The sequence below is a fragment of the Pseudophryne corroboree genome, unplaced genomic scaffold (assembly GCF_028390025.1).
Source record: "Pseudophryne corroboree isolate aPseCor3 unplaced genomic scaffold, aPseCor3.hap2 scaffold_1174, whole genome shotgun sequence".
Classification (NCBI taxonomy): Eukaryota; Metazoa; Chordata; class Amphibia; order Anura; family Myobatrachidae; genus Pseudophryne; species Pseudophryne corroboree.
The window spans coordinates 104,292-175,886 of record NW_026967799.1 but is presented as its reverse complement, the minus strand read 5'-3'; the positions used below and the strand labels follow the sequence as shown (position 1 = coordinate 175,886).

At 41.2% G+C, this 71,595-nt stretch overlaps 16 non-coding genes across 16 annotated transcripts; 4 read left to right on the top strand and 12 right to left on the bottom strand.

Annotated features, from left to right (window-relative positions):
- Positions 1–1,041: 1,041 nt before the first annotated feature.
- Positions 1,042–1,204, bottom strand: LOC134990532 (U1 spliceosomal RNA). The gene has a single exon (XR_010195333.1). It is a non-coding gene; the product is annotated as a U1 spliceosomal RNA (small nuclear RNA).
- A 152-nt stretch (positions 1,205–1,356) lies between these two features.
- On the bottom strand, positions 1,357–1,520 carry LOC134990536 (U1 spliceosomal RNA). The gene has a single exon (XR_010195337.1). It is a non-coding gene; the product is annotated as a U1 spliceosomal RNA (small nuclear RNA).
- A 671-nt stretch (positions 1,521–2,191) lies between these two features.
- On the bottom strand, positions 2,192–2,354 carry LOC134990529 (U1 spliceosomal RNA). The gene has a single exon (XR_010195331.1). It is a non-coding gene; the product is annotated as a U1 spliceosomal RNA (small nuclear RNA).
- Positions 2,355–2,506: 152 nt separating this feature from the next.
- Positions 2,507–2,670, bottom strand: LOC134990534 (U1 spliceosomal RNA). Its single transcript, XR_010195335.1, has one exon. It is a non-coding gene; the product is annotated as a U1 spliceosomal RNA (small nuclear RNA).
- A 671-nt stretch (positions 2,671–3,341) lies between these two features.
- LOC134990530 (U1 spliceosomal RNA) lies at positions 3,342–3,504 on the bottom strand. The gene has a single exon (XR_010195332.1). It is a non-coding gene; the product is annotated as a U1 spliceosomal RNA (small nuclear RNA).
- Positions 3,505–3,656: 152 nt separating this feature from the next.
- On the bottom strand, positions 3,657–3,820 carry LOC134990535 (U1 spliceosomal RNA). The gene has a single exon (XR_010195336.1). It is a non-coding gene; the product is annotated as a U1 spliceosomal RNA (small nuclear RNA).
- A 670-nt stretch (positions 3,821–4,490) lies between these two features.
- LOC134990527 (U1 spliceosomal RNA) lies at positions 4,491–4,653 on the bottom strand. The gene has a single exon (XR_010195329.1). It is a non-coding gene; the product is annotated as a U1 spliceosomal RNA (small nuclear RNA).
- Positions 4,654–4,805: 152 nt separating this feature from the next.
- Positions 4,806–4,969, bottom strand: LOC134990533 (U1 spliceosomal RNA). The gene has a single exon (XR_010195334.1). It is a non-coding gene; the product is annotated as a U1 spliceosomal RNA (small nuclear RNA).
- Positions 4,970–5,639: 670 nt separating this feature from the next.
- On the bottom strand, positions 5,640–5,802 carry LOC134990526 (U1 spliceosomal RNA). The gene has a single exon (XR_010195328.1). It is a non-coding gene; the product is annotated as a U1 spliceosomal RNA (small nuclear RNA).
- Positions 5,803–5,954: 152 nt separating this feature from the next.
- LOC134990525 (U1 spliceosomal RNA) lies at positions 5,955–6,118 on the bottom strand. Its single transcript, XR_010195327.1, has one exon. It is a non-coding gene; the product is annotated as a U1 spliceosomal RNA (small nuclear RNA).
- A 675-nt stretch (positions 6,119–6,793) lies between these two features.
- Positions 6,794–6,956, bottom strand: LOC134990528 (U1 spliceosomal RNA). Its single transcript, XR_010195330.1, has one exon. It is a non-coding gene; the product is annotated as a U1 spliceosomal RNA (small nuclear RNA).
- A 152-nt stretch (positions 6,957–7,108) lies between these two features.
- LOC134990524 (U1 spliceosomal RNA) lies at positions 7,109–7,272 on the bottom strand. Its single transcript, XR_010195326.1, has one exon. It is a non-coding gene; the product is annotated as a U1 spliceosomal RNA (small nuclear RNA).
- Positions 7,273–40,810: 33,538 nt separating this feature from the next.
- On the top strand, positions 40,811–40,884 carry TRNAS-ACU (transfer RNA serine (anticodon ACU)). The gene has a single exon. It is a non-coding gene; the product is annotated as a tRNA-Ser (tRNA).
- A 4,503-nt stretch (positions 40,885–45,387) lies between these two features.
- On the top strand, positions 45,388–45,461 carry TRNAS-ACU (transfer RNA serine (anticodon ACU)). The gene has a single exon. It is a non-coding gene; the product is annotated as a tRNA-Ser (tRNA).
- A 9,173-nt stretch (positions 45,462–54,634) lies between these two features.
- On the top strand, positions 54,635–54,708 carry TRNAS-ACU (transfer RNA serine (anticodon ACU)). Its single transcript has one exon. It is a non-coding gene; the product is annotated as a tRNA-Ser (tRNA).
- A 5,666-nt stretch (positions 54,709–60,374) lies between these two features.
- TRNAS-ACU (transfer RNA serine (anticodon ACU)) lies at positions 60,375–60,448 on the top strand. The gene has a single exon. It is a non-coding gene; the product is annotated as a tRNA-Ser (tRNA).
- Positions 60,449–71,595: the final 11,147 nt, after the last annotated feature.

The following is a 71,595-nucleotide window of genomic DNA, read 5'->3' as shown; positions in this document are numbered from 1 at the left end:
AGCGGTTTCGTCAGAGGATACATCAGCAGCCTAGCAGGCTCTTTTTAAAATGCACCGGACCAATAGCATTACTAATTAGTTGATTGGATACATACATGTACTAATTGGATGCATACATGTAATGACTCACATATGGAACAACTTTCTAATTGCAATTGCACATATAAAGGCATTTCATAATATAAAAATAAGCAACATGGTGATTAAAAATAATAATAAAATAAGCAACAAGGTGGTTTAAAAAATAACAGAAAATATATAATCTATATACAGATTAACCTATAATCTTTCAATCAATACCTCATATCTATAATCACATATACATAATTCAGAGACTCAGCACTAAGGATCCCCATTTACTTATATAAAACCTTTTAGGGTAACATAAATCCATGCCACTACTAAAGCAGTTCTTGTGGCGCAGGGGAAACATCAAATGCACTCTATGCAGCTAGTCCCATGTTCGAATCCAACCCGCTCAGCTTAACATCCATATTATTTATTTACTTTTAATGGGATCATTCTATCAATTCATTTTTACCTTTAATTTTTGTTAATATTATTTCTATATTTCATTATTTTAACCCCTGGAATAACTACATTGCTGTTTAAACAACAAAAAGAATTGAAGAAAAAATAAATATTAAACAGACAATTTAAGGATTCGAAGATTTAAATATTTAAAGATGTTAAAATTTAAAACAGGGAGGGGGGGGGAGGGAGGGGGGCCTTTTGGGAGAAGGAGGGGGAAAAAATAAAATAAAAATAAAAAAATATATATATAGAACCAAGAGAAAGTGTAAAAAGCTGATTACTTGCAGCAGCTGGGCACTGTAATAGCTCCAGAGCTGCTCTGTAAGGCAACTAAAAGGGTGTGGGCCCTGCAGCACTACCTGTAGTTCGCATTGTGCGTTGGAAGGCACAAAGTAAGCAGACGGGAGAAGTCAAGATAGTGCGCAAGGGCATAGAAGGGAGTGGCTCAAGAAAAGAGAAGTGTAAACAGACAGCAAACTAGGCTGGAGAAAGACATGAGACAAAGAGATCTGAATTATACGAGAGCCGACCAGGGGAAACACAAATTATGCAGTCAAGTTTCCCACATTTGGGGATATCGCAGGAGCAGCACACCCAGAGTGCAATTGGTGAGCCTTGCCCTGGGAGAAGCACCTTCATGATCATAGTATCTCACCTAGCAGGTAAGTAGGAGTTGGGCTAGAGCTGGGGAGGGTCGCTGCTCGGGCACCCCCCTGTCAAGTGAAGGAGATCCAACTGAGGCAGCACAAGGGAACTCTCGAAAGAAGAACAAGGCTAGAGGAAGATCTGAGACAAAGAAATCTGACTTTTACCAGAGCTGACCAGAGGAAAGCACAAACACAGTCCCCCACTACCACAAATAATGCTGTCAAGTTTCCCACATTTGGGAAAATAACAGGGGTCAGCATACCCAGAATGCAATGAATGAACCTCACCCTGGGAGAACAATCTTCATGACCATGGTATCTCTTATGCAAAATAAGTATGATTTGGGATAGGGCTGGAGAGGGCCGCTGCTCAGGCACATCTCTGTCAAGTAAAGGAGATTCAACTGAGGCAGCACAAGGGAACTCTCATCTGGGGACAACAACTGCAGGAGGTACACATATTTTCAGATGAACATGGGAGGGCAGAAGGCTGCCTAATACTGAAGCACCCCCAAACAACAAACCAAATGCAACAACTAGTGCAAGCATTCCTGGGGGAAGGCCTGCAGCATATGGATTTGCATATGGTGATGTCATCCAAACAGTGGGTCAAAGTTGGCTTCAACCCTCGTCTGCATATGAAAAGATAAAATTGGCATGCAGGGCATGGCGGCCTTTTGCGGTGCTTGGATGACCCCTAGTTCGCATTAAACACCTCCACCCTCCTTCGGTGTGGGGCTCATGATGGCTATGCCCCAGCCCCTGAAGCATTCAAGCTGATTTCTTGCAGCAGCTGGGCACTGTAACAGCTCCAGAGCTGCTCTGTAAGGCAAGTAAAAGGGTGTGGGCCCTGCAGCACTACCTGTAGTTTGCATTGTGTGTTGGAAGGCACAAAGTAAGCAGACGGGAGAAGTCAGGATAGTGCGCAAGGGCATAGAAGGGAGCAACTCAAGAAAAGAGAAGTGGAAACAGACTGCAAATTAGGCTGGAGAGAGACCTGAGACAAAGAGATCTGAATTATACGAGAGCCGACCAGGTGAAACACAAATTATGCAGTCAAGTGTCCAACATTTGGGGAAACCGCAGGAGTAGCACACCCAGAGTGCAATGGGTGAGCCTTGCCCTGGGAGAAGCACCTTCATGATCATAGTATCTCACCTGGCAGGTAAGTAGGAGCTGGGCTAGAGCTGGGGAGGGTCGCTGCTCGGGCACCCCCCTGTCAAGTGAAGGAGATCCAACTGAGGCAGCACAAGGGAACTCTCAAAAGAAGAACAAGGCTAGAGGAAGATCTGAGACAAAGAAATCTGACTTTTACCAGAGCTGACCAGAGGAAAGCACAAACACAGTCCCTCACTACCACAAATAATGCAGTCCAGTTTCCCACATTTGGGGAAATCACAGGGGTCAGCATACCCAGAATGCAATGAATGAACCTCACCCTGGGAAAACAATCTTCATGACCATGGTATCTCCTATGCAAAATAAGTATGATTTGGGATAGAGCTGGGGAGGGCCGCTGCTCAGGCACATCTCTGTCAAGTAAAGGAGATTCAACTGAGGCAGCACAAGGGAACTCTCATCGGGGGACAACAACTGCAGGGAGAACACATATTTTCAGATGAACATGGGAGGGCAGAAGGCTGCCTAATACTGAAGCACCCCCAAACAACAAACCAAATGCAACAACTAGTGCTAGCATTCCTGGGGGAAGGCCTGCAGCAGATGGATTTGCATATGGTGATGTCATCCAAGCAGTGGGTCAAAGTTGGCTTCAACACTCATCTGCATATGAATAGAGAAGAGGGGCGTGCAGGGCATGGCGGCCTTTTGCGGCGCTTGGATGACCCCTAGTTCGCATTAAACACCTCCACCCTCCTTCGGTGTGGGGCTCATGTTGGCTATGCCCCAGCCCCTGAAGCATTCAAGCTGATTTCTTGCAGCAGCTGGGCACTGTAACAGCTCCAGAGCTGCTCTGTAAGGCAAGTAAAAGGGTGTGGGCCCTGCAGCACTACCTGTAGTTCGCATTGTGCGTTGGAAGGCACAAAGTTAGCAGACGGGAGAAGTCAGGATAGTGCGCAAGGGCATAGAAGGGAGCGGCTCAAGAAAAGAGAAGTGGAAACAGACAGCAAACTAGGCTGGAGAGAGACCTGAGACAAATACATCTGAATTATACGAGAGCCGACCAGGGGAAACACAAATTATGCAGTCAAGTTTCCCACATTTGGGGAAATCACAGGGGCAGCACACCCAGAGTGCGATGGGTGAGCCTTGCCCTGGGAGAAGCACCTACATGATCATAGGATCTCACCTGGCAGGTAAGTAGGAGTTGGGCTAGAGCTGGGGAGGGTCGCTGCTCGGGCACCCCCCTGTCAAGTGAAGGAGATCCAACTGAGGCAGCACAAGGGAACTCTCGAAAGAAGAACAAGGCTAGAGGAAGATCTGAGACAAAGAAATCTGACTTTTACCAGAGCTGACCAGAGGAAAGCACAAACACAGCCCCCCACTACCACAAATAATGCAGTCGAGTTTCCAACATTTGGGGAAATCACAGGGGTCAGCATAAACAGAATGCAATGAATGAACCTCACCATGGGAGAACAATCTTCATGACCATGGTATCTCCTATGCAAAATAAGTATGATTTGGGATAGAGCTGGGGAGGGCCGCTGCTCAGGCACATCTCTGTCAAGTAAAGGCGATTCAACTGAGGCAGCACAAGGGAACTCTCATCTTGGGACAACAACTGCAGGGAGAACACATATTTTCAGATGAACATGGGAGGGCAGAAGGCTGCCTAATACTGAAGCACCCCCAAACAACAAACCAAATGCAACAACTAGTGCAAGCATTCCTGGGGAAGGCCTGCAGCAGATGGATTTGCATATGGTGATGTCATCCAAGCAGTGGGTCAAAGTTGGCTTCAACCCTCGTCTGCATATGAAAAGAAAAAAGGGATGTGCAGGGAATGGCGGCCTTTTGCGGCGCTTGGATGACCCCTAATTCGCATTAAACATCTCCACCCTCCTTCGGTGTGGGGCTCATGATGGCTATGCCCCAGCCCCTGAAGCATTCAAGCTGATTTCTTGCAGCAGCTGGGCACTGTAACAGCTCCAGAGCTGCTCTGTAAAGCATGTAAAAGGGTGTGGGCTCTGCAGCACTACCTGTAGTTTGCATTGTGCGTTGGAAGGCACAAAGTATACAGACAGGAGAGGTCAGAATAGTGCGCAAGGGCATAGAAGGGAGCGGCTCAAGAAAAGAGAAGTGGAAACAGACAGCAAACTAGGCTGGAGAGAGACCTGAGACAAAGAGATCTGAATTATACGAGAGCCGACCAGGGGAAACACAAATTATGCAGTCAAGTTTCCCACATTTGGGGAAATCACAGGGGCAGCACACCCAGAGTGCAATGGGTGAGCCTTGCCCTGGGAGAAGCACCTACATGATCATAGTATCTCACCTGGCAGGTAAGTAGGAGTTGGGCTAGAGCTGGGGAGGGTCGCAGCTCGGGCACCCCCCTGTCAAGTGAAGGAGATCCAACTGAGGCAGCACAAGGGAACTCTCGAAAGAAGAACAAGGCTAGAGGAAGATCTGAGACAAAGAAATCTGACTTTTACCAGAGCTGACCAGAGGAAAGCACAAACACAGTCCCCCACTACCACAAATAATGCAGTCAAGTTTCCCACATTTGGGGAAATCACAGGGGTCAGCATACCCAGAATGCAATGAATGAACCTCAACCTGGGAGAACAATCTTCATGAGCATGGTATCTCCTATGCAAAATAAGTATGATTTGGGATAGAGCTGGGGAGGGCCGCTGCTCAGGCACATCTCTGTCAAGTAAAGGAGATTCAACTGAGGCAGCACAAGGGAACTCTCATCTGGGGACAACAACTGCAGGGAGAACACATATTTTCAGATGAACATGGGAGGGCAGAAGGCTGCCTAATACTGAAGCACCCCCAAACAATAAACCAAATGCAACAACTAGTGCAAGCATTCCTGGGGGAAGGCCTGCAGCAGATGGATTTGCATATGGTGATGTCATCCAAGCAGTGGGTCAAAGTTGGCTTCAACCCTCGTCTGCATATGAAAAGAAAAAAGGTATGTGCTGGGCATGGCGGCCTTTTGCGGCGCTTGGATGACCCCTAATTCACATTAAACACCTCCACCCTCCTTCGGTGTGGGGCTCATGTTGGCTATGCCCCAGCCCCTGAAGCATTCAAGCTGATTTCTTGCAGCAGCTGGGCACTGTAACAGCTCCAGAGCTGCTCTGTAAAGCATGTAAAAGGGTGAGGGCCCTGCAGCACTACCTGTAGTTTGCATTGACGTTGGAAGGCACAAAGTAAGCAGACAGGAGAGGTCATAATAGTGCGCAAGGGCATAGAAGGGAGCGGCTCAAGAAAAGAGAAGTGGAAACAGACAGCAAACTAGGCTGGAGAGAGACCTGAGACAAAGAGATCTGAATTATACGAGAGCCGACCAGGGGAAACACAAATTATGCAGTCAAGTTTCCCACATTTGGGGAAATCGCAAGAGCAGCACACCCAGAGTGCAATGGGTGAGCCTTGCCCTGGGAGAAGCACCTTCATGATCATAGTATCTCACCTGGCAGGTAAGTAGGAGTTGGGCTAGAGCTGGGTAGGGTCACTGCTCGGGCACTTCCCTGTCAAGTGAAGGAGATCCAAGTGAGTCAGCACAAGGGAACTCTCGAAAGAAGAACAAGGCTAGAGGAAGATCTGAGACAAATAAATCTGACTTTTACCAGAGCTGACCAGAGGAAAGCACAAACACAGTCCCCCACTACCACAAATAATGAAGTCGAGTTTCCCACATTTGGGGAAATCACAGGGGTCAGCATACCCAAAATGCAATGAATGAACCTCACCCTGGGATAACAGTCTTCATTACCATGATATCTCCTATGCAAAATAAGTATGATTTGGGATAGGGCTGGGGAGGGCCGCTGCTCAGGCACATCTCTGTCAAGTAAAGGAGATTCAACTGAGGCAGCACAAGGGAACTCTCATCTGGGGACAACAACTGCAGGGAGAACACATATTTTCAGATGAACATGGGAGGGCAGAAGGCAGCCTAATACTGAAGCACCCCCAAACAACAAACCAAATGCAACAACTAGTACAAGCATTCCTGGGGGAAGGTCAGCAGAAGACGGATTTGCATACAGTGATGTCATCCAAGCAGTGGGCCAAAGTTGTCTGGAACCCTCATCTGCATATGAAAAGAGAAAAGGGGTATGCAGGGAATGGCGGCCTTTTGCGGCGCTTGGATGACCCTTAGTTCGCATTAAACACCCCCACCCTCCTTCGGTGTGGGGCTCATGTTGGCAATGCCCCAGCCCCTGAAGCATTCAAGCTGATTTCTTGCAGCAGCTTGGCACTGTAACAGCTCCAGAGCTGCTCTGTAATGCAAGTAAAAGTTTGTGGGCCCTGCAGCACTACCTGTAGTTTGCATTGTGCATTGGAAGGCACAAAGTAAGCAGACAGGAGGAGAAGTCAGGATAGTGCACAAGGGTATAGAAGGGAGGGGCTCAAAAAAAGAAGAAGTGGAAACAGACTGCAAACTAGGCTGGAGAGAGACCTGAGACAAAGAGATCTGAATTATATAAAAGCCGACCAGTGGAAACACAAATTATGCAGTCAAGTTTCCCATATTTTGGGAAATCACAGGGGCAGCACACCCAGAGTGCAATGGGTGAGCCTTGCCCTGGGAGAAGCACCTTCATGATCATAGTATCTCACCTGGCAGGTAAGTAGGAGTTGGGCTAGAGCTGGGGAGGGTCGCTGCTTGGGCACCCCCCTGTCAAGTAAAGGAGATCCAACTGAGGCAGCACAAGGGAACTCTCGAAAGAAGAACAAGGCTAGAGGAAGATCTGAGATAAAGAAATCTGACTTTTACCAGAGCTGACCAGAGGAAAGCACAAACACAGTCCCCCACTACCACAAATAATGCAGTCAAGTTTCCCACATTTGGGGAAATCACAGGGGTCAGCATACCCAGAATGCAATGAATGAACCTCACCCTGGGAGAACGATCTTCATGACCATGGTATCTCCTATGCAAAATAAGTATGATTTGGGATAGGGCTGGGGAGGGCCGCTGCTCAGGCACATCTCTGTCAAGTAAAGAAGATTCAACTGAGGCAGCACAAGGGAACTCTCATCTGGGGACAACAACTGCAGGGAGAACACATATTTTCAGATGAACATGGGAGGGCAGAAGGCTGCCTAATACTGAAGCACCCCCAAACAACAAACCAAATGCAACAACTAGTGCAAGCATTCCTGGGGGAAGGCCTGCAGCAGATGGATTTGCATATGGTGATGTCATCCAAGCAGTGGGTCAAATTTGGCTTCAACCCTCGTCTGCATATGAAAAGAGAAAAGGGGCGTGCAGGGCATGGCGGCCTTTTGCGGCGCTTGGATGACCCCTAGTTCGCATTAAACACCTCCACCCTCCTTCGGTGTGGGGCTCATGTTGGCTATGCCCCAGCCCCTGAAGCATTCAAGCTGATTTCTTGCAGAAGCTGGGCACTGTAACAGCTCCAGAGCTGCTCTGTATGGCAAGTAAAAGGGTGTGGGCCCTGCAGCACTACCTGTAGTTCGCATTGTGCGTTGGAAGGCACAAAGTAAGCAGATGGGAGAAGTCAGGATAGTGCGCAAGGGCATAGAAGGGAGCGGCTCAAGAAAAGAGAAGTGGAAACAGACAGCAAACTAGGCTGGAGAGCTCTTCTGTCTATATTTTGCAAACCTGCTCTTGTCCTCTCCAGCTGCTCCATGTAGATTTGACGTCTGGAAAGGTGCATAACCCACTGACAAGCAGGCACACTCCTGCATGAGTTTTCTCTCTCACTAGCTGGATGATACACAATCATTTGCATGTGCTCCACCTCCGACACACCACCCACCCAACCACCCAGTGACCAGAGCCACCCACAAGCCAACTGGCTCCTTGATTTAATTTGCACAGTGTAGTCATCCAGGCAGCATGTCCTTCTCAATGGAAGGATCTCTGGTTCCATGGAATCTTCCACATTGGAATGCTGCGGAATAAAAAGGATTTAAATATTCAGCTTGCTAGCATTCAATGTACCTGCGGCTTGGCTTTAGCACATGGGTCTTCATCCTGTTGCCCTCCAGCTGCTGTGAAACTACACATCCCAGCATGCCCTGCCACAGTTTTGCTATTAAGGTATGCTAAAACTGAGGCAGAGCATGCTGGGATGTGTAGTTCCACAGCAGCTGGAGGGTCGCAGGTTGAAGACCCATGTTCTAGCATGCCTGTTCTATGATGCATGTACCGTGGTGTCACAATCAGCTTGGAATGGGGTGTCTAGCAGGCATTTGCTGACAGCCACTTGAGGGAGACACACATCAGGAGATGCAGCATATCGGAGGTCTTCGATGCCTTTCCAGCAAATGCACACCACCTGCTGCTGGTCTGGACACAAAACAATGCCCACAATCGAAGTCCCAAAATGCCCAACTACAGGATTCATGTAAGTAGTGAATTTAGGAATGAATTTAGAAGTAGGAAATGAAGTTAGTTCACAAGTACATTCAAATTCAGATCTAAAGTCTAGGTAGGCCTCACGTCCTGGCAGCCCCCAGCACTTATAAATGCCTTGATTAGAGGTAGAGAATTAAATGTAGATAAAAAGTAGACACAAAATAAGACTCCACAGAGCAGTTATCAGGTGTCTTTATCAATTGTTGCATTTAAAAAATCAAGCAATTAGGGAACACAATGTTGCAACAATGTAACCCTATTTGCAAAATAGTACTAAATAAGTTTGTCAATGTAAGACATTTGCAAAGGCGCATCCAAAACACGCTGGAAAATGCAACTGAATCTGTTTTTGGAGGCTAGAATAGGAAATGTGCATCGGTCCTACAAGTACTGAAAGCTCTTCTACCATCTCCCTTTTCTGAAAAGCCATTTAATATATGGTTCCCAGATAGGGGACATATCAGATATTGCCTTTCAAAAGCAGCAAATATCATACCACTTCTATTGCCATCAAAGATAAACATTGATTGTTTTCAGATATTGGATTGAAAAAGCAGTCTTTATTGACATAAAGAAGCAAAAAAACATACATAAACATTACACACATAAGTACTGTGTTGCAGCACAGATAAAACACAATACAAATGCTGTCGGTATAGTACAGTTCAAGAACTACAGCACAGGCCAGCCTACACTATAAATCATGAACTGCACTATACATTTAAACAATACAATAATACAACAGTTAATAAGGCTATGGGTGTGGAGTGTAAGAGGGTGAGGGAATCACAAGCCCGAAGCTTTATTGAAAGACAGACACATATAAAGGGAGGATTAATAAATACAAAGATATCCTTTACTATAGAATGTAGTCCAATCCGGTCTTTCAACTCTTCCACAACTTAAAAACGGATAGTGTTCCCAAGCCTTCCATCCTGGAATATCTTCAGTCTCTCGCCAATGAAGAAAACAATCCCTCCAGCAGACTCTTCAACCACGATACAAGATCACAGCCAAAAGGGCGAGAAGCAACTACACTTGCGTTTAACCAAAACAGCTAAAACTTAGTGGAGGAAAGTGCAGTGCACCAAAACATAAGCTGACACAATCATGGAGAATGCGCCAGCATATATGCTCTTCTATCTATATTTTGCAAACCTGCTCTTGTCCCCTCCAGCTGCTCCATGTAGATTTGACGTCTGGCAAGGTGCATAACCCACTGACAAGCAGGCACACTCCTGCATGAGTTTTCACTCTCACTAGCTGGATGATACACATTCATTTGCATGTGCTCCACCTCCGACACACCGCCCACCCAACCACCCAGTCACCAGAGCTACCCACAAGCCAACTGGCTCCGTAACTTAATTTGCACAGTGCAGTCATCCAGGCAGCATGTCCTTCTCAATGGAATAATCTCTGGTTCCATGGAATCTTCCGCATTGGAATGCTGCGGAACAAAAAGGATTTAAACATTCAGCTTGCTAGCATTCAATGTACCTGCGGCTTGGCTCTAGCACATGGGTCTTCATCCTGTGGCCCTCCAGCTGCTGTGAAACTACACATCCCAGCATGCCCTGCCACAGTTTTGCTATTAAGGTATGCTAAAACTGAGGCAGGGCATGCTGGGATGTGTAGTTCCACAGCAGCTGGAGGGTCGCAGGTTGAAGACCCATGTTCTAGCATGCCTGTTCTATGATGCATGTTCCGTGAAGTCACAATCAGCTTGGAATGGGGTATCTAGCAGGCATTTGCTGACAGCCACTTGAGGGAGACACACATCAGGAGATGCAGCATATCGGAGGTCTTCGATGCCTTTCCAGCAAATGCACACCACCTGCTGCTGGTCTGGACACAAAACAATGCCCACAATCGAAGTCCCAAAATGCCCAACTACAGGATTCATGTAAGTAGTGAATTTAGGAATGAATTTAGAAGTAGGAAATTAAGTTATACACAAGTACATTCAAATTCAGATCTAAAGTCTAGGTAGGCCTCACGTCCTGGCAGCCCCCAGCATTTAAAAATGCCTTGATTAGAGGTAGGGAATTAAATGTAGATAAGAAGTAGACGCAAAATAAGACTCCACAGAGCAGTTATCAGGTGTCTTTATCAATTGTTGCATTTAAAAAATCAAGCAATTAGGGAACACAATGTTGCAACAATGTAACCCTATTTGCAAAATAGTACTAAATAAGTTTGTCGATGTAAGACATTTGCAAAGGCGCATTTAAAACACACTGGAAAATGCAACTGAATCTGTTTTTGGAGGCTAGAATAGGAAATGTGCATCGGTCCAACGAGTACTGAAAGCTCTTCTACCATCTTCCTTTTCTGAAAAGCCATTTAATATATGGTTCCCAGATAGGGGACATATCAGATATTGCCTTTCAAAAGCAGCAAATATCATACCACTTCTATTGCCATCAAAGATAAACATTGATTGTTTTCAGATATTGGATTGAAAAAGCAGTCTTTATTGACATAAAGAAGCAAAAAAACATACATAAACATTACACACATAAGTACTGTGTTGCAGCACAGCCAAAACACAATACAAATGCTGTCGGTATAGTACAGTTCAAGAACTACAGCACAGGCAAGCCTACACCAGTGTTGCCAACTCTGAAATGGAAAACAAGCAACCGATGACTGAAAAATAAGCCCAAAACAAGCCCAAACCAATCCTAAAAAGCCCCAAAAAAAGCCCAACTCAAGGTTGTTGTTTTTTATATATATATATATATATATATATATATATATAAACAGACATTATTGTTTGTCTTATTAAAATACATATAATTATTTATATAATCTGCCTTTAAGGTCTTTACAATGATATTTATCAGCACAAAACTGGCTTTTAAAGAATACTGGAATTTTTTATAAATATTATAGTTAGAGTTGTGAATTTAAGATACTATGCTTTCATGTTTCCTCTAAAGAAAAATCTCAAGTGAAAATTGCCAACTGTATATACTGTATCTGTGGTCATTTGTATTCACTGTGAAATATTTATTCTATGGAAAGATAAAACAAATAATCTTACAACATCCAACTTTGTACTTCTATTAAATAAATTAAGAGGCCAAATCAAGGTAACAAAACAAAAGATTATTAAGACAATTCAAAATAATAAATGCATATATAAATATTAAATAGTAACTCAATTCAATAAATAACAAAGGAATTACTGAGAGGTAAAGTGCATTGCAGATGGCACACTGTGAGGTAAAGTGCATGGTACACTGTGTGAAGTAAAGTGCATTGCAGATGGCATACTATGTGAGGTAAAGTGCATGGCACACTGTGAAGTATAGTGTATTGCAGATAGCACACTGGGGGTCATTCCGAGTTGTTCGCTCGTTGCCGATTTTTGCAACGGAACGATTAAGGCAAAAATGCGCATGCGTATGGTACGCAGTGCGCATGCGCTAAGTAATTTAGAACAAAACTTAGTAGATTTACTCACGTCCGAACGAAGAATTTTCATCATTGAAGTGATCGGAGTGTGATTGACAGGAAGTGGGTGTTTCTGGGCGGAAATTTACCGTTTTCTGGGAGTGTGCAGGATAAAACGCAGGAGTGTCTGGAGAAACGGGGGAGTGGCTGTCCGAACGCAGGGCGTGTTTGTGACTTCAAACCAGGAACGAAACGGGCTGAGCTGATCGCAGTGTAGGAGTAAGTCTCGAGCTACTCAGAAACTGAAAATAATTATTTATTCGCAATTCTGCTAATCTTTCGTTCGCAATTCTGCTAAGCGAAGATACACTCCCAGAGGGCGGCGGTCTAGCGTGTGCAATGCTGCTAAAAGCAGCTAGCGAGCGAACTCGGAATGACCCCCACTGTGTGAGGTAAAGTGCATGGCACACTGTGTGAAGTAAAGTGCATTGCAGATGGCATACTGCGAGGTAAAGTACATAGCACACTGAATTACAAAGGTTTTATGTAAAATGGATATAAGCAAATTCATCTGAGCTGTCTCCATCGTCTATAGAAGCTTCCATGTTATATATTCCTGAGTTGAAGCGCTGAAGCATATTGGTAGTTGGTTTAAAAATCCTTGCAACAAATACCCAAGCGTCTTAAACCATATCTGACATAAAGAATACCACATAAAGTGGTCCTAAATTGCTTCACTGTTGTGTGTCTGGTCAGTGTCTTTGTTGTTGTCATTGTTAAAAACAAATTAGCCCTACTGAATACACACAACCGGCAGTCGGCAACAATAGACATAATGAATGACTCATCATTTCTTTAAGACTCTATTCATCCACAACGTCTCACCTACAGTATGTCTGTGTGAGGATCTGTGTTATATGGATGAATGACTAATTATCTCTGGAAGTCGGTATCAGTGATACCTAAAAACAAAAGAAGCCCAAAAACAAGCAGCAAAAAAAATTATAAGCCCAAAAACAAGCAACAAGCAACCACCCCAAAAAATAAGCAACCAGAAGAAAAAACAAGCCCAATTCCGCTTGTTATAAACTGAATTGGCAACTATGGCCTACACTATAAATCATGAACTGCACTATACATTTAAACTATACAATAATACAACAGTTAATAAGGCTATGTGTGTGGAGTGTAAGAGGGTGAGGGAATCACAAGACCGAAGCTTTATTGTAACACAGACACATATAAGGGGAGGGGCAATAAATAGAAAGGTATCCTTTACTATAGAATGTAGTCCAATCCGACCTCTGTGCTCTTCCACAACTGAAAAACGGATAGTGTTCCCAAGCCTTCCATCCTGGAATATCTTTGGTCTTTCGCCAATGAAGAAAACAATCCCTCCCTCCAGCAGACCCTTCAACCACGATACAAGATCACAGCCAAAAGGCAGAGAAGCAACTACACTTGAGCTTAACAAAAATGGCTAAAACTTAGTGGAGGAAAGTGCAGTGCACCAAAACATAAGCTGTCACAATCATGGAGAATGTGCCAGCATATATGCTCTTCTATCTATATTTTGCAAACCTGCTCTTGTCCCCTCCAGCTGCTCTATGTAGATTTGACGTCTGGCAAGGTGCATAACCCACTGACAAGCAGGCACACTCCTGCATGAGTTTTCTCTCTCACTAGCTGGATGATACGCAATCATTTGCATGTGCTCCACCTCCGACACACCACCCACCCAACCACCCAGTCACCAGAGCCACCCACAAACCAACTGGCTCCGTGATTTAATTTGCACAGTGTAGTCATCCAGGCAGCATGTCCTTCTCAATGGAAGGATCTCTGGTTCCATGGAATCTTCCACATTGGAATGCTGCGGAACAAAAAGGATTTAAATATTCAGCTTGCTAGCATTCAATGTACCTGCTGCTTGGCTTTAGCACATGGGTCTTCATCCTGTGGCCCTCCAGCTGCTGTGAAACTACACATCCCAGCATGCCCTGCCACAGTTTTGCTATTAAGGTATGCTAAAACTGAGGCAGGGCATGCTGGGATGTGTAGTTCCACAGCAGCTGGAGGGTCGCAGGTTGAAGACCCATGTTCTAGCATGCCTGTTCTATGATGCATGTACCGTGATGTCACAATCAGCTTGGAATGGGGTGTCTAGCAGGCATTTGCTGACAGACACTTGAGGGAGACACACATCAGGAGATGCAGCATATCGGAGGTCTTCGATGCCTTTCCAGCAAATGCACACCACCTGCTGCTGGTCTGGACACAAAACAATGCCCACAATCGAAGTCCCAAAATGCCCAACTACAGGATTCATGTAAGTAGTGAATTTAGGAATGAATTTAGAAGTAGGAAATTAAGTTAGTTCACAAGTACATTCAAATTCAGATCTAAAGTCTAGGTAGGCCTCACGTCCTGGCAGCCCCCAGCATTTAAAAATGCCTTGATTAGAGGTAGAGAATTAAATGTAGATAAGAAGTAGACACAAAATAAGACTCCACAGAGCAGTTATCAGGTGTCTTTATCAATTGTTGCATTTAAAAAATCAAGCAATTAGGGAACACAATGTTGCAACAATGTAACCCTATTTGCAAAATAGTACTAAATAAGTTTGTCGATGTAAGACATTTGCAAAGGCGCATCCAAAACACGCTGGAAAATGCAACTGAATCTGTTTTTGGAGGCTAGAATAGGAAATGAGCATCGGTCCTACAAGTACTGAAAGCTCTTCTCCCATCTCCCTTTTCTGAAAAGCCATTTAATATATGGTTCCCAGATAGGGGACATATCAGATATTGCCTTTCAAAAGCAGCAAATATCATACCACTTCTATTGCCATCAAAGATAAACATTAATTGTTTTCAGATATTGGATTGAAAAAGCAGTCTTTATTGACATAAAGAAGCAAAAAAACATACATAAACATTACACACATAAGTACCGTGTTGCAGCACAGCCAAAACACAATACAAATGCTGTCGGTATAGTACAGTTCAAGAACTACAGCACAGGCCAGCCTACACTATAAATCATGAACTGCACTATACATTTAAACAATACAATAATACAACAGTTAATAAGGCTATGGGTGTGGAGTGTAAGAGGGTGAGGGAATCACAAGCCCAAAGCTTTATTGAAAGACAGACACATATAAAGGGAGGATTAATAAATACAAAGATATCCTTTACTATAGAATGTAGTCCAATCCGGTCTTTCAACTCTTCCACAACTGAAAAACGGATAGTGTTCCCAAGCCTTCCATCCTGGAATATCTTCAGTCTCTCGCCAATGAAGAAAACAATCCCTCCAGCAGACTCTTCAACCACGATACAAGATCACAGCCAAAAGGGCGAGAAGCCACTACACTTGCGTTTAACCAAAATGGCTAAAACTTAGTGAAGGAAAGTGCAGTGCACCAAAACATAAGCTGACACAATCATGGAGAATGCGCCAGCATATATGCTCTTCTATCTATATTTTGCAAACCTGCTCTTGTCCCCTCCAGCTGCTCCATGTAGATTTGACGCCTGGCAAGGTGCATAACCCACTGACAAGCAGGCACACTCCTGCATGAGTTTTCACTCTCACTAGCTGGATGATACACATACATTTGCATGTGCTTCACCTCCGACACACCGCCCACCCAACCACCCAGTCACCAGAGCCACCCACAAGCCAACTGGCTCCGTGATTTAATTTGCACAGTGCAGTCATCCAGGCAGCATGTCCTTCTCAATGGAATAATCTCTGGTTCCATGGAATCTTCCGCATTGGAATGCTGCGGAACAAAAATGATTTAAACATTCAGCTTGCTAGCATTCAATGTAGCTGCGGCTTGGCTCTAGCACATGGGTCTTCATCCTGTGGCCCTCCAGCTGCTGTGAAACTACACATCCCAGCATGCCCTGCCACAGTTTTGCTATTAAGGTATGCTAAAACTGAGGCAGGGCGTGCTGGTATATGTAGTTCCACAGCAGCTGGAGGGTCGCAGGTTGAAGACCCATATTCTAGCATGCCTGTTCTATGATGCATGTTCCGTGATGTCACAATCAGCTTGGAATGGGGTGTCTAGCATGCATTTGCTGACAGCCACTTGAGGGAGACACACATCAGGAGATGCAGCATATCGGAGGTCTTCGATGCCTTTCCAGCAAATGCACACCACCAGCTGCTGGTCTGGACACAAAACAATGCCCACAATTGAAGGCTCAAAATGCCCAACTACAGGATTAATGTAAGTAGTGAATTTAGGAATGAATTTAGAAGTAGGAAATTAAGTTAGTTCACAAGTACATTCAAATTCAGATCTAAAGTCTAGGTAGGCCTCACGTCCTGGCAGCCCCCAGCATTTAAAAATGCCTTGATTAGAGGTAGGGAATTAAATGTAGATAAGAAGTAGACACAAAATAAGACGCCACAGAGCAATTATCAGGTGTCTTTATCAATTGTTGCATTTAAAAAAATCAAGCAATTAGGGAACACAATGTTGCGACAATGTAACCCTATTTGCAAAATAGTACTAAATAAGTTTGTCGATGTAAGACATTTGCAAAGGCGCAAACAAAACACGCTGGAAAATGCAACTGAATCTGTTTTTGGAGGTTAGAATAGATGCAGGATCAAGTAGCTCAATGGGTAGGGTATTTGATTAGAATTCAACAGGTTATAGGTTTGAATCCTGGGTATGATAGTTTGAGGTGTTATTTAATAAAGTATGTTTATATATTAGTCACACATGGCTTACTTGTACAAATGGCATGTCACCAGTTAGTGCTGACTGCTGATATGCCATTTGCACAAACACGCCATGTGTGACTGTATATGCATTTAAGGAGGGCACCCCGGCAATACCACAAACCATTGAGTGTCAAGTATACTAGATATATCTTCATATCTCATGTGCTTTCTCTGAGACCAATCTTGTTATGCCCCTTCCCCACAAGGCATGCGCCTTTTGTCCATATTGCAAAAATGGGGAGGGGGGGGGGGCATATAATTATCTGTCACAGGGCACCAAAAAGTCTAGTTATGGCTCTGGTATGCATTATGTAATCTGGCAGACCATATCTCCAACACTGGCTGGTTGGAATAGAAATCCGGTTATCTATGTGAGCAAATGACCATCAACGATTTACTCTCAAACACTAGAAAATGGACAAAAATGGTCCCCTAAACAAATTGGTTAAATTTTGGGTTTAACCAATTTGTGTAATGACCATTTTTGACCACTTTTCTAGTGTTTGGGAGCAAATGGTTAATTGACATTTGCTCCTATACATTACCAGATTTTCATTCCATCCATCCAGACTGGATAGATAGCCTGACAGATAATTGTGTAGTGTACGCCCAGGATAACTGTCAGTTGTGCTTTCTTTTATGACGGCACATAAATGGGTGGGCAGATCCAGAGCAAGCACTGCCCACTCATGCATAGTTGTCAACTGATGTGAAGTTCCAGGGGGCAATCTCAGTTATAAAGAAAAGTATCTGGAAATTGTCCCTAGTTTAAAAAAAAATTAAAAAAAAATTGATCAACTCCATTTATTTAGTATGATATCCCAGGTGATAGGATGCCAGCAGTCAGAACAACATACTTTATTAAATAACACATCTCAAACTACCATACCCAGGATTCAAACCTATAACCTGTTGAATTCTAATCAAACCCCCTACCTATTGAGCTATTTGATCCTGCGTAAAAATTGTGAACATTATATAAAGCTATTGGTACTTTGAAAAAAAAAGTATCAGCATTACAACGCAGCAGATCCATGCAGTTTGCAGCCACACACTACATGTATCTGCTCAGCCACAATGCTGATTATTTCTTCACAAAGTACAAGGTGAGCTCCAAACAGAATTCTCTAGCTTAGAATTATGCCAAACCTAGAAGTCGGGCCCCCCACCCTGGGATCCCCCAGAGGGAGGCCTGCACCGTCATGCGGCAGGCTTGTCTGTTTTGGAAGCAGGCTGATGGGCAGCCCAGGCTTGCTTCAGTCTGGGCTTGGCAGGTCTGGAAGCATGAGCTTGCTTTGGGTATGCCTGACCTTGGGTACGCTTTACCTTGAGGATGAAAGGGCCAAGGGAAAGTACTTTTAGCCTTCTGCGTGGTAGGAGTCATACTAGGTAGGCAAGCTGTTTTAGCAGTAGCCAGATCAGCTACAATCTTATTGAGGTCTTCTCCAAAGAGAGTGTCTCCCTTGAAAGGAAGCACCTCCAGGGTTTTCTTGGAATCCATATCCACCGACCAGGATCTCAACCAGCTGTATAAAGTATTACCTTGGAACTGGCTCTCCACTCCCCATTATCTGGTTATCATGGCTTCCTCCGCCAGTGTCCAGACTCGCTTGCTGAAGCTCGGCCACTTCTTCCTAGCAGCAGGCTCCTGGATCACTGGGCAGCAGAGGTGCTTGGGAGCCGGAAGGGGGCGGAGCAATCAGGCAGGCAGTTGCAGTGCTGCCCAGCTATCTGTGGTGTGAGAAGAAGCAGGGGCACCCCACCGCTGGCAGTGCTGCAGCTAGCGGTGGTGGCAGCGGCGAGGCTGCTGGGCTGGGTCTTGAAAAAGGTGGAAAGAAGGGTGTTACAGCATGGAATGTACAAACTGCGAGTCCCTGCTGGTAGCGCCTTTGTCTATTTAGTAGGAAGGGCACGTAACAGCCGGAGGGCAATGGAGGAAGCCCCTTTAGGGCTGGAGCCCGGCGGCAACTGACTCCGTTGTCTCTGGCAGTTCCGCCCCTGGACTAGAGGAATGGTCAAGAACATGGCAACATTTAATGCCAAAAAATGCAAAATCATACACGTCTCAAAAATACAAAGGCTAACTATAATATTAAGGGCATTATAATGGCAAGAGGAAAGCTATCTAAGTATTACTATTTCAGGTGAGCAATGTAACAAAGCAATAGGAAAGGCAAGTCAGATGCTTGTTTGCATAGGTAAAGAACCAGTAGCAGAAAAAAGTAATACAGGTTGAGTATCCCATATCCAAATATTCCGAAATACGGAATATTCCGAAATACGGACTTTTTTGAGTGAGACTGAGATAGTGAAACCTTTGTTTTTTGATGGCTCAGTGTACACAAACTTTGTTTAATACTCAAAAAGTTATTAAAAATATTGTATTAAATGAACTTCAGACTGTGTGTATAAGGTGTATATGACACATAAATGAATTCTGTGAATGTACACACACTTTGTTTAATGCACAAAGTTATAAAAAATATTGGCTAAAATGACCTTCAGGCTGTGTGTATATGGTATATATGAAACATAAATGCATTCTGTGCTTAGATTTAGGTCCCATCACCATAATATCTCGTTATGGTATGCAATTATTCCAAAATACAGAAAAATCCGATATCCAAAATTCCTCTGGTCCCAAGCATTTTGGATAAGGGATACTCAACCTGTAATGCCACTGTATAGGTCCTTGGTACAGCCACATTTAGAATCCTGTGTTCAGTTCCAGAAGCCATATCTCAAGCGCCTTGAGTCCTGTTGGAGAAAGAGCACTATATAAATAAATAGTATCAAAATTTGTTTCACGGCACCCCTAGGCCAAAGTTTTTTTTATTGAGAAATTCAGAAAAAAATATAAAATTAAGTAAATTGTGTTTATAGCATGTCATCCTCAGGTTCAGTTATGTTGTGAGGGAATGGTTTTGCCAATTTAATAAAGTATAAATAATTTTAATTGGTCCTGGACCACCAAACTATGCTACCAGTGCAAGAACCCCAGTTTGGAAACTACTGCCATAAAATAAACCTTTTTTGTTTTTTTTTAAACTACATGTAATACACCTTAGATCTCAGTTCCTAAAAGGTTTTAAACCCTTGCATACAGTAAACTACACATATTTAAAAATCCTACACCGGGCACAAGTGCTCACGGGCCAATTTCATGGCAGTCTCGGATAGGAGGGCATTGTGGATTCACCAAGGGAATGCTGATGCTGACTCCAAGAAGCCTCTTCAAGATCGCAGGAGCAGAGTCCTCTGCTTCTGCCAAATCCACTGCATGACGCTGGGGCTCTCTTGCAGGAGCCCACACCAGTGGGGGGCACCAGGGGCGGAACTACTGGCAGGGCAGGCAGTGCATTGCACTGGGGCCCCGCCGCACTCAAGGGCCCACAGCCGCCGGCATTACAATGAGTCACAATGACTCATTGTATCATGCCGCAGCCGCACACCAGCGCTCCCGTCGGGTCTGCGTCCTGCGACTCCCGCCGCCCGCCCGCCCGTCGTAACGAACAGATCAGGCCAGGGCACTACGGGCAGCAGCCGCAGCACCAGACACGCTGCCGCCTCTGTAACACACGAAGAGGGAGGAGGGTCGCTTGGAGATGAGAGGAGCAGCGGCACGGGGGGGAGGAGGAGGAGGAGGGAGGTGAAGGAAGGAGCCGCAGCAGCGCTTTGTTACTAGTGGAGGCGCTGCTGCTGCCCCTCTGCTTCACTATAGGCTGTCTTCCGAGAACAGCCTATAGTGAAGCAGAGGGGCAGCAGCAGCAGCGCCTCCACCAATAACACAGCGCTGCTGCGGCTCCCTCCTCCACCTCCCTCCTCCTCCTTCTCTACTGCCCGGGAATCGTCAAGCTGCACGAGGAGCCTGAGCCAGCGGAGAGGGTAAGTATAATTCTTCTTTCTTTCTTTCTTTCTTTCTTTCTTTCTTTCTTTCTTTCTTTCTTTCTTTCTTTCTTTCTTTCGTCTCTTTCTTTCTTTGTTGGGACTGCCTGCCGCTATGTGTAAAAAGGGGGAATCTGCCTGCCGCTATGTGTAAAAAGGGGGAATCTGCCTGCCGCTATGTGTAAAAAGGGGGAATCTGCCTGCCGCTATGTGTAAAAAGGGGGAATCTGCCTGCAGCTATGTGTAAAAGGGGGGAATCTGCCTGCAGCTATGTGTTAAAAGGGGGAATCTGCCTGCAGCTATGTGTAAAAAGGGGGACTGCCTGCCGCAATGTGTAAAAAGGGGGAATCTGCCTGCCGCTATGTGTAAAAAGGGGGAATCTGCCTGCAGCTATGTGTAAAAAGGGGGACTGCCTGCCGCAATGTGTAAAAAGGGGGAATCTGCCTGCCGCAATGTGTAAAAAGGGGGAAGCTGCTTGCCGCAATGTGTAAAAAGGGGGAATCTGCTTGCCGCAATGTGTAACAAGGGGGAATCTGCCTGCCGTAATGTGTAACAAGGGGGATGCTGTCTGCCGTAATGTGTAACAAGGGCACGCTGTCTGCCATAATGTGTAACAAGGGCAAGCTGTCTGCTGTAATGTGTAACAAGGGCAAGCTGTCTGCTGTAATGTGTAAAAAGTGTACGATGTCTGCCATTATGTGTAACAAGGGCAGGCTGACTGCTGTTATGTGAAAAAAGTGTACGCTGTCTGCCGCTATGTTTAACAAGGGCAGGCTGTCTGCCGTTATGTGTAAAAAGTGTACGCTGTCTGCCGCTATGTGTAACAAGGGCACGCTGTCTGCCATAATGTGTAACAAGGGCAAGCTGTCTGCTGTAATGTGTAACAAGGGCAAGCTGTCTGCTGTAATGTGTAAAAAGTGTACGATGTCTGCCGTAATGTGTAACAAGGGCAGGCTATCTGCCGTTATGTGAAAAAAATGTACGCTGTCTGCCGCTATGTGTAACAAGGGCACGTTGTCTGCCGTTGTGTAAAAAAGGGGGATGCTGTCTGCCGTAATGTGTAAAAAGGGGACGCTGTCTGCTGTAATGTGTAAAAAGAGGACGCTGTCTGCTGTAATGTGTAAAAAGAGGAATCTGTCCGCCGTAAGGTGTAAAAGGGTCTCTACCTGGTGTAGTGGTGCTACTGTGCGGCATAATTTGAATAATGGAGACTACTGTGCACCGTTTTATGAATTGGTATTATTTTGTGGCCACACCCCTTAACCACGAAGCCACGCCACTATGTTTTTTTGCGCGCGCCTACGGCGCGCACTGCCCCTGTTTTGCATGCAGGGGTGGGGCTCCAATGCCGTTTCTTGCACACACTGCTAAAATGTCTAGTTACGGCACTGTTGCTAGGTATCCACTTCCCTGAGCAGGCCCCCCTCACCAGATCCTCTCCAGGGGTGAGGGGGTGGACTTGGATGGGATGGGATGGGGGGGGGCCAAGCCATTTTGTCGCACATGGGCCCATTGCTCGCTAGTTCCGCCACTGGGGGGCACGTCTAAAACTCTTCAGTCAGTTCTGGATTCATTCGGACCTGGACTTGTGGGTTTTACAAATAGTGTCCCAAGGGTACAAACTGGGGTTTCAAGAAGTTCCCCCTCACCGATTGTTCAAATCAGCCTTAGTCAGCAGGGAGAAGGTTTTTATTCAAGCCTCTTCGTGGTCCCGAAGCCGGACGGCTCAGTCAGACCAATCTTAAATCTGAAATCCCTTAATTTCTACCTAAAGAAATTCAATTTCAAGATGGAATCTCTCAGGGTAGTGATCTCCAGTCCGGGGGATAAAGGAGATTTCATGGTTTTGGTAGACATAAAGGATGCCTACTTACATGTTCCCATTTAGCCACTGCATCAAGCTACCTGAGGTTTGCAATTCAGGATTGTCATTACCAATTTCAGACGTTGCCGTTTGGTCTGTCCACGGCTCCGAGGATTTTCACCAGGGTGATGGCGGAAATGATGGTTCTCCTTCGCAAGCAAGGAGTCACAATTATCCAGTACTTGGATGATCTCCTGATAAAGGCGAGATCCAGGTACCAGTTGGTGCAAAACATCTACTCTCCCTGACAGTTCTTTAACAACATGGTTGGCTCCTAAACTTGCCAAAATCGCAGTTGGTCCTAATGACGCGGTTGTTGTTTTTGGGAGTGATACTGGACACAGAAGAGGTTTTCTTCTAGTGGAATGGCTCTGGAGATCCAGAGACTGGTCAAACAAATTCTGAAACCAGCAAGAGTGTTAATCCATCAATGGATTCGGTTGCTGGGGAAGATGGTTGCGGCCTACGAGGCCATTCAGTTTGGCAGGCTCCATGCCAGAGTGTTCCAGTGGGACCTGTTGGACAAGTGGTCCGGATCCCACCTACACATGCACCGGAGGATAATCCTGTCTTCCAAGACCAGAATCTCACTCCATTGGTGATCCCAAACCACCTAGAGGGGCGATGGTTTGGGATCCAGGATGGGATCCTAGGGACCACGGATGCAACCCTCCGAGGCTGGGGAGCAGTCACACAGGGGGAAAACATCCAAGGAAGATGGTCAAGTCAGGAAAGTTGTCTCCACATAAATGTTCTGGAGTTAAGGGCCATTTCATAACTGCAGACACAGTACGCACTGGGATGGGTGCCCAGCATCCTCTACGGACTAAGAGAAAAGGATTTACCAGTAGGTATTAAAATCCTATTTTCTCTAAAGTCCTAGAGGATGCTGGGGACTCCGTAAGGACCATGGGGATAGACGGGCTCCGCAGGAGACATGGGCACTTTAAGAAAGACTTTAGTTCTGGGTGTGCACTGGCTCCTCCCTCTATGCCCCTCCTCCAGACCTCAGTTTGATACTGTGCCCAGTGGAGACTGGGTGCTTTTCAGGAGCTCTCCTGAGCTTTCTGACAGAAAGTATTTTGTTAGGTTTTTAATTTTCAGGGAGCACTGCTGGCAACAGACTCCCTCATCGAGGGACTGAGGGGAGAGAAGCAGCCCTACTCTCTGAGTTGCAAGGTCCTGCTTCTTAGGCTACTGGACACCATTAGCTCCAGAGGGATTGGTACGCAGGATCTCACCCTCGCCGTCCGTCCCAGAGCCGCGCCTCCGTCCCCCTCGCAGAGCCGGAAGATAGAAGCCGGGTGAGTATGAGAAGAAAAGAAGACTTAAGAGGCGGCAGAAGACTTCATGATCTTCACTGAGGTAACGCACAGCACTGCAGCTGTGTGCCTTTGCTCCCATACACCTCACATACTCCGGTCACTGTAAGGGTGCAGGGCGCAGGGGGGGCGCCCTGGGCAGCAATATAAACCTTTTTCGCAAAAATATAACATATATACAGCTGGGCACTGTATATATGTATGAGCCCCCACCAATTTTACAGTTTAAGCGGGACAGAAGCCCGCCTCCGAGGGGGCGGGGCTTCTCCCTCAGCACTCACCAGCGCCATTTTTTCTCCACAGCACCGCTGAGAGGAAGCTCCCCGGACTCTACCCTGCTTATACCACGTTAGACAAGAGGGTTGAAAAGAGGGGGGGGGGCACATAATTCGCAAATTACATACAGCAGCACTACTGGGCAAACATTAAGTTACTGTTTTATTCCTGGGTTATATAGCGCTGGGGTGTGTGCTGGCATACTCCCTCTCTGTCTCTCCAAAGGGCCTTGTGGGGAAACTGTCTTCAGAAAAAGCATTCCCTGTGTGTGTGGTGTGTCGGTACACGTGTGTCGACATGTCTGAGGAAGAAGGCTATATTAGAGAGGAGCGGGAGCAAATGAATGTGGTGTCTCCGCCGACAGCTGATTGGATGGATATGTGGAATGTTTTAAATGCTAGTGTAAACTCATTGCACAAAAGATTAGACAAGGCAGAAGCTTTGGGACAGTCAGGGTCTCAACCCATGCCTGATCCTATGTTGCAGGGACTGTCAGGGTCTCATAAGCGCCCACTATCCCAGTTTGTTGACACAGATACCGACACGGATTCTGACTCCAGTGTCGATTACGATGATGCAAAGTTACAGCCAAAATTGGCAAAATCCATTCGATTTATGATTATGGCAATAAAAGATGTTTTGCACATCACAGAGTAACCCCCTGTCGCTGACAAGAGGGTACATATGTACAAGGGAAAGAAGCCTGAGGTAACCTTTCCCCCCTCACGCGAGCTGAACGAGTTATGTGAAAAAGCTTGGAAATCTCCAGATAAAAGACTGCAGATTTCCAAAAGGATTCTTATGGCGTATCCTTTCCCATCAACGGATAGGTTACGATGGGAATCCTCCCCTAGGGTGGACAAAGCATTAACACGCTTATCCAAGAAGGTAGCCCTCCCGTCCCAGGATACGGCTACCCTCAAAGAGTGTGCTGACCGCAAACAGGAGATTACCCTGAAGTCCATTTATACACATTCAGGTACCTTACTCAGACCGGCAATTGCGTCGACCTGGGTGTGTAGTGCTGTAGCGGCATGGACAAATGCCTTATCTGAAGGGATGGATAGCCTAGACAAGGATACTATTTTATTGAACCTGGGGCATATAAGAGATGCTGTCCTATATATGTGTGTATGCAAACTACCGGTGGTGCTGCAGGGCCCACACCCTTTTACTTGTCTTGTAGAGCAGCTCTGAAGCTGTTACAGTGCCCAGCTGCTGCAAGAAATCAGCTTGAATGCTTCAGGGGCTTGGGCATGGCCAACATGAGCCCCACACCGAAGGAGGGTGGGGGTGTTTAATGCAAACTTGGGGTCATCCAAGCGCCGCAAAAGACCGCCATGCCCCGCTTGCCACTTTTCTCTTTTCATATACAGATGAGGGTTCCAGCCAACTTTGGCCCACTGCTTGGATGACATCACCGAATGCAAATCCGTCTGCTGCAGACCTTCCCCCAGGAATGCTTGCAATAGTTGTTGCATATGGTTTAATGTCTGAGGGTGCTTCAGTATTAGGCAGCCTTCCGCCCTCCCATGTTCATCTGAAAAGATGTGGTCTCCCTGCAGTTGTTGTCCCCAGACGAGAGTTCCCTTGTGCTTCCTCAGTTAAATCTCCTTAACTTGACGAGGGTGTGCCCGAGCAGCCGCCCTCCCCAGCCCTTTCCCAACACATACTTATCTTGCATATGAGATCTCTTGATCATGAAGATAGTTCTCACAGGTTGAGGTTCATCCTGGCCCCGCTCCCCGCTGGAGAGCGCTGATGAGGACAGCAGCGGGGCTTCAGCAGCAGGGTGAGTATGTGTGGCCAGAGACCTCCCTTCCCATGTGCAGGCCTGCAGAGTGTGCCGCGCAGGATGGGGCATGTGACACTCTCCCTCCCTGGGGCTCTTCCAGATGTAGCTCCTCAGCAGTATTTTTCCCGGGCTGCGCGGCGCTTTCCCTGACTGGCATCCGCCCTGGAACACTGCCTTCCTCAACGCAACATCAGCAGGGGGCCCGGGCCTCATCACCATCCCAGGTCTTTCTCATGTATGTATCATGTATGTGTGTGTGATATATGTATGAATCATATATGTTTGTGATATATTATAAGGGCACGGTCGTGCCCTTATATTAAGGCTGAATCGAACAAACGGAATTCTCCCATAGGAAACTTCTGAGATGGGGGCATGGTGTTTGAGGGGCTACACCTCAAAACTGATTGGTCGTACTGAGCTGAAATTTGGCATGGGCGTGTAGAATCGTCACCCGGTGCTGCATGCCAAATTTCAGGGCAAAATAATAAAAAATGAGGAATTGGGAGTAACCTAAAGTTCCAACTGTCAGTTTTTTTCTGTGACTTCCTTTGTGGCTTTTTGACACCGTTTTCCTATAGAGTGAATTAGATATTTTTTGGGAAGGCATAACTCCGGATAGAGGACGAATTAAGACTTGGGGTTTGTTTTACTAGATAGAGTATGCCCCAGTGTAGTGCCTTTTGGGGTTGTGGTTTTTCAGAAAGTTATAGGGTTTTTTTAATTAAGAGAAATATGCCCCATTATAGAGATAGGGCTTTTCAATTTGTTGCGGCTGCGCAGTGGCCGCCAGGAGAGCGAGAGTGAGTGAGGGAAGGGGTCTCGTGCAGGCTGAGGTTATAAAAGTAGCTGCTGGCGGCGGGAAGAGAGCCAGCGGTTCCTGGGTGTGTGCACCTGCGGTCCCTTACAGACTGCAGCGACCCATTAGGACTGTGGAGGAGAGGGGTAGCGGCATAGCAGCCGCAGGCTTACCGAAAGTGCTCACTACTGAGCAATATGGTCCCCTTACCCGAAGTGGGAGCCGCAGCGGGAGGAATAGCTGGAGCTGCGCCGCAGGAGAAAGTCAGAGGACATCCAGAAGAGACATCCGGTGCAGCGCTGACTCCTGACTGACAGCGCTTGCCTACTGAGCGGTGTGGTACCCCCACACCTGAAGCGAGTGCGGGAGCGGCAGCCGGAGAAGACAGCTGTGCTGCACGGAAGAAGTCAGGCAGCAGCGGCAGCACCAGCGGGCTGAGGTGGGGAGGATCAGTATGGTCCCTTACGTGCGGCTCACATTCAGATCCATCCGGCTCCCTTCCCCTCCTCCCCTGCACCCTTAGCAGCCTGCCCCCACCATGTATTCCATCCTGGGGAGGGGGGGGAGACTGGCAACAGTAGCAGTGGCATCGGAGCATAGATACATACTCTGCGGTAGTTACCGGCAGCGGGACGTGCGGCTCATGTTCAGATCCCTCCGGCTCCCTCCCCCCCTGCAACTTTAGCAGCCTGCCCCCACATCTCATTCACCCACCGCCGCAGACTCCTCCCCCACACGGTTATTATAATAAGGCCACCCCCCTACGCCCTTCCCTCCCTGCTGTGTGTCCAGCCACCCCCCCCCTCACCTGCTGTGTGTCCGGCCTACCCCCCCCCCTCACCTGCTGTGTGTCCGGCCTACCCCCCCCCCTCACCTGCTGTGTGTCCAGCCACCCCCCCCTCACCTGCTGTGTGTCCGGCCTACCCCCCCCTCTCTGCTGTGTGTCCGTCCACCCCCCCCTCACCTGCTGTGTGTCCGGCCAACCCCCCCCCTCACCTGCTGTGTGTCCGGCCTACCCCCCCCCTCACCTGCTGTGTGTCCGGCCTACCCCCCCCCCCCCTCACCTGCTGTGTGTCCGGCCTACCCCCCCCCCCCCCCTCACCTGCTGTGTGTCCAGCCCCCCCCCCTCACCTGCTGTGTGTCCAGCCCCCCCCCCTCCTCCTCTGCTGTGTGTCCGGCCTACCCCCACCCCCCTCCCTGCTGTTTGTCCGGCCACCCTCCCCTCCCCTGCTGTGTGTCCGGCCACCCTCCCCTGCTGTGTGTCCGGCCACCCTCCCCTCCCCTGCTGTGTGTCCGGCCACTCCCCTCCCCTGCTGTGTGTCCGGCCTACCCCCTCCCCTGCTGCGTGTCCAGCCTACCCCCTCCCCTGCTGCGTGTTTAGCCTACCCCCCCCCTCCCCTGCTGCGTGTCCAGCCTACCCCCCCCCCCTCCCCTGCTGCGTGTCCAGCCTACCCCCCCCCCCTCCCCTGCTGCGTGTCCAGCCTACCCCCCCTCCCCTGCTGCGTGTCCAGCCTACCCCCCCCCCCTGCTGTGTGTCCAGCCCCCCCCTCACCTGCTGTGTGTCCAGCCCCCCCCCCCTCACCTGCTGTGTGTCCAGCCCCCCCCCCTCACCTGCTGTGTGTCCAGCCCCCCCCTCACCTGCTGTGTGTCCAGCCACCCCCCCCTCACCTGCTGTGTGTCCAGCCCCCCCCCCTCACCTGCTGTGTGTCCAGCCCCCCCCCCCCCTCACCTGCTGTGTGTCCAGCCCCCCCCCCTCACCTGCTGTGTGTCCAGCCCCCCCCTCACCTGCTGTGTGTCCAGCCCCCCCCCTCACCTGCTGTGTGTCCAGCCCCCCCCCCTCACCTGCTGTGTGTCCAGCCCCCCCCCCTCACCTGCTGTGTGTCCAGCCCCCCCCTCACCTGCTGTGTGTCCGGCCTACCCCCCCCCTGCTGTTTGTCCGGCCACCCTCCCCTCCCCTGCTGTGTGTCCAGCCACCCCCCCCCCTCACCTGCTGTGTGTCCGTCCTACCCTCCCCCCTGCTGTTTGTCTGGCCACCATCCCCTCCCCTCCCCTGCTGTGTGTTCGGCAACTCCCCCCTCTTCCCGCTGTGTTCGGCCACCCCCTACCCCCTCCCCTCCCTGCCGTGTGTCCGGTCACCCTCCCCTCTCTGCTGTGTGTCCAGCCACCCCCCCCCCCTCTCTGCTGTGTGTCCGGCCACCCCCCCCCAGACACGCAGCGCCTGACACACACAGACATGCAACGCCTGACACACGCATACGCATATGCAGCGCCTGACACACACGCACACACACACACACACACAGCACCTGACACACACGCACACACACAGCACCTGACACACACACACAGCACCTGACACTCACACGGACCTGACACACGCGCACACACTCACACGCAGCACCTGACACACACGCAGCACCAGACACATGCACACACAGATGCAGCACCTGACACTCACACGGACCTGACACACACGCACACACTCACACGCGGCGCCTGACGCACACGCGGCGCCTGACGCACACGCGGCGCCTGACGCACACGCGGCGCCTGACACACACGCACAGGCAGCGCTTGACACACACGCACAGGCAGCACCTGACACACACGCACACGCAGCGCCTGACACACACAGACACGCAGCGCCTGACACACACAGACACGCAGCGCCTGACACACACAGACACGCAGCGCCTGACACACACAGACACGCAGCGCCTGACACACACAGACACGCAGCGCCTGACGCACAGGCAGCGCATTACAAACACGCACACGCACACGCAGCGCCTGACACACGCACACGCAGCGTCTGACACACACACGCACCTGACACACACACGCACCTGACACTCACATGCACCTGACACACGCACTCACACGCAGCACCTGACATACTCACACGCAGCACCTGACACACACGCAGACACGCAGCACCTGACACACACACACGCAGCACCTGACACACACACGCAGCGCCTGACACACACGCAGACACGCAGCGCCTGACACACGCAGACACGCAGCGCCTGACACACGCAGACACGCAGCGCCTGACAGACACGCAGACACGCAGCGCCTGACAGACACGCAGACACGCAGCGCCTGACAGACACGCAGACACGCAGCGCCTGACAGACACGCAGCACCTGACAGACACGCAGCGCCTGACAGACACGCAGCGCCTGACAGACACGCAGCGCCTGACACACACGCAGACACGCAGCGCCTGACACACACGCAGACACGCAGCGCCTGACACACACGCAGGCACGCAGCGCCTGACAGACACGCAGACACGCAGCACCTGACAGACACGCAGCACCTGACAGACACACACACACACACACAGCACCTGACACAGATATGCAGCGCCTGACACACACACGCAGACATACAGCGCCTGACACACACGCAGACATGCAGCACCTGACACACACATGCAGCACCTGACAGACACACACACCCACACACACACACAGACATGCAGCGCCTGACACACACACACACACACACACACACATGCATCACCTGACACACCCACACACACAGACATGCAGCACCTGACACACACAAACACACACATACAGACATGCAGCGCCTGACACACACACACACACACATACAGACATGCAGCACCTGACACACACACACACACACACATACAAACATGCAGCACCTGACACACACACACACACACACACACACGCAGCACCTGACACACATATATACATGTGGCATTTAACGCACACACGCACAGCACCTGACACACAATCATATACACTCAGAGCACCTAACACACACATACACTCGCAGCACCTCACACACACTCGTATACACACGCAGCACCTGCCACTCACACATATATACACATGCAGCACCTGCCACTCCCACATACATGAACAGCACCTGACACACACATACACGCGCAGCACCTGACAGTCACACACATACAGATGCGACAGCTGACACAAACACGCTCAACACCTGACACCCACGTGGCAGCTGACGCATACAAATGCAGCACCTGAAATACACACATATACACGTGCAGCACCTGAGACACACACATACACGTACAGCACCTGAGACACACACACACATGCATGTACACGCGCGGCTCCAGGCACACACATACGTACGTACACACGCGGCACTTGACACACACACGTACACGTGCGGCACCTGACACACACACACACAAACACACACGTACGTACATACGTACGTACGTACGTACACGTGTGGCACCTGACACACACACGTATGCACACGTGTGGCTCCTGACACACACGCGCGTTGCTCCTGACACACACACATGTACGTACACGCTCGGCTCCTGACACACACACGTATGTATACGCGCGGCACCTGACACCTACACGCATGTACGTATACGCCCGGCTCCTGACACCCTCACGCATGTACACGCGTGGCTCCTGGCACACACACACACACACACACACACACACGTACACGTGCGGCACCTGACACATACACGCGTGTACGTACACACATGCACAGCACCTGACATACACACATGTAGGTACGCGCCACCTAACACACGCACGACACCTGACACACACGTAAATACGTACGTACGTACGTACGTACGTACGTACGCGCACGGCACCTGACACACACGTACATACTAGTGATGAGTGGGTTCGGTTCGTCGGAATCCGGACCCCCCGAACTTCACCCATTTTACATGGGTCCGAGGCAGGTTCGAACCTTCCCGCCTTGCTCGGCTAACCCGAGCGCGCCCGAACGTCATCATCCCGCTGTCGGATTCCCGCGAGATTAGGATGTCTGCATTCGTGGAAAGGGGTCCCATGTGTAAACATGGGACCCCTTTCAGTCCGTCTGGTCCGGGTGTTCGGTTTGTTGTTTTGCCAAGTACGTGGATTTAATCTGGAACCTGGATCAGGTGAGTATAATTATCTTTTATTTTCAGGTACCCGTGGATTCTACTTGGAGAAGAGGACCGACTGCTTCGTGTCAACATAGGTAAGTATGTGTGTGTCGGCAGGTGTGAAATAAAGTTATACTTTCACGGTGTCTGTGTCCTGTTTTTATTTGGGTATTTTTTCCCCAGTAGAACTACAGGTACCAGCGGGCCCGTTTTTCTCCCGCATGCTGGTACTTGTGGTTCTCAAAGTACCAGCTTGCGGGGGAGGCTTGCTGGGACTTGTAGTACTACTGGAAAAAACAATATTCTTTCAATTTTCTCAAGGCTATCAGCCTCCCATCCGCAGCCCTTGGATGGGGGGGACAGCCTCGGGCTTCACCCCTGGCCCTTGGGTGGCTGGGGGGGGGACCCCTTGATTGAAGGGGTCCCCACTCCCCCAGGGTACCCCGGCCAGGGGTGACTAGTTGGATATTTAATGCCACGGCCGCAGGGCACTGTATAAAAGTGACCCCCGGCTGTGGCATTATCTGTCCAGCTAGTGGAGCCCGATGCTGGTGTAAAAATAATGGGGGACCCTACTCTTTGTCCCCCGTATTTTTTGCACCAGCACCAGGCGCAGAGCCTGGAGCTGGTTTTTTAAAAATACGGGGGATCCCCTGTCCGTTTTTCCCCCGGTTTTTTAGAACCAGGACCGGCTCGAAGAGCCCGAGGCTGGTTATGCTTTGGAGGGGGGACCCCACGCAATTTTTCTTTTCCGGGTTTTTCACATGCCATTTAAAAAAAATAATAATAATAATAATCTTTTAAAAAATGTATAAATAATACTTGTGCCTCCAAAAAAGACAAACCAAGTACCTAATCCCTTCTAATATAAATAGATATGCTATTACCCCAAAAAAAACATGTTTTAATTTTTTTTTATTAGATTCCGCCTGCAAAGTGTGGCGGATTGAAAATGACGAATTTACTTTTTAAAAGCACTGTTGTCGAATTGACAAACTTCAATTGAATATACTTTTGTTGAATTGCCGCATTTGTACCATTGCAGAAAAGTCGAATTTGTCAAATGTCGAATTTTAAAAAGTCGAATTTTGAAAGGATGCAAGAATAGGCCCCGCCCCCTTCACATCAGCCGTCCCCTTCTACCCCTGTACCTTGCTCTCTCCTGTCTGTGCTCTCTCCCGTCTGTAGGACTAGGCCCCGCCCCCTTCTTACCCTCCAGTGACTGCTCTCTCTCACCCATGTAGTAGATAACATATTTATAAGTTGTTATATATTGGAATTCCTCAATATGCTGCCACTTGGCAAAGGAGATGATATTGTGCAAAATAACCGCTCCACACTGGAGCCTTACGTGTAGCTTGCACCAGTTGTTATATGGGGGACCCCTACATCTTTTGTCCCACGTATTTTTGGAACCTGGACCGTTCTAAGAGCCCGGTGCTGGTTGTCTAAATACGGGGAACCCCTGTCCAATTTTTCCCCCAGTATTTAAATAACCAGGACCGGCTCAAAGAGCCCGAGGCTGGTTATACTAAGGAGGGGGAACCTCACGCATTTTTTTTTAACCCATTCAGACCCTTCTCCTTTAAGTTAATGGAAGCCCTGGACAACAAAATTGCATTCATGTCCTCCTCCCTCACCCTTCCCAGTCCCAAACACTCATTTTTTTTTCTTTAAAAATGTATAATATATAACAAGAACAATGAGCAGGCAGGAAGCGGGCATTGGCGGCATCGGACTGAGATAGAAATTAGTGGTGGAGGGCTGGGTCAGTTGATTGTGGGAGAGTTTGTAAGCCATTGGCGGTGGCAGCGGGTATCGGCTCAGAGGCAGTAGCGGGCATTGGCTAAGGGTCATCGGCAGGATTCGGCGGAAATTATGGCTGTAGTGCCTCACTAGCCACTGACCTCACCGCACGCCACTGTGGGACAGATGTAACATGCAGAGAGAGGTAGATTTGGGAGGGGGAATGTCCTAGCATAACTGTTAATTGCAGTGTAATACTGTAATTCAGCTGTGCAGCATTTGTGGCTAAATGTCAAAGAAGACAGTATTTACCCTGCATGCAAAACAATAAATGTATTTGAACATACCTCCCAACTATACCAATTTTTGCAGGACAGTCACTTTTTTTGGGAATGTCCAGCTAACCCAAACAACCCCCCCCCCCTGTGGGGGCCGCAGTGTCCCATAGTCATGGGGAAGGGGGGGGGGTGGAAGGCTCCCTGTAGCTTATGGTGTAGGGTACCTGGCATCCTTTGATGTAATCAGAGTTAGATTTGATTCAGTGATTTTATAAAAACAGATAGGAAGCACAATTTAGCAGTGGGTTGCAGAGAAAAAGAAATATGCTTGCAAAAAAAATCCAATTGAGTGATTAAACAGCTCTTCATTTTCTGGCTTTATTTTTATGCTAACAAATTTGTTCTCTGAAAAGTGTCCACAAAGCCAAGTCTCTGATTAACACCTTTGTAGGGATGGTTTTTCACCTATTACTAAATTAAACTTGCTTCATTGGAAAGGCAGCAAGATGCATCCTCATTTCAATTTCTACTGAAATAATACAGGTTGACACCAGGAAACATTAACGCCACTGCATCCTTGCTGCTTTCTCATGTGGAAGTTTGTTTAATGTGAAAACAAGGTGATATCTAATTAGCACACAGGTAAGGAATTAAGAAAATCTTTATTTAATGGTGAAGATGTTTCTCACAAAATTGTTGCCCCAATGCATCATTGAAATTCAAGCTGGAAAGATGATTTTAATATATCACTTGTACATTTTGTATTGCTCTTCTGGTGACAATGTAGTTTGTTTTTGTCAATTACCATTTTAATAATAGGGTAAAGAAAATTAAGTGGATTTTTGAAAGAAAACAATACTGTCAATATACTATTAAAACAAATTAAGATGGTAAAAGTTATTGTACTTTAAGTAAAAATAAAAGAGCTAAAATATCAATCCCAGTTTTGGATTACTTTAATAAAAAAAAAATGCATATAGCAGAGGATAGTTTCAATCTGCCTACCTCTGGGTTATGGGCCCAGCATGCTTCCATTGCAGTACTCTGCTGCACATGTAAGTGCAAGAGATCCTGAAGCACTCACTCATCATGGGAAAGTACCAATGTGTTTCTTCGTTGGTTGTTGGAAGAAACATCTTACAAAAACTCTCCAGATTATTGACTTTTTAAAGTTTTTCTAGGAAACGTTTTAGATGAATGCTTATTAGCCTTTGTCAGTATGGACTTTTGCAAAGTGTCTCTGTGGCGCAATCAGTTAGTGTGCACGGCTATTAGCTAAAAGGTTGGTGGTTCAATCCCACCCAGGGACGTAATTGACCTTGTTATCAGATTTTGGTGATCTTTAAGTAGACAAGTCAAAATTTCAAACCCCCTGTTATGGTGTAGGGTACCTGGCCTTCTCTGATGTAATCAGAGTTAGATTTGATTCAGTGATTTTATAAAAACAGCTAGGAAGCACAATTTAGCAGTGGGTTGCAGAGAAAAAGAAATATGCTGGCAAAAAAAAATCCAATTGAGTGATTAAACAGCTCTTAATTTTCTTGCTTTATTTTTATGCTAACAAATTTGTTCTCTGAAAAGTGTCCACAAAGCCAAGTCTCTGATTAACACCTTTGTAAGGATGGTTTTTCACCTATTACTAAATTAAACTTGCTTCATTGGAAAGGCAGCAAGATGCATCCTCATTTCAATGTCTACTGAAATAATACAGGTTGACACCAGGAAACATTAACGCCACTGCATCCTTGCTGCTTTCTCATGTGGAAGTCTGTTTAATGTGAAAACAAGGTGATATCTAATTAGCACACAGGTAAGGAATTAAGAAAATCTTTATTTAAGGGTGAAAATGTTTCTCACAAAATCGTTGCCCCAATGCATCATTGAAATTCAAGCTGGAAAGATGATTTTAATATATCACTTGTACATTTTGTATTGCTCTTCTGGTGACAATGTAGTTTGTTTTTGTCAATTACCATTTTAATAATAGGGTAAAGAAAATTAAGTGGATTTTTGAAAGAAAACAATACTGTCAATATACTATTAAAACAAATTAAGATGGTAAAAGTTATTGTACTTTAAGTAAAAATAAAAGAGCTAAAATATCAATCCCAGTTTTGGATTACTTTAATTAAAAAAAATGCATATAGCAGAGGATAGTTTCAATCTGCCTACCTCTGGGTTATAAGCCCAGCATGCTTCCATTGCAGTACTCTGCTGTACATGTTAGTGCAAGAGATCCTGAAGCACTCACTCATCATGGGAAAGTACCAATGTGTTTCTTCGTTGGTTGATCTAAGAAACATCTTACAAAAACTCTCCAGATTATTGACTTTTTAAAGTTTTTCTAGGAAACGTTCTAGATGAATGCTTATTAGCCTTTGTCAGTATGCATTTTTGCAAAGTGTCTCTGTGGTGCAATCAGTTAGTGTGTTTGGCTACTAACCAAAAGGTTGGTGGTTCAATCCCACCCAGGGATGTAATTGACCTTGTGGTCAGGTTTTGGTGATCTTTAAGTAGACAAGTCAAAATTTCAAACCCCCTCTTATGATGTAGGGTACCTGGCCTTCTCTGATGTAACCAGAGTTAGTTTTGATTAAGTGATTTTATAAAAAACAGCTAGGAAGCACAATTTAGCAGTGGGTTGCAGAGAAAAAAAAATATGCTGGCAGAAAAATCCAATTGAGTGATTGAACAGCTCTTCATTTTCTGGCTTTATTTTAATGCTAACAAATTTGTTCTCTGAAAAGTGTCCACAAAGCCAAGTCTCTGATGAACACCTTTGTAGGGATGGTTTTTCACCTATTACTAAATTAAACTTGCTTCATTGGAAAGGCAGCAAGATGCATCCTCATTTCAATGTCTACTGAAATAATACGGGTTGACACCAGGAAACATTAACGCCAATGCATCCTTCCTGCTTTCTCATGTGGAAGTCTGTTTAATGTGAAAACAAGGTGATATCTAAGTGGCACACAGGTAAGGAATTAAGAAAATCTTTATTTAATGGTGAAGATGTTTCTCACAAAATTGTTGCCCCAATGCATCATTGAAATTCAAGCTGGAAAGATGATTTTAATATATCACTTGTACATTTTGTATTGCTCTTCTGGTGACAATGTAGTTTGTTTTTGTCAATTACCATTTTAATAATAGGGTAAAGAAAATTAAGTGGATTTTTGAAAGAAAACAATACTGTCAATATACTATTAAAACAAATTAAGATGGTAAAAGTTATTGTACTTTAAGTAAAAATAAAAGAGCTAAAATATCAATCCCAGTTTTGGATTACTTTAATTAAAAAAAAATGCATATAGCAGAGGATAGTTTCAATCTGCCTACCTCTGGGTTATGGGCCCAGCATGCTTCCATTGCAGTACTCTGCTGCACATGTAAGTGCAAGAGATCCTGAAGCACTCACTCATCATGGGAAAGTACCAATGTGTTTCTTCGTTGGTTGTTGGAAGAAACATCTTACAAAAACTCTCCAGATTATTGACTTTTTAAAGTTTTTCTAGGAAACGTTTTAGATGAATGCTTATTAGCCTTTGTCAGGATGGACTTTTGCAAAGTGTCTCTGTGGCGCAATCAGTTAGTGTGCACGGCTATTAGCTAAAAGGTTGGTGGTTCAATCCCACCCAGGGACGTAATTGACCTTGTTATCAGATTTTGGTGATCTTTAAGTAGACAAGTCAAAATTTCAAACCCCCTGTTATGGTGTAGGGTACCTGGCCTTCTCTGATGTAATCAGAGTTAGATTTGAATCAGTGATTTTATAAAAACAGCTAGGAAGCACAATTTAGCAGTGGGTTGCAGAGAAAAAGAAATATGCTGGCAAAAAAAATCAAATTGAGTGATTAAACAGCTCTTAATTTTCTGGCTTTATTTTTATGCTAACAAATTTGTTCTCTGAAAAGTGTCCACAAAGCCAAGTCTCTGATTAACACCTTTGTAAGGATGGTTTTTCACCTATTACTAAATTAAACTTGCTTCATTGGAAAGGCAGCAAGATGCATCCTCATTTCAATGTCTACTGAAATAATACAGGTTGACACCAGGAAACATTAACGCCACTGCATCCTTGCTGCTTTCTCATGTGGAAGTCTGTTTAATGTGAAAACAAGGTGATATCTAATTAGCACACAGGTAAGGAATTAAGAAAATCTTTATTTAAGGGTGAAAATGTTTCTCACAAAATCGTTGCCCCAATGCATCATTGAAATTCAAGCTGGAAAGATGATTTTAATATATCACTTGTACATTTTGTATTGCTCTTCTGGTGACAATGTAGTTTGTTTTTGTCAATTACCATTTTAATAATAGGGTAAAGAAAATTAAGTGGATTTTTGAAAGAAAACAATACTGTCAATATACTATTAAAACAAATTAAGATGGTAAAAGTTATTGTACTTTAAGTAAAAATAAAAGAGCTAAAATATCAATCCCAGTTTTGGATTACTTTAATTAAAAAAAATGCATATAGCAGAGGATAGTTTCAAAATGCCTACCTCTGGGTTATAAGCCCAGCATGCTTCCATTGCAGTACTCTGCTGCACATGTAAGTGCAAGAGATCCTGAAGCACTCACTCATCATGGGAAAGTACCAATGTGTTTCTTCGTTGGTTGATCTAAGAAACATCTTACAAAAACTCTCCAGATTATTGACTTTTTAAAGTTTTTCTAGGAAACGTTCTAGATGAATGCTTATTAGCCTTTGTCAGTATGCATTTTTGCAAAGTGTCTCTGTGGTGCAATCAGTTAGTGTGTTTGGCTACTAACCAAAAGGTTGGTGGTTCAATCCCACCCAGGGATGTAATTGACCTTGTTATCAGATTTTGGTGATCTTTAAGTAGACAAGTCAAAATTTCAAACCCCCTGTTATGGTGTAGGGTACCTGGCCTTCTCTGATGTAATCAGAGTTAGATTTGATTCAGTGATTTTATAAAAACAGCTAGGAAGCACAATTTAGCAGTGGGTTGCAGAGAAAAAGAAATATGCTGGCAAAAAAAATCCAATTGAGTGATTAAACAGCTCTTCATTTTCTGGCTTTATTTTTATGCTAACAAATTTGTTCTCTGAAAAGTGTCCATAAAGCCAAGTCCTGATTAACACCTTTGTAGGGATTGTTTTTCACCTATTACTAAATTAAACTTGCTTCATTGGAAAGGCAGCAAGATGCATCCTCATTTCAATGTCTACTGAAATAATACAGGTTGACACCAGGAAACATTAACACCACTGTATCCTTGCTGCTTTCTCATGTGGAAGTCTGTTTAATGTGAAAACAAGGTGATATCTAATTAGCACACAGGTAAGGAATTAAGAAAATCTTTATTTAAGGGTGAAGATGTTTCTCACAAAATCGTTGCCCCAATGCATCATTGAAATTCAAGCTGGAAAGATGATTTTAATATATCACTTGTACATTTTGTATTGCTCTTCTGGTGACAATGTAGTTTGTTTTTGTCAATTACCATTTTAATAATAGGGTAAAGAAAATTAAGTGGATTTTTGAAAGAAAACAATACTGTCAATATACTATTAAAACAAATTAAGATGGTAAAAGTTATTGTACTTTAAGTAAAAATAAAAGAGCTAAAATATCAATCCCAGTTTTGGATTACTTTAATTAAAAAAAATGCATATAGCAGAGGATAGTTTCAAAATGCCTACCTCTGGGTTATAAGCCCAGCATGCTTCCATTGCAGTACTCTGCTGCACATGTAAGTGCAAGAGATCCTGAAGCACTCACTCATCATGGGAAAGTACCAATGTGTTTCTTCGTTGGTTGATCTAAGAAACATCTTACAAAAACTCTCCAGATTATTGACTTTTTAAAGTTTTTCTAGGAAACGTTCTAGATGAATGCTTATTAGCCTTTGTCAGTATGCATTTTTGCAAAGTGTCTCTGTGGTGCAATCAGTTAGTGTGTTTGGCTACTAACCAAAAGGTTGGTGGTTCAATCCCACCCAGGGATGTAATTGACCTTGTTATCAGATTTTGGTGATCTTTAAGTAGACAAGTCAAAATTTCAAACCCCCTGTTATGGTGTAGGGTACCTGGCCTTCTCTGATGTAATCAGAGTTAGATTTGATTCAGTGATTTTATAAAAACAGCTAGGAAGCACAATTTAGCAGTGGGTTGCAGAGAAAAAGAAATATGCTGGCAAAAAAAATCCAATTGAGTGATTAAACAGCTCTTCATTTTCTGGCTTTATTTTTATGCTAACAAATTTGTTCTCTGAAAAGTGTCCATAAAGCCAAGTCCTGATTAACACCTTTGTAGGGATGGTTTTTCACCTATTACTAAATTAAACTTGCTTCATTGGAAAGGCAGCAAGATGCATCCTCATTTCAATGTCTACTGAAATAATACAGGTTGACACCAGGAAACATTAACACCACTGTATCCTTGCTGCTTTCTCATGTGGAAGTCTGTTTAATGTGAAAACAAGGTGATATCTAATTAGCACACAGGTAAGGAATTAAGAAAATCTTTATTTAAGGGTGAAGATGTTTCTCACAAAATCGTTGCCCCAATGCATCATTGAAATTCAAGCTGGAAAGATGATTTTAATATATCACTTGTACATTTTGTATTGCTCTTCTGGTGACAATGTAGTTTGTTTTTGTCAATTACCATTTTAATAATAGGGTAAAAAAAATTAAGTGGATTTTTGAAAGAAAACAATACTGTCAATATACTATTAAAACAAATTAAAATGGTAAAAGTTATTGTACTTTAAGTAAACATAAAAGAGCTAACATATCAATCCCAGTTTTGGATTACTTTAATTAACAAAAAAAATGCATATAGCAGAGGATAGTTTCAATCTGCCTACCTCTGGGTAATGGGCCCAGCATGCTTCCATTGCAGTACTCTGCTGCACATGTAAGTGCAAGAGATCCTGAAGCACTCACTCATCATGGGAAAGTACCAATGTGTTTCTTCATTGGTTAATGGAAGAAACATCTTACAAAAACTCTCCAGATTATTGACTTTTTAAAGTTTTTCTAGGAAACGTTCTAGATATATGCTTATTAGACTTTGTCAGTATGTACTTTTTGCAAAGTGTCTCTGTGGCGCAATCGGTTAGTGTGTCCGGCTACTAACCAAAAGGTTGGTGGTTCAATCCCACCCAGGGACATAATTGACCTTGTTATCAGATTTTGGTGATCTTTAAGTAGACAAGTCAAAATTTCAAAACCCCTGTTCTGGTGTAGGGTACCTGGCCTTCTCTGATGTAATCAGAGTTAGATTTGATTCAGTGATTTTATAAAAACAGCTAGGAAGCACAATTTAGCAGTGGGTTGCAGAGAAAAAGAAATATGCTGGCAAAAAAAAATCCAATTGAGTGATTAAACAGCTCTTCATTTTCTGGCTTTATTTTTATACTAACAAATTTGTTCTCTGAAAAGTGTCCACAAAGCCAAGTCTCTGATTAACACCTTTGTAGGGATGGTTTTTCACCTATTACTAAATTAAACTTGCTTCATTGGAAAGGCAGCAAGATGCATCCTCATTTCAATGTCTACTGAAATAATACAGGTTGACACCAGGAAACATTAACACCACTGCATCCTTGCTGCTTTCTCATGTAGAAGTCTGTTTAATGTGAAAACAAGGTGATATCTAATAAGCACACAGGTAAGGAATTAAGAAAATCTTTATTTAAGGGTGAAGATGTTTCTCACAAAATCGTTGCCCCAATGCATCATTGAAATTCAAGCTGGAAAGATGATTTTAATATATCACTTGTACATTTTGTATTGCTCTTCTGGTGACAATGTAGTTTGTTTTTGTCAATTACCATTTTAATAATAGGGTAAAGAAAATTAAGTGGATTTTTTAAAGAAAACTATACTGTCAATATACTATTAAAACAAATTAAAATGGTAAAAGTTTTTGTACTTTAAGTAAAAATGAAAGAGCAAAAATATCAATCCCAGTTTTGATTACTTAAATTAACAAAAAAAAAATGCATATAGCAAAGGATAGTTTCAATCTGCCTACCTCTGGGTTATGGGCCCAGCATGCTTCCATTGCAGTACTCTGCTGCACATGTAAGTGCAAGAGATCCTGAAGCACTCACTCATCATGGGAAAGTACCAATGTGTTTCTTCGTTGGTTGATGGAAGAAACATCTTACAAAAACTCTCCAGATTATTGACTTTTTAAAGTTTTTCTAGGAAACGTTCTAGATGTATGCTTATTAGCCTTTGTCAGTATGTACTTTTTACAAAGTGTCTCTGTGGCGCAATCGGTTAGTGTGTCTGGCTACTAACCAAAAGGTTGGTGGCTTAATCCCACCCAGGGACGTAATTGACCTTGTTATCAGATTTTGGTGATCTTTAAGTAGACAAGTCAAAATTTCAAACCCCCTGTTATGGTGTAGGGTACCTGGCCTTCTCTGATGTAATCAGAGTTAGATTTGATTCAGTGATTTTATAAAAACAGATAGGAAGCACAATTTAGCAGTGGTTTGCAGAGAAAAAGAAATATGCTGGCAGAAAAATCCAATTGAGTGATTAAACAGCTCTTCATTTTCTGGCTTTATTTTTATGCTAACAAATTTGTTCTCTGAAAAGTGTCCACAAAGCCAAGTCTCTGATTAACACCTTTGTAGGGATGGTTTTTCACCTATTACTAAATTAAACTTGCTTCATTGGAAAGGCAGCAAGATGCATCTTCATTTCAATTTCTACTGAAATAATACAGGTTGACACCAGGAAACATTAACGCCACTGCATCCTTGCTGCTTTCTCATGTGGAAGTCTGTTTAATGTGAAAACAAGGTGATATCTAATTAGCACACAGGTAAGGAATTAAGAAAATCTTTATTTAAGGGTGAAGATGTTTCTCACAAAATCGTTGCCCCAATGCATCATTGAAATTCAAGCTGGAAAGATGATTTTAATATATCACGTGTACATTTTGTATTGCTCTTCTGGTGACAATGTAGTTTGTTTTTGTCAATTACCCTTTTAATAATAGGGTAAAGAAAATTAAGTGGATTTAAACAAATTAAAATGGTAAAAATTATTGTACTTCAAGTAAAAATAAAAGAGCAAAAATATCAATCCCAGTTTTGATTACTTAAATTAACAAAAAAAATGCATATAGCAAAGGATAGTTTCAATCTGCCTACCTCTGGGTTATAGGCCCTGTATGCTTCCATTGCAGTACTCTGCTGCACATGTAAGTGCAAGAGATCCTGAAGCACTCACTCATCATGGGAAAGTACCAATGTGTTTCTTTGTTGGTTGATGGAAGAAACATTTTACAAAAACTCTCCAGATTATTGACTTTTTAAAGTTTTTCTAGGAAACGTTCTAGATGTATGCTTATTAGCCTTTGTCAGTATGTACTTTATGTGAAGTGTCTCTGTGGCGCAATCGGTTAGTGTGTCCGGCTACTAGCCAAAAGGTTGGTGGTTCAATCCCACCCAGGGACGTAATTGACCTTGTTATCAGATTTTGGTGATCTTTAAGTAGACAAGTCAAAATTTCAAACCCCCTGTTATGGTGTAGGGTACCTGGCCTTTTCTGATGTAATCAGAGTTAGATTTGATTCAGTGATTTAATAAAAACAGCTAGGAAGCACAATTTAGCAGTGGGTTGCAGAGAAAAAGAAATATGCTGGCAGAAAAATCCAATTGAGTGATTAAACAGCTCTTCATTTTCTGGCTTTATTTTTATGCTAACAAATTTGTTCTCTGAAAAGTGTCCACAAAGCCAAGTCTCTGATTAACACTTTTGTAGGGATGGTTTTTCACCTATTACTAAATTAAACTTGCTTCATTGGAAAGGCAGCAAGATGCATCCTCATTTCAATTTCTACTGAAATAATACAGGTTGACACCAGGAAACATTAACGCCACTGCATCCTTGCTGCTTTCTCATGTGGAAGTCTGTTTAATGTGAAAACAAGGTGATATCTAATTAGCACACAGGTAAGGAATTAAGAAAATCTTTATTTAAGGGTGAAGATGTTTCTCACAAAATCGTTGCCCCAATGCATCATTGAAATTCAAGCTGGAAAGATGATTTTAATATATCACGTGTACATTTTGTATTGCTCTTCTGGTGACAATGTAGTTTGTTTTTGTCAATTACCCTTTTAATAATAGGGTAAAGAAAATTAAGTGGATTTAAACAAATTAAAATGGTAAAAATTATTGTACTTCAAGTAAAAATAAAAGAGCAAAAATATCAATCCCAGTTTTGATTACTTAAATTAACAAAAAAAATGCATATAGCAAAGGATAGTTTCAATCTGCCTACCTCTGGGTTATGGGCCCTGTATGCTTCCATTGCAGTACTCTGCTGCACATGTAAGTGCAAGAGATCCTGAAGCACTCACTCATCATGGGAAAGTACCAATGTGTTTCTTTGTTGGTTGATGGAAGAAACATTTTACAAAAACTCTCCAGATTATTGACTTTTTAAAGTTTTTCTAGGAAACGTTCTAGATGTATGCTTATTAGCCTTTGTCAGTATGTACTTTTTGTGAAGTGTCTCTGTGGCGCAATCGGTTAGTGTGTCCGGCTACTAGCCAAAAGGTTGGTGGTTCAATCCCACCCAGGGACGTAATTGACCTTGTTATCAGATTTTGGTGATCTTTAAGTAGACAAGTCAAAATTTCAAACCCCCTGTTATGGTGTAGGGTACCTGGCCTTTTCTGATGTAATCAGAGTTAGATTTGATTCAGTGATTTAATAAAAACAGCTAGGAATCACAATTTAGCAGTGGGTTGCAGAGAAAAAGAAATATGCTGGCAGAAAAATCCAATTGAGTGATTAAACAGCTCTTCATTTTCTGGCTTTATTTTTATGCTAACAAATTTGTTCTCTGAAAAGTGTCCACAAAGCCAAGTCTCTGATTAACACTTTTGTAGGGATGGTTTTTCACCTATTACTAAATTAAACTTGCTTCATTGGAAAGGCAGCAAGATGCATCCTCATTTCAATTTCTACTGAAATAATACAGGTTGACACCAGGAAACATTAACGCCACTGCATCCTTGCTGCTTTCTCATGTGGAAGTCTGTTTAATGTGAAAACAAGGTGATATCTAATTAGCACACAGGTAAGGAATTAAGAAAATCTTTATTTAAGGGTGAAGATGTTTCTCACAAAATCGTTGCCCCAATGCATCATTGAAATTCAAGCTGGAAAGATGATTTTAATATATCACGTGTACATTTTGTATTGCTCTTCTGGTGACAATGTAGTTTGTTTTTGTCAATTACCCTTTTAATAATAGGGTAAAGAAAATTAAGTGGATTTAAACAAATTAAAATGGTAAAAATTATTGTACTTCAAGTAAAAATAAAAGAGCAAAAATATCAATCCCAGTTTTGATTACTTAAATTAACAAAAAAAATGCATATAGCAAAGGATAGTTTCAATCTGCCTACCGCTGGGTTATGGGCCCTGTATGCTTCCATTGCAGTACTCTGCTGCACATGTAAGTGCAAGAGATCCTGAAGCACTCACTCATCATGGGAAAGTACCAATGTGTTTCTTCGTTGGTTGATGGAAGAAACATTTTACAAAAACTCTCCAGATTATTGACTTTTTAAAGTTTTTCTAGGAAACGTTTTAGATGTATGCTTATTAGCCTTTGTCAGTATGTACTTTTCGTGAAGTGTCTCTGTGGCGCAATCGGTTAGTGTGTCCGGCTACTAACCAAAAGGTTGGTGGTTCAATCCCACCCAGGGACATAATTGACTTTGTTATCAGATTTTGGTGATCTTTAAGTAGACAAGTCAAAATTTCAAACCCCCTGTTATGGTGTAGGGTACCTGGCCTTTTCTGATGTAATCAGAGTTAGATTTGATTCAGTGATTTAATAAAAACAGCTAGGAAGCACAATTTAGCAGTGGGTTGCAGAGAAAAAGAAATATGCTGGCAAAAAAAATCCAATTGAGTGATTAAACAGCTCTTAATTTTCTGGCTTTATTTTTATGCTAACAAATTTGTTCTCTGAAAAGTGTCCACAAAGCCAAGTCTCTGATTAACACCTTTGTAGGGATGGTTTTTCACCTATTACTAAATTAAACGCTTCATTGGAAAGGCAGCAAGATGCATCCTCATTTCAATGTCTACTGAAATAATACAGGTTGACACCAGGAAACATTAACACCACTGCATCCTTGCTGCTTTCTCATGTGGAAGTCTGTTTAATGTGAAAACAAGGTGATATCTAATTAGCACACAGGTAAGGAATTAAGAAAATCTTTATTTAAGGGTGAAAATGTTTCTCACAAAATCGTTGCCCCAATGCATCATTGAAATTCAAGCTGGAAAGATGATTTTAATATATCACTTGTACATTTTGTATTGCTCTTCTGGTGACAATGTAGTTTGTTTTTGTCAATTACCATTTTAATAATAGGGTAAAGAAAATTAAGTGGATTTTTGAAAGAAAACAATACTGTCAATATACTATTAAAACAAATTAAGATGGTAAAAGTTATTGTACTTTAAGTAAAAATAAAAGAGCTAAAATATCAATCCCAGTTTTGGATTACTTTAATTAAAAAAAATGCATATAGCAGAGGATAGTTTCAATCTGCCTACCTCTGGGTTATAAGCCCAGCATTCTTCCATTGCAGTACTCTGCTGTACATGTTAGTGCAAGAGATCCTGAAGCACTCACTCATCATGGGAAAGTACCAATGTGTTTCTTCGTTGGTTGATCTAAGAAACATCTTACAAAAACTCTCCAGATTATTGACTTTTTAAAGTTTTTCTAGGAAACGTTCTAGATGAATGCTTATTAGCCTTTGTCAGTACGCATTTTTGCAAAGTGTCTCTGTGGTGCAATCAGTTAGTGTGTTTGGCTACTAACCAAAAGGTTGGTGGTTCAATCCCACCCAGGGATGTAATTGACCTTGTGGTCAGGTTTTGGTGATCTTTAAGTAGACAAGTCAAAATTTCAAACCCCCTCTTATGATGTAGGGTACCTGGCCTTCTCTGATGTAACCAGAGTTAGTTTTGATTAAGTGATTTTATAAAAAACAGCTAGGAAGCACAATTTAGCAGTGGGTTGCAGAGAAAAAAAAAATATGCTGGCAGAAAAATCCAATTGAGTGATTGAACAGCTCTTCATTTTCTGGCTTTATTTTAATGCTAACAAATTTGTTCTCTGAAAAGTGTCCACAAAGCCAAGTCTCTGATGAACACCTTTGTAGGGATGGTTTTTCACCTATTACTAAATTAAACTTGCTTCATTGGAAAGGCAGCAAGATGCATCCTCATTTCAATGTCTACTGAAATAATACGGGTTGACACCAGGAAACATTAACGCCAATGCATCCTTCCTGCTTTCTCATGTGGAAGTCTGTTTAATGTGAAAACAAGGTGATATCTAAGTGGCACACAGGTAAGGAATTAAGAAAATCTTTATTTAATGGTGAAGATGTTTCTCACAAAATTGTTGCCCCAATGCATCATTGAAATTCAAGCTGGAAAGATGATTTTAATATATCACTTGTACATTTTGTATTGCTCTTCTGGTGACAATGTAGTTTGTTTTTGTCAATTACCATTTTAATAATAGGGTAAAGAAAATTAAGTGGATTTTTGAAAGAAAACAATACTGTCAATATACTATTAAAACAAATTAAGATGGTAAAAGTTATTGTACTTTAAGTAAAAATAAAAGAGCTAAAATATCAATCCCAGTTTTGGATTACTTTAATTAAAAAAAAATGCATATAGCAGAGGATAGTTTCAATCTGCCTACCTCTGGGTTATGGGCCCAGCATGCTTCCATTGCAGTACTCTGCTGCACATGTAAGTGCAAGAGATCCTGAAGCACTCACTCATCATGGGAAAGTACCAATGTGTTTCTTCGTTGGTTGTTGGAAGAAACATCTTACAAAAACTCTCCAGATTATTGACTTTTTAAAGTTTTTCTAGGAAACGTTTTAGATGAATGCTTATTAGCCTTTGTCAGGATGGACTTTTGCAAAGTGTCTCTGTGGCGCAATCAGTTAGTGTGCACGGCTATTAGCTAAAAGGTTGGTGGTTCAATCCCACCCAGGGACGTAATTGACCTTGTTATCAGATTTTGGTGATCTTTAAGTAGACAAGTCAAAATTTCAAACCCCCTGTTATGGTGTAGGGTACCTGGCCTTCTCTGATGTAATCAGAGTTAGATTTGAATCAGTGATTTTATAAAAACAGCTAGGAAGCACAATTTAGCAGTGGGTTGCAGAGAAAAAGAAATATGCTGGCAAAAAAAATCAAATTGAGTGATTAAACAGCTCTTAATTTTCTGGCTTTATTTTTATGCTAACAAATTTGTTCTCTGAAAAGTGTCCACAAAGCCAAGTCTCTGATTAACACCTTTGTAAGGATGGTTTTTCACCTATTACTAAATTAAACTTGCTTCATTGGAAAGGCAGCAAGATGCATCCTCATTTCAATGTCTACTGAAATAATACAGGTTGACACCAGGAAACATTAACACCACTGTATCCTTGCTGCTTTCTCATGTGGAAGTCTGTTTAATGTGAAAACAAGGTGATATCTAATTAGCACACAGGTAAGGAATTAAGAAAATCTTTATTTAAGGGTGAAGATGTTTCTCACAAAATCGTTGCCCCAATGCATCATTGAAATTCAAGCTGGAAAGATGATTTTAATATATCACTTGTACATTTTGTATTGCTCTTCTGGTGACAATGTAGTTTGTTTTTGTCAATTACCATTTTAATAATAGGGTAAAAAAAATTAAGTGGATTTTTGAAAGAAAACAATACTGTCAATATACTATTAAAACAAATTAAAATGGTAAAAGTTATTGTACTTTAAGTAAACATAAAAGAGCTAACATATCAATCCCAGTTTTGGATTACTTTAATTAACAAAAAAAATGCATATAGCAGAGGATAGTTTCAATCTGCCTACCTCTGGGTAATGGGCCCAGCATGCTTCCATTGCAGTACTCTGCTGCACATGTAAGTGCAAGAGATCCTGAAGCACTCACTCATCATGGGAAAGTACCAATGTGTTTCTTCATTGGTTAATGGAAGAAACATCTTACAAAAACTCTCCAGATTACTGACTTTTTAAAGTTTTTCTAGGAAACGTTCTAGATATATGCTTATTAGACTTTGTCAGTATGTACTTTTTGCAAAGTGTCTCTGTGGCGCAATCGGTTAGTGTGTCCGGCTACTAACCAAAAGGTTGGTGGTTCAATCCCACCCAGGGATGTAATTGACCTTGTTATCAGATTTTGGTGATCTTTAAGTAGACAAGTCAAAATTTCAAACCCCCTGTTATGGTGTAGGGTACCTGGCCTTCTCTGATGTAATCAGAGTTAGATTTGATTCAGTGATTTTATAAAAACAGCTAGGAAGCACAATTTAGCAGTGGGTTGCAGAGAAAAAGAAATATGCTGGCAAAAAAAATCCAATTGAGTGATTAAACAGCTCTTCATTTTCTGGCTTTATTTTTATGCTAACAAATTTGTTCTCTGAAAAGTGTCCACAAAGCCAAGTCTCTGATTAACACCTTTGTAGGGATGGTTTTTCACCTATTACTAAATTAAACTTGCTTCATTGGAAAGGCAGCAAGATGCATCCTCATTTCAATGTCTACTGAAATAATACAGGTTGACACCAGGAAACATTAACACCACTGTATCCTTGCTGCTTTCTCATGTGGAAGTCTGTTTAATGTGAAAACAAGGTGATATCTAATTAGCACACAGGTAAGGAATTAAGAAAATCTTTATTTAAGGGTGAAGATGTTTCTCACAAAATCGTTGCCCCAATGCATCATTGAAATTCAAGCTGGAAAGATGATTTTAATATATCACTTGTACATTTTGTATTGCTCTTCTGGTGACAATGTAGTTTGTTTTTGTCAATTACCATTTTAATAATAGGGTAAAGAAAATTAAGTGGATTTTTTAAAGAAAACTATACTGTCAATATACTATTAAAACAAATTAAAATGGTAAAAGTTATTGTACTTTAAGTAAACATAAAAGAGCTAACATATCAATCCCAGTTTTGATTACTTAAATTAACAAAAAAAAATGCATATAGCAGAGGATAGTTTCAATCTGCCTATCGCTGGGTTATGGGCCCAGCATGCTTCCATTGCTGTACTCTGCTGCACATGTAAGTGCAAGAGATCCTGAAGCACTCACTCATCATGGGAAAGTACCAATGTGTTTCTTCGTTGGTTGATGGAAGAAACATCTTACAAAAACTCTCCAGATTATTGACTTTTTAAAGTTTTTCTAGGAAACGTTTTAGATGAATGCTTATTAGCCTTTGTCAGTATGGACTTTTGCAAAGTGTCTCTGTGGCGCAATCAGTTAGTGTGCACGGCTATTAACCAAAAGGTTGGTGGTTCAATCCCACCCAGGGACATAATTGACCTTGTTATCAGATTTTGGTGATCTTTAAGTAGACAAGTCAAAATTTCAAAACCCCTGTTCTGGTGTAGGGTACCTGGCCTTCTCTGATGTAATCAGAGTTAGATTTGATTCAGTGATTTTATAAAAACAGCTAGGAAGCACAATTTAGCAGTGGGTTGCAGAGAAAAAGAAATATGCTGGCAAAAAAAATCCAATTGAGTGATTAAACAGCTCTTCATTTTCTGGCTTTATTTTTATACTAACAAATTTGTTCTCTGAAAAGTGTCCACAAAGCCAAGTCTCTGATTAACACCTTTGTAGGGATGGTTTTTCACCTATTACTAAATTAAACTTGCTTCATTGGAAAGGCAGCAAGATGCATCCTCATTTCAATGTCTACTGAAATAATACAGGTTGACACCAGGAAACATTAACACCACTGCATCCTTGCTGCTTTCTCATGTAGAAGTCTGTTTAATGTGAAAACAAGGTGATATCTAATAAGCACACAGGTAAGGAATTAAGAAAATCTTTATTTAAGGGTGAAGATGTTTCTCACAAAATCGTTGCCCCAATGCATCATTGAAATTCAAGCTGGAAAGATGATTTTAATATATCACTTGTACATTTTGTATTGCTCTTCTGGTGACAATGTAGTTTGTTTTTGTCAATTACCATTTTAATAATAGGGTAAAGAAAATTAAGTGGATTTTTTAAAGAAAACTATACTGTCAATATACTATTAAAACAAATTAAAATGGTAAAAGTTTTTGTACTTTAAGTAAAAATAAAAGAGCAAAAATATCAATCCCAGTTTTGATTACTTAAATTAACAAAAAAAAAATGCATATAGCAAAGGATAGTTTCAATCTGCCTACCTCTGGGTTATGGGCCCAGCATGCTTCCATTGCAGTACTCTGCTGCACATGTAAGTGCAAGAGATCCTGAAGCACTCACTCATCATGGGAAAGTACCAATGTGTTTCTTCGTTGGTTGATGGAAGAAACATCTTACAAAAACTCTCCAGATTATTGACTTTTTAAAGTTTTTCTAGGAAACGTTCTAGATGTATGCTTATTAGCCTTTGTCAGTATGTACTTTTTATAAAGTGTCTCTGTGGCGCAATCGGTTAGTGTGTCTGGCTACTAACCAAAAGGTTGGTGGCTTAATCCCACCCAGGGACGTAATTGACCTTGTTATCAGATTTTGGTGATCTTTAAGTAGACAAGTCAAAATTTCAAACCCCCTGTTATGGTGTAGGGTACCTGGCCTTCTCTGATGTAATCAGAGTTAGATTTGATTCAGTGATTTTATAAAAACAGATAGGAAGCACAATTTAGCAGTGGTTTGCAGAGAAAAAGAAATATGCTGGCAGAAAAATCCAATTGAGTGATTAAACAGCTCTTCATTTTCTGGCTTTATTTTTATGCTAACAAATTTGTTCTCTGAAAAGTGTCCACAAAGCCAAGTCTCTGATTAACACCTTTGTAGGGATGGTTTTTCACCTATTACTAAATTAAACTTGCTTCATTGGAAAGGCAGCAAGATGCATCTTCATTTCAATTTCTACTGAAATAATACAGGTTGACACCAGGAAACATTAACGCCACTGCATCCTTGCTGCTTTCTCATGTGGAAGTCTGTTTAATGTGAAAACAAGGTGATATCTAATTAGCACACAGGTAAGGAATTAAGAAAATCTTTATTTAAGGGTGAAGATGTTTCTCACAAAATCGTTGCCCCAATGCATCATTGAAATTCAAGCTGGAAAGATGATTTTAATATATCACGTGTACATTTTGTATTGCTCTTCTGGTGACAATGTAGTTTGTTTTTGTCAATTACCCTTTTAATAATAGGGTAAAGAAAATTAAGTGGATTTAAACAAATTAAAATGGTAAAAATTATTGTACTTCAAGTAAAAATAAAAGAGCAAAAATATCAATCCCAGTTTTGATTACTTAAATTAACAAAAAAAATGCATATAGCAAAGGATAGTTTCAATCTGCCTACCTCTGGGTTATGGGCCCTGTATGCTTCCATTGCAGTACTCTGCTGCACATGTAAGTGCAAGAGATCCTGAAGCACTCACTCATCATGGGAAAGTACCAATGTGTTTCTTTGTTGGTTGATGGAAGAAACATTTTACAAAAACTCTCCAGATTATTGACTTTTTAAAGTTTTTCTAGGAAACGTTCTAGATGTATGCTTATTAGCCTTTGTCAGTATGTACTTTTTGTGAAGTGTCTCTGTGGCGCAATCGGTTAGTGTGTCCGGCTACTAGCCAAAAGGTTGGTGGTTCAATCCCACCCAGGGACGTAATTGACCTTGTTATCAGATTTTGGTGATCTTTAAGTAGACAAGTCAAAATTTCAAACCCCCTGTTATGGTGTAGGGTACCTGGCCTTTTCTGATGTAATCAGAGTTAGATTTGATTCAGTGATTTAATAAAAACAGCTAGGAATCACAATTTAGCAGTGGGTTGCAGAGAAAAAGAAATATGCTGGCAGAAAAATCCAATTGAGTGATTAAACAGCTCTTCATTTTCTGGCTTTATTTTTATGCTAACAAATTTGTTCTCTGAAAAGTGTCCACAAAGCCAAGTCTCTGATTAACACTTTTGTAGGGATGGTTTTTCACCTATTACTAAATTAAACTTGCTTCATTGGAAAGGCAGCAAGATGCATCCTCATTTCAATTTCTACTGAAATAATACAGGTTGACACCAGGAAACATTAACGCCACTGCATCCTTGCTGCTTTCTCATGTGGAAGTCTGTTTAATGTGAAAACAAGGTGATATCTAATTAGCACACAGGTAAGGAATTAAGAAAATCTTTATTTAATGGTAAAGATGTTTCTCACAAAATCGTTGCCCCAATGCATCATTGAAATTCAAGCTGGAAAGATGATTTTAATATATCACGTGTACATTTTGTATTGCTCTTCTGGTGACAATGTAGTTTGTTTTTGTCAATTACCCTTTTAATAATAGGGTAAAGAAAATTAAGTGGATTTAAACAAATTAAAATGGTAAAAATTATTGTACTTCAAGTAAAAATAAAAGAGCAAAAATATCAATCCCAGTTTTGATTACTTAAATTAACAAAAAAAATGCATATAGCAAAGGATAGTTTCAATCTGCCTACCTCTGGGTTATGGGCCCTGTATGCTTCCATTGCAGTACTCTGCTGCACATGTAAGTGCAAGAGATCCTGAAGCACTCACTCATCATGGGAAAGTACCAATGTGTTTCTTTGTTGGTTGATGGAAGAAACATTTTACAAAAACTCTCCAGATTATTGACTTTTTAAAGTTTTTCTAGGAAACGTTCTAGATGTATGCTTATTAGCCTTTGTCAGTATGTACTTTTTGTGAAGTGTCTCTGTGGCGCAATCGGTTAGTGTGTCCGGCTACTAGCCAAAAGGTTGGTGGTTCAATCCCACCCAGGGACGTAATTGACCTTGTTATCAGATTTTGGTGATCTTTAAGTAGACAAGTCAAAATTTCAAACCCCCTGTTATGGTGTAGGGTACCTGGCCTTTTCTGATGTAATCAGAGTTAGATTTGATTCAGTGATTTAATAAAAACAGCTAGGAATCACAATTTAGCAGTGGGTTGCAGAGAAAAAGAAATATGCTGGCAGAAAAATCCAATTGAGTGATTAAACAGCTCTTCATTTTCTGGCTTTATTTTTATGCTAACAAATTTGTTCTCTGAAAAGTGTCCACAAAGCCAAGTCTCTGATTAACACTTTTGTAGGGATGGTTTTTCACCTATTACTAAATTAAACTTGCTTCATTGGAAAGGCAGCAAGATGCATCCTCATTTCAATTTCTACTGAAATAATACAGGTTGACACCAGGAAACATTAACGCCACTGCATCCTTGCTGCTTTCTCATGTGGAAGTCTGTTTAATGTGAAAACAAGGTGATATCTAATTAGCACACAGGTAAGGAATTAAGAAAATCTTTATTTAATGGTGAAGATGTTTCTCACAAAATCGTTGCCCCAATGCATCATTGAAATTCAAGCTGGAAAGATGATTTTAATATATCACGTGTACATTTTGTATTGCTCTTCTGGTGACAATGTAGTTTGTTTTTGTCAATTACCCTTTTAATAATAGGGTAAAGAAAATTAAGTGGATTTAAACAAATTAAAATGGTAAAAATTATTGTACTTCAAGTAAAAATAAAAGAGCAAAAATATCAATCCCAGTTTTGATTACTTAAATTAACAAAAAAAATGCATATAGCAAAGGATAGTTTCAATCTGCCTACCGCTGGGTTATGGGCCCTGTATGCTTCCATTGCAGTACTCTGCTGCACATGTAAGTGCAAGAGATCCTGAAGCACTCACTCATCATGGGAAAGTACCAATGTGTTTCTTCGTTGGTTGATGGAAGAAACATTTTACAAAAACTCTCCAGATTATTGACTTTTTAAAGTTTTTCTAGGAAACGTTTTAGATGTATGCTTATTAGCCTTTGTCAGTATGTACTTTTTGTGAAGTGTCTCTGTGGCGCAATCGGTTAGTGTGTCCGGCTACTAACCAAAAGGTTGGTGGTTCAATCCCACCCAGGGACATAATTGACTTTGTTATCAGATTTTGGTGATCTTTAAGTAGACAAGTCAAAATTTCAAACCCCCTGTTATGGTGTAGGGTACCTGGCCTTTTCTGATGTAATCAGAGTTAGATTTGATTCAGTGATTTAATAAAAACAGCTAGGAAGCACAATTTAGCAGTGGGTTGCAGAGAAAAAGAAATATGCTGGCAAAAAAAATCCAATTGAGTGATTAAACAGCTCTTCATTTTCTGGCTTTATTTTTATGCTAACAAATTTGTTCTCTGAAAAGTGTCCACAAAGCCAAGTCTCTGATTAACACCTTTGTAGGGATGGTTTTTCACCTATTACTAAATTAAACGCTTCATTGGAAAGGCAGCAAGATGCATCCTCATTTCAATGTCTACTGAAATAATACAGGTTGACACCAGGAAACATTAACGCCACTGCATCCTTGCTGCTTTCTCATGTGGAAGTCTGTTTAATGTGAAAACAAGGTGATATCTAATTAGCACACAGGTAAGGAATTAAGAAAATCTTTATTTAAGGGTGAAAATGTTTCTCACAAAATCGTTGCCCCAATGCATCATTGAAATTCAAGCTGGAAAGATGATTTTAATATATCACTTGTACATTTTGTATTGCTCTTCTGGTGACAATGTAGTTTGTTTTTGTCAATTACCATTTTAATAATAGGGTAAAGAAAATTAAGTGGATTTTTGAAAGAAAACAATACTGTCAATATACTATTAAAACAAATTAAGATGGTAAAAGTTATTGTACTTTAAGTAAAAATAAAAGAGCTAAAATATCAATCCCAGTTTTGGATTACTTTAATTAAAAAAAATGCATATAGCAGAGGATAGTTTCAATCTGCCTACCTCTGGGTTATAAGCCCAGCATTCTTCCATTGCAGTACTCTGCTGTACATGTTAGTGCAAGAGATCCTGAAGCACTCACTCATCATGGGAAAGTACCAATGTGTTTCTTCGTTGGTTGATCTAAGAAACATCTTACAAAAACTCTCCAGATTATTGACTTTTTAAAGTTTTTCTAGGAAACGTTCTAGATGAATGCTTATTAGCCTTTGTCAGTACGCATTTTTGCAAAGTGTCTCTGTGGTGCAATCAGTTAGTGTGTTTGGCTACTAACCAAAAGGTTGGTGGTTCAATCCCACCCAGGGATGTAATTGACCTTGTGGTCAGGTTTTGGTGATCTTTAAGTAGACAAGTCAAAATTTCAAACCCCCTCTTATGATGTAGGGTACCTGGCCTTCTCTGATGTAATCAGAGTTAGATTTGATTCAGTGATTTTATAAAAACAGCTAGGAAGCACAATTTAGCAGTGGGTTGCAGAGAAAAAGAAATATGCTGGCAAAAAAAATCCAATTGAGTGATTAAACAGCTCTTCATTTTCTGGCTTTATTTTTATACTAACAAATTTGTTCTCTGAAAAGTGTCCACAAAGCCAAGTCTCTGATTAACACCTTTGTAGGGATGGTTTTTCACCTATTACTAAATTAAACTTGCTTCATTGGAAAGGCAGCAAGATGCATCCTCATTTCAATGTCTACTGAAATAATACAGGTTGACACCAGGAAACATTAACACCACTGCATCCTTGCTGCTTTCTCATGTAGAAGTCTGTTTAATGTGAAAACAAGGTGATATCTAATAAGCACACAGGTAAGGAATTAAGAAAATCTTTATTTAAGGGTGAAGATGTTTCTCACAAAATCGTTGCCCCAATGCATCATTGAAATTCAAGCTGGAAAGATGATTTTAATATATCACTTGTACATTTTGTATTGCTCTTCTGGTGACAATGTAGTTTGTTTTTGTCAATTACCATTTTAATAATAGGGTAAAGAAAATTAAGTGGATTTTTTAAAGAAAACTATACTGTCAATATACTATTAAAACAAATTAAAATGGTAAAAGTTTTTGTACTTTAAGTAAAAATAAAAGAGCAAAAATATCAATCCCAGTTTTGATTACTTAAATTAACAAAAAAAAAATGCATATAGCAAAGGATAGTTTCAATCTGCCTACCTCTGGGTTATGGGCCCAGCATGCTTCCATTGCAGTACTCTGCTGCACATGTAAGTGCAAGAGATCCTGAAGCACTCACTCATCATGGGAAAGTACCAATGTGTTTCTTCGTTGGTTGATGGAAGAAACATCTTACAAAAACTCTCCAGATTATTGACTTTTTAAAGTTTTTCTAGGAAACGTTCTAGATGTATGCTTATTAGCCTTTGTCAGTATGTACTTTTTACAAAGTGTCTCTGTGGCGCAATCGGTTAGTGTGTCTGGCTACTAACCAAAAGGTTGGTGGCTTAATCCCACCCAGGGACGTAATTGACCTTGTTATCAGATTTTGGTGATCTTTAAGTAGACAAGTCAAAATTTCAAACCCCCTGTTATGGTGTAGGGTACCTGGCCTTCTCTGATGTAATCAGAGTTAGATTTGATTCAGTGATTTTATAAAAACAGATAGGAAGCACAATTTAGCAGTGGTTTGCAGAGAAAAAGAAATATGCTGGCAGAAAAATCCAATTGAGTGATTAAACAGCTCTTCATTTTCTGGCTTTATTTTTATGCTAACAAATTTGTTCTCTGAAAAGTGTCCACAAAGCCAAGTCTCTGATTAACACCTTTGTAGGGATGGTTTTTCACCTATTACTAAATTAAACTTGCTTCATTGGAAAGGCAGCAAGATGCATCTTCATTTCAATTTCTACTGAAATAATACAGGTTGACACCAGGAAACATTAACGCCACTGCATCCTTGCTGCTTTCTCATGTGGAAGTCTGTTTAATGTGAAAACAAGGTGATATCTAATTAGCACACAGGTAAGGAATTAAGAAAATCTTTATTTAAGGGTGAAGATGTTTCTCACAAAATCGTTGCCCCAATGCATCATTGAAATTCAAGCTGGAAAGATGATTTTAATATATCACGTGTACATTTTGTATTGCTCTTCTGGTGACAATGTAGTTTGTTTTTGTCAATTACCCTTTTAATAATAGGGTAAAGAAAATTAAGTGGATTTAAACAAATTAAAATGGTAAAAATTATTGTACTTCAAGTAAAAATAAAAGAGCAAAAATATCAATCCCAGTTTTGATTACTTAAATTAACAAAAAAAATGCATATAGCAAAGGATAGTTTCAATCTGCCTACCTCTGGGTTATGGGCCCTGTATGCTTCCATTGCAGTACTCTGCTGCACATGTAAGTGCAAGAGATCCTGAAGCACTCACTCATCATGGGAAAGTACCAATGTGTTTCTTTGTTGGTTGATGGAAGAAACATTTTACAAAAACTCTCCAGATTATTGACTTTTTAAAGTTTTTCTAGGAAACGTTCTAGATGTATGCTTATTAGCCTTTGTCAGTATGTACTTTTTGTGAAGTGTCTCTGTGGCGCAATCGGTTAGTGTGTCCGGCTACTAGCCAAAAGGTTGGTGGTTCAATCCCACCCAGGGACGTAATTGACCTTGTTATCAGATTTTGGTGATCTTTAAGTAGACAAGTCAAAATTTCAAACCCCCTGTTATGGTGTAGGGTACCTGGCCTTTTCTGATGTAATCAGAGTTAGATTTGATTCAGTGATTTAATAAAAACAGCTAGGAATCACAATTTAGCAGTGGGTTGCAGAGAAAAAGAAATATGCTGGCAGAAAAATCCAATTGAGTGATTAAACAGCTCTTCATTTTCTGGCTTTATTTTTATGCTAACAAATTTGTTCTCTGAAAAGTGTCCACAAAGCCAAGTCTCTGATTAACACTTTTGTAGGGATGGTTTTTCACCTATTACTAAATTAAACTTGCTTCATTGGAAAGGCAGCAAGATGCATCCTCATTTCAATTTCTACTGAAATAATACAGGTTGACACCAGGAAACATTAACGCCACTGCATCCTTGCTGCTTTCTCATGTGGAAGTCTGTTTAATGTGAAAACAAGGTGATATCTAATTAGCACACAGGTAAGGAATTAAGAAAATCTTTATTTAATGGTGAAGATGTTTCTCACAAAATCGTTGCCCCAATGCATCATTGAAATTCAAGCTGGAAAGATGATTTTAATATATCACGTGTACATTTTGTATTGCTCTTCTGGTGACAATGTAGTTTGTTTTTGTCAATTACCCTTTTAATAATAGGGTAAAGAAAATTAAGTGGATTTAAACAAATTAAAATGGTAAAAATTATTGTACTTCAAGTAAAAATAAAAGAGCAAAAATATCAATCCCAGTTTTGATTACTTAAATTAACAAAAAAAATGCATATAGCAAAGGATAGTTTCAATCTGCCTACCTCTGGGTTATGGGCCCTGTATGCTTCCATTGCAGTACTCTGCTGCACATGTAAGTGCAAGAGATCCTGAAGCACTCACTCATCATGGGAAAGTACCAATGTGTTTCTTTGTTGGTTGATGGAAGAAACATTTTACAAAAACTCTCCAGATTATTGACTTTTTAAAGTTTTTCTAGGAAACGTTCTAGATGTATGCTTATTAGCCTTTGTCAGTATGTACTTTTTGTGAAGTGTCTCTGTGGCGCAATCGGTTAGTGTGTCCGGCTACTAGCCAAAAGGTTGGTGGTTCAATCCCACCCAGGGACGTAATTGACCTTGTTATCAGATTTTGGTGATCTTTAAGTAGACAAGTCAAAATTTCAAACCCCCTGTTATGGTGTAGGGTACCTGGCCTTTTCTGATGTAATCAGAGTTAGATTTGATTCAGTGATTTAATAAAAACAGCTAGGAATCACAATTTAGCAGTGGGTTGCAGAGAAAAAGAAATATGCTGGCAGAAAAATCCAATTGAGTGATTAAACAGCTCTTCATTTTCTGGCTTTATTTTTATGCTAACAAATTTGTTCTCTGAAAAGTGTCCACAAAGCCAAGTCTCTGATTAACACTTTTGTAGGGATGGTTTTTCACCTATTACTAAATTAAACTTGCTTCATTGGAAAGGCAGCAAGATGCATCCTCATTTCAATTTCTACTGAAATAATACAGGTTGACACCAGGAAACATTAACGCCACTGCATCCTTGCTGCTTTCTCATGTGGAAGTCTGTTTAATGTGAAAACAAGGTGATATCTAATTAGCACACAGGTAAGGAATTAAGAAAATCTTTATTTAATGGTGAAGATGTTTCTCACAAAATCGTTGCCCCAATGCATCATTGAAATTCAAGCTGGAAAGATGATTTTAATATATCACGTGTACATTTTGTATTGCTCTTCTGGTGACAATGTAGTTTGTTTTTGTCAATTACCCTTTTAATAATAGGGTAAAGAAAATTAAGTGGATTTAAACAAATTAAAATGGTAAAAATTATTGTACTTCAAGTAAAAATAAAAGAGCAAAAATATCAATCCCAGTTTTGATTACTTAAATTAACAAAAAAAATGCATATAGCAAAGGATAGTTTCAATCTGCCTACCGCTGGGTTATGGGCCCTGTATGCTTCCATTGCAGTACTCTGCTGCACATGTAAGTGCAAGAGATCCTGAAGCACTCACTCATCATGGGAAAGTACCAATGTGTTTCTTCGTTGGTTGATGGAAGAAACATTTTACAAAAACTCTCCAGATTATTGACTTTTTAAAGTTTTTCTAGGAAACGTTTTAGATGTATGCTTATTAGCCTTTGTCAGTATGTACTTTTTGTGAAGTGTCTCTGTGGCGCAATCGGTTAGTGTGTCCGGCTACTAACCAAAAGGTTGGTGGTTCAATCCCACCCAGGGACATAATTGACTTTGTTATCAGATTTTGGTGATCTTTAAGTAGACAAGTCAAAATTTCAAACCCCCTGTTATGGTGTAGGGTACCTGGCCTTTTCTGATGTAATCAGAGTTAGATTTGATTCAGTGATTTAATAAAAACAGCTAGGAAGCACAATTTAGCAGTGGGTTGCAGAGAAAAAGAAATATGCTGGCAAAAAAAATCCAATTGAGTGATTAAACAGCTCTTCATTTTCTGGCTTTATTTTTATGCTAACAAATTTGTTCTCTGAAAAGTGTCCACAAAGCCAAGTCTCTGATTAACACCTTTGTAGGGATGGTTTTTCACCTATTACTAAATTAAACGCTTCATTGGAAAGGCAGCAAGATGCATCCTCATTTCAATGTCTACTGAAATAATACAGGTTGACACCAGGAAACATTAACGCCACTGCATCCTTGCTGCTTTCTCATGTGGAAGTCTGTTTAATGTGAAAACAAGGTGATATCTAATTAGCACACAGGTAAGGAATTAAGAAAATCTTTATTTAAGGGTGAAAATGTTTCTCACAAAATCGTTGCCCCAATGCATCATTGAAATTCAAGCTGGAAAGATGATTTTAATATATCACTTGTACATTTTGTATTGCTCTTCTGGTGACAATGTAGTTTGTTTTTGTCAATTACCATTTTAATAATAGGGTAAAGAAAATTAAGTGGATTTTTGAAAGAAAACAATACTGTCAATATACTATTAAAACAAATTAAGATGGTAAAAGTTATTGTACTTTAAGTAAAAATAAAAGAGCTAAAATATCAATCCCAGTTTTGGATTACTTTAATTAAAAAAAATGCATATAGCAGAGGATAGTTTCAATCTGCCTACCTCTGGGTTATAAGCCCAGCATTCTTCCATTGCAGTACTCTGCTGTACATGTTAGTGCAAGAGATCCTGAAGCACTCACTCATCATGGGAAAGTACCAATGTGTTTCTTCGTTGGTTGATCTAAGAAACATCTTACAAAAACTCTCCAGATTATTGACTTTTTAAAGTTTTTCTAGGAAACGTTCTAGATGAATGCTTATTAGCCTTTGTCAGTACGCATTTTTGCAAAGTGTCTCTGTGGTGCAATCAGTTAGTGTGTTTGGCTACTAACCAAAAGGTTGGTGGTTCAATCCCACCCAGGGATGTAATTGACCTTGTGGTCAGGTTTTGGTGATCTTTAAGTAGACAAGTCAAAATTTCAAACCCCCTCTTATGATGTAGGGTACCTGGCCTTCTCTGATGTAACCAGAGTTAGTTTTGATTAAGTGATTTTATAAAAAACAGCTAGGAAGCACAATTTAGCAGTGGGTTGCAGAGAAAAAAAAAATATGCTGGCAGAAAAATCCAATTGAGTGATTGAACAGCTCTTCATTTTCTGGCTTTATTTTAATGCTAACAAATTTGTTCTCTGAAAAGTGTCCACAAAGCCAAGTCTCTGATGAACACCTTTGTAGGGATGGTTTTTCACCTATTACTAAATTAAACTTGCTTCATTGGAAAGGCAGCAAGATGCATCCTCATTTCAATGTCTACTGAAATAATACGGGTTGACACCAGGAAACATTAACGCCAATGCATCCTTCCTGCTTTCTCATGTGGAAGTCTGTTTAATGTGAAAACAAGGTGATATCTAAGTGGCACACAGGTAAGGAATTAAGAAAATCTTTATTTAATGGTGAAGATGTTTCTCACAAAATTGTTGCCCCAATGCATCATTGAAATTCAAGCTGGAAAGATGATTTTAATATATCACTTGTACATTTTGTATTGCTCTTCTGGTGACAATGTAGTTTGTTTTTGTCAATTACCATTTTAATAATAGGGTAAAGAAAATTAAGTGGATTTTTGAAAGAAAACAATACTGTCAATATACTATTAAAACAAATTAAGATGGTAAAAGTTATTGTACTTTAAGTAAAAATAAAAGAGCTAAAATATCAATCCCAGTTTTGGATTACTTTAATTAAAAAAAAATGCATATAGCAGAGGATAGTTTCAATCTGCCTACCTCTGGGTTATGGGCCCAGCATGCTTCCATTGCAGTACTCTGCTGCACATGTAAGTGCAAGAGATCCTGAAGCACTCACTCATCATGGGAAATTACCAATGTGTTTCTTCGTTGGTTGTTGGAAGAAACATCTTACAAAAACTCTCCAGATTATTGACTTTTTAAAGTTTTTCTAGGAAACGTTTTAGATGAATGCTTATTAGCCTTTGTCAGGATGGACTTTTGCAAAGTGTCTCTGTGGCGCAATCAGTTAGTGTGCACGGCTATTAGCTAAAAGGTTGGTGGTTCAATCCCACCCAGGGACGTAATTGACCTTGTTATCAGATTTTGGTGATCTTTAAGTAGACAAGTCAAAATTTCAAACCCCCTGTTATGGTGTAGGGTACCTGGCCTTCTCTGATGTAATCAGAGTTAGATTTGAATCAGTGATTTTATAAAAACAGCTAGGAAGCACAATTTAGCAGTGGGTTGCAGAGAAAAAGAAATATGCTGGCAAAAAAAAATCAAATTGAGTGATTAAACAGCTCTTAATTTTCTGGCTTTATTTTTATGCTAACAAATTTGTTCTCTGAAAAGTGTCCACAAAGCCAAGTCTCTGATTAACACCTTTGTAAGGATGGTTTTTCACCTATTACTAAATTAAACTTGCTTCATTGGAAAGGCAGCAAGATGCATCCTCATTTCAATGTCTACTGAAATAATACAGGTTGACACCAGGAAACATTAACGCCACTGCATCCTTGCTGCTTTCTCATGTGGAAGTCTGTTTAATGTGAAAACAAGGTGATATCTAATTAGCACACAGGTAAGGAATTAAGAAAATCTTTATTTAAGGGTGAAAATGTTTCTCACAAAATCGTTGCCCCAATGCATCATTGAAATTCAAGCTGGAAAGATGATTTTAATATATCACTTGTACATTTTGTATTGCTCTTCTGGTGACAATGTAGTTTGTTTTTGTCAATTACCATTTTAATAATAGGGTAAAGAAAATTAAGTGGATTTTTGAAAGAAAACAATACTGTCAATATACTATTAAAACAAATTAAGATGGTAAAAGTTATTGTACTTTAAGTAAAAATAAAAGAGCTAAAATATCAATCCCAGTTTTGGATTACTTTAATTAAAAAAAATGCATATAGCAGAGGATAGTTTCAAAATGCCTACCTCTGGGTTATAAGCCCAGCATGCTTCCATTGCAGTACTCTGCTGCACATGTAAGTGCAAGAGATCCTGAAGCACTCACTCATCATGGGAAAGTACCAATGTGTTTCTTCGTTGGTTGATCTAAGAAACATCTTACAAAAACTCTCCAGATTATTGACTTTTTAAAGTTTTTCTAGGAAACGTTCTAGATGAATGCTTATTAGCCTTTGTCAGTATGCATTTTTGCAAAGTGTCTCTGTGGTGCAATCAGTTAGTGTGTTTGGCTACTAACCAAAAGGTTGGTGGTTCAATCCCACCCAGGGATGTAATTGACCTTGTTATCAGATTTTGGTGATCTTTAAGTAGACAAGTCAAAATTTCAAACCCCCTGTTATGGTGTAGGGTACCTGGCCTTCTCTGATGTAATCAGAGTTAGATTTGATTCAGTGATTTTATAAAAACAGCTATGAAGCACAATTTAGCAGTGGGTTGCAGAGAAAAAGAAATATGCTGGCAAAAAAAATCCAATTGAGTGATTAAACAGCTCTTCATTTTCTGGCTTTATTTTTATGCTAACAAATTTGTTCTCTGAAAAGTGTCCATAAAGCCAAGTCCTGATTAACACCTTTGTAGGGATGGTTTTTCACCTATTACTAAATTAAACTTGCTTCATTGGAAAGGCAGCAAGATGCATCCTCATTTCAATGTCTACTGAAATAATACAGGTTGACACCAGGAAACATTAACACCACTGTATCCTTGCTGCTTTCTCATGTGGAAGTCTGTTTAATGTGAAAACAAGGTGATATCTAATTAGCACACAGGTAAGGAATTAAGAAAATCTTTATTTAAGGGTGAAGATGTTTCTCACAAAATCGTTGCCCCAATGCATCATTGAAATTCAAGCTGGAAAGATGATTTTAATATATCACTTGTACATTTTGTATTGCTCTTCTGGTGACAATGTAGTTTGTTTTTGTCAATTACCATTTTAATAATAGGGTAAAGAAAATTAAGTGGATTTTTTAAAGAAAACTATACTGTCAATATACTATTAAAACAAATTAAAATGGTAAAAGTTTTTGTACTTTAAGTAAAAATAAAAGAGCAAAAATATCAATCCCAGTTTTGATTACTTAAATTAACAAAAAAAAAATGCATATAGCAAAGGATAGTTTCAATCTGCCTACCTCTGGGTTATGGGCCCAGCATGCTTCCATTGCAGTACTCTGCTGCACATGTAAGTGCAAGAGATCCTGAAGCACTCACTCATCATGGGAAAGTACCAATGTGTTTCTTCGTTGGTTGATGGAAGAAACATCTTACAAAAACTCTCCAGATTATTGACTTTTTAAAGTTTTTCTAGGAAACGTTCTAGATGTATGCTTATTAGCCTTTGTCAGTATGTACTTTTTACAAAGTGTCTCTGTGGCGCAATCGGTTAGTGTGTCTGGCTACTAACCAAAGGTTGGTGGCTTAATCCCACCCAGGGACGTAATTGACCTTGTTATCAGATTTTGGTGATCTTTAAGTAGACAAGTCAAAATTTCAAACCCCCTGTTATGGTGTAGGGTACCTGGCCTTCTCTGATGTAATCAGAGTTAGATTTGATTCAGTGATTTTATAAAAACAGATAGGAAGCACAATTTAGCAGTGGTTTGCAGAGAAAAAGAAATATGCTGGCAGAAAAATCCAATTGAGTGATTAAACAGCTCTTCATTTTCTGGCTTTATTTTTATGCTAACAAATTTGTTCTCTGAAAAGTGTCCACAAAGCCAAGTCTCTGATTAACACCTTTGTAGGGATGGTTTTTCACCTATTACTAAATTAAACTTGCTTCATTGGAAAGGCAGCAAGATGCATCTTCATTTCAATTTCTACTGAAATAATACAGGTTGACACCAGGAAACATTAACGCCACTGCATCCTTGCTGCTTTCTCATGTGGAAGTCTGTTTAATGTGAAAACAAGGTGATATCTAATTAGCACACAGGTAAGGAATTAAGAAAATCTTTATTTAAGGGTGAAGATGTTTCTCACAAAATCGTTGCCCCAATGCATCATTGAAATTCAAGCTGGAAAGATGATTTTAATATATCACGTGTACATTTTGTATTGCTCTTCTGGTGACAATGTAGTTTGTTTTTGTCAATTACCCTTTTAATAATAGGGTAAAGAAAATTAAGTGGATTTAAACAAATTAAAATGGTAAAAATTATTGTACTTCAAGTAAAAATAAAAGAGCAAAAATATCAATCCCAGTTTTGATTACTTAAATTAACAAAAAAAATGCATATAGCAAAGGATAGTTTAATCTGCCTACCTCTGGGTTATGGGCCCTGTATGCTTCCATTGCAGTACTCTGCTGCACATGTAAGTGCAAGAGATCCTGAAGCACTCACTCATCATGGGAAAGTACCAATGTGTTTCTTTGTTGGTTGATGGAAGAAACATTTTACAAAAACTCTCCAGATTATTGACTTTTTAAAGTTTTTCTAGGAAACGTTCTAGATGTATGCTTATTAGCCTTTGTCAGTATGTACTTTTTGTGAAGTGTCTCTGTGGCGCAATCGGTTAGTGTGTCCGGCTACTAGCCAAAAGGTTGGTGGTTCAATCCCACCCAGGGACGTAATTGACCTTGTTATCAGATTTTGGTGATCTTTAAGTAGACAAGTCAAAATTTCAAACCCCCTGTTATGGTGTAGGGTACCTGGCCTTCTCTGATGTAATCAGAGTTAGATTTGAATCAGTGATTTTATAAAAACAGCTAGGAAGCACAATTTAGCAGTGGGTTGCAGAGAAAAAGAAATATGCTGGCAAAAAAAATCAAATTGAGTGATTAAACAGCTCTTAATTTTCTGGCTTTATTTTTATGCTAACAAATTTGTTCTCTGAAAAGTGTCCACAAAGCCAAGTCTCTGATTAACACCTTTGTAAGGATGGTTTTTCACCTATTACTAAATTAAACTTGCTTCATTGGAAAGGCAGCAAGATGCATCCTCATTTCAATGTCTACTGAAATAATACAGGTTGACACCAGGAAACATTAACGCCACTGCATCCTTGCTGCTTTCTCATGTGGAAGTCTGTTTAATGTGAAAACAAGGTGATATCTAATTAGCACACAGGTAAGGAATTAAGAAAATCTTTATTTAAGGGTGAAAATGTTTCTCACAAAATCGTTGCCCCAATGCATCATTGAAATTCAAGCTGGAAAGATGATTTTAATATATCACTTGTACATTTTGTATTGCTCTTCTGGTGACAATGTAGTTTGTTTTTGTCAATTACCATTTTAATAATAGGGTAAAGAAAATTAAGTGGATTTTTGAAAGAAAACAATACTGTCAATATACTATTAAAACAAATTAAGATGGTAAAAGTTATTGTACTTTAAGTAAAAATAAAAGAGCTAAAATATCAATCCCAGTTTTGGATTACTTTAATTAAAAAAAATGCATATAGCAGAGGATAGTTTCAAAATGCCTACCTCTGGGTTATAAGCCCAGCATGCTTCCATTGCAGTACTCTGCTGCACATGTAAGTGCAAGAGATCCTGAAGCACTCACTCATCATGGGAAAGTACCAATGTGTTTCTTCGTTGGTTGATCTAAGAAACATCTTACAAAAACTCTCCAGATTATTGACTTTTTAAAGTTTTTCTAGGAAACGTTCTAGATGAATGCTTATTAGCCTTTGTCAGTATGCATTTTTGCAAAGTGTCTCTGTGGTGCAATCAGTTAGTGTGTTTGGCTACTAACCAAAAGGTTGGTGGTTCAATCCCACCCAGGGATGTAATTGACCTTGTTATCAGATTTTGGTGATCTTTAAGTAGACAAGTCAAAATTTCAAACCCCCTGTTATGGTGTAGGGTACCTGGCCTTCTCTGATGTAATCAGAGTTAGATTTGATTCAGTGATTTTATAAAAACAGCTAGGAAGCACAATTTAGCAGTGGGTTGCAGAGAAAAAGAAATATGCTGGCAAAAAAAATCCAATTGAGTGATTAAACAGCTCTTCATTTTCTGGCTTTATTTTTATGCTAACAAATTTGTTCTCTGAAAAGTGTCCATAAAGCCAAGTCCTGATTAACACCTTTGTAGGGATGGTTTTTCACCTATTACTAAATTAAACTTGCTTCATTGGAAAGGCAGCAAGATGCATCCTCATTTCAATGTCTACTGAAATAATACAGGTTGACACCAGGAAACATTAACACCACTGTATCCTTGCTGCTTTCTCATGTGGAAGTCTGTTTAATGTGAAAACAAGGTGATATCTAATTAGCACACAGGTAAGGAATTAAGAAAATCTTTATTTAAGGGTGAAGATGTTTCTCACAAAATCGTTGCCCCAATGCATCATTGAAATTCAAGCTGGAAAGATGATTTTAATATATCACTTGTACATTTTGTATTGCTCTTCTGGTGACAATGTAGTTTGTTTTTGTCAATTACCATTTTAATAATAGGGTAAAAAAAATTAAGTGGATTTTTGAAAGAAAACAATACTGTCAATATACTATTAAAACAAATTAAAATGGTAAAAGTTATTGTACTTTAAGTAAACATAAAAGAGCTAACATATCAATCCCAGTTTTGGATTACTTTAATTAACAAAAAAAATGCATATAGCAGAGGATAGTTTCAATCTGCCTACCTCTGGGTAATGGGCCCAGCATGCTTCCATTGCAGTACTCTGCTGCACATGTAAGTGCAAGAGATCCTGAAGCACTCACTCATCATGGGAAAGTACCAATGTGTTTCTTCATTGGTTAATGGAAGAAACATCTTACAAAAACTCTCCAGATTATTGACTTTTTAAAGTTTTTCTAGGAAACGTTCTAGATATATGCTTATTAGACTTTGTCAGTATGTACTTTTTGCAAAGTGTCTCTGTGGCGCAATCGGTTAGTGTGTCCGGCTACTAACCAAAAGGTTGGTGGTTCAATCCCACCCAGGGACGTAATTGACCTTGTTATCAGATTTTGGTGATCTTTAAGTAGACAAGTCAAAATTTCAAAACCCCTGTTCTGGTGTAGGGTACCTGGCCTTCTCTGATGTAATCAGAGTTAGATTTGATTCAGTGATTTTATAAAAACAGCTAGGAAGCACAATTTAGCAGTGGGTTGCAGAGAAAAAGAAATATGCTGGCAAAAAAAAATCCAATTGAGTGATTAAACAGCTCTTCATTTTCTGGCTTTATTTTTATACTAACAAATTTGTTCTCTGAAAAGTGTCCACAAAGCCAAGTCTCTGATTAACACCTTTGTAGAGATGGTTTTTCACCTATTACTAAATTAAACTTGCTTCATTGGAAAGGCAGCAAGATGCATCCTCATTTCAATGTCTACTGAAATAATACAGGTTGACACCAGGAAACATTAACACCACTGCATCCTTGCTGCTTTCTCATGTAGAAGTCTGTTTAATGTGAAAACAAGGTGATATCTAATAAGCACACAGGTAAGGAATTAAGAAAATCTTTATTTAAGGGTGAAGATGTTTCTCACAAAATCGTTGCCCCAATGCATCATTGAAATTCAAGCTGGAAAGATGATTTTAATATATCACTTGTACATTTTGTATTGCTCTTCTGGTGACAATGTAGTTTGTTTTTGTCAATTACCATTTTAATAATAGGGTAAAGAAAATTAAGTGGATTTTTTAAAGAAAACTATACTGTCAATATACTATTAAAACAAATTAAAATGGTAAAAGTTTTTGTACTTTAAGTAAAAATAAAAGAGCAAAAATATCAATCCCAGTTTTGATTACTTAAATTAACAAAAAAAAAATGCATATAGCAAAGGATAGTTTCAATCTGCCTACCTCTGGGTTATGGGCCCAGCATGCTTCCATTGCAGTACTCTGCTGCACATGTAAGTGCAAGAGATCCTGAAGCACTCACTCATCATGGGAAAGTACCAATGTGTTTCTTCGTTGGTTGATGGAAGAAACATCTTACAAAAACTCTCCAGATTATTGACTTTTTAAAGTTTTTCTAGGAAACGTTCTAGATGTATGCTTATTAGCCTTTGTCAGTATGTACTTTTTACTAAGTGTCTCTGTGGCGCAATCGGTTAGTGTGTCTGGCTACTAACCAAAAGGTTGGTGGCTTAATCCCACCCAGGGACGTAATTGACCTTGTTATCAGATTTTGGTGATCTTTAAGTAGACAAGTCAAAATTTCAAACCCCCTGTTATGGTGTAGGGTACCTGGCCTTCTCTGATGTAATCAGAGTTAGATTTGATTCAGTGATTTTATAAAAACAGATAGGAAGCACAATTTAGCAGTGGTTTGCAGAGAAAAAGAAATATGCTGGCAGAAAAATCCAATTGAGTGATTAAACAGCTCTTCATTTTCTGGCTTTATTTTTATGCTAACAAATTTGTTCTCTGAAAAGTGTCCACAAAGCCAAGTCTCTGATTAACACCTTTGTAGGGATGGTTTTTCACCTATTACTAAATTAAACTTGCTTCATTGGAAAGGCAGCAAGATGCATCTTCATTTCAATTTCTACTGAAATAATACAGGTTGACACCAGGAAACATTAACGCCACTGCATCCTTGCTGCTTTCTCATGTGGAAGTCTGTTTAATGTGAAAACAAGGTGATATCTAATTAGCACACAGGTAAGGAATTAAGAAAATCTTTATTTAAGGGTGAAGATGTTTCTCACAAAATCGTTGCCCCAATGCATCATTGAAATTCAAGCTGGAAAGATGATTTTAATATATCACGTGTACATTTTGTATTGCTCTTCTGGTGACAATGTAGTTTGTTTTTGTCAATTACCCTTTTAATAATAGGGTAAAGAAAATTAAGTGGATTTTTTAAAGAAAACTATACTGTCAATATACTATTCAAACAAATTAAAATGGTAAAAGTTATTGTACTTCAAGTAAAAATAAAAGAGCAAAAATATCAATCCCAGTTTTGATTACTTAAATTAACAAAAAAAATGCATATAGCAAAGGATAGTTTCAATCTGCCTACCTCTGGGTTATGGGCCCAGCATGCTTCCATTGCAGTACTCTGCTGCACATGTAAGTGCAAGAGATCCTGAAGCACTCACTCATCATGGGAAAGTACCAATGTGTTTCTTCGTTGGTTGATGGAAGAAACATTTTACAAAAACTCTCCAGATTATTGACTTTTTAAAGTTTTTCTAGGAAACGTTCTAGATGTATGCTTATTAGCCTTTGTCAGAATGTACTTTTTGCGAAGTGTCTCTGTGGCGCAATCGGTTAGTGTGTCCGGCTACTAACCAAAAGGTTGGTGGTTCAATCCCACCCAGGGATGTAATTGACCTTGTTATCAGATTTTGGTGATCTTTAAGTAGACAAGTCAAAATTTCAAACACCCTGTTATGGTGTAGGGTACCTAGCCTTTTCTGATGTAATCAGAGTTAGATTTGATTCAGTGATTTAATAAAAACAGCTAGGAAGCACAATTTAGCAGTGGGTTGCAGAGAAAAAGAAATATGCTGGCAAAAAAAATCCAATTGAGTGATTAAACAGCTCTTCATTTTCTGGCTTTATTTGTATGCTAACAAATTTGTTCTCTGAAAAGTGTCCACAAAGCCAAGTCTCTGATTAACACCTTTGTAGGGATGGTTTTTCACCTATTACTAAATTAAACTTGCTTCATTGGAAAGGCAGCAAGATGCATCCTCATTTCAATGTCTACTGAAATAATACAGGTTGACACCAGGAAACATTAACGCCACTGCATCCTTGCTGCTTTCTCATGTAGAAGTCTGTTTAATGTGAAAACAAGGTGATATCTAATTAGCACACAGGTAAGGAATTAAGAAAATCTTTATTTAAGGGTGAAGATGTTTCTCACAAAATCGTTGCCCCAATGCATCATTGAAATTCAAGCTGGAAAGATGATTTTAATATATCACTTGTACATTTTGTATTGCTCTTCTGGTGACAATGTAGTTTGTTTTTGTCAATTACCCTTTTAA